Source organism: Miniopterus schreibersii, assembly GCF_964146895.1.
Source record: "Miniopterus schreibersii genome assembly, chromosome: 6".
Taxonomy (NCBI): Eukaryota; Metazoa; Chordata; class Mammalia; order Chiroptera; family Miniopteridae; genus Miniopterus; species Miniopterus schreibersii.
Genome location: NC_138107.1, coordinates 81,254,784 through 81,326,149, shown reverse-complemented (window position 1 = coordinate 81,326,149; position 71,366 = coordinate 81,254,784). Strand labels below are relative to the sequence as shown.

Here is a 71,366-nt window from a genome sequence, read left to right as displayed (position 1 = left end):
ACTTAGGTATAAATCTAGTAGAACGTGAACAAGACCTGGGTGCTTGAAGTTACAAATTGATGAAAGAAACCAAGGAAAAATCTTAAGAAATAGAGATACATACTGTGTGGATGGATTAGAAGACAGCTCCCCCCCAAATCTGTATATTTTTCTCAAATTCAGTAAAAATTGCTAGCAGGAATTTTTGTAGATATAAATCAGTCGATTCTAAAATTTATATGGGTGGACAAAGGAACTGAGATAGAGAAAACAGTTTTTAAAAAGAAGAACAAAGAGGAATCAACTACTTGATTTTAGGACTTACTGTGAAGTTATAGTAATACAAGCTGAATGATATTGGCAAAAGGGTACACACATAGATCAGTGGAACAGGTAGAGAATGGAGGAATGGGACCACACAAATACGGCCATTTGATCTTTAACAAAGATGCAAATGGAGAAAGGATATTATCTCAATAAATAGTGTTGGAAAAATTGGTTAGCCATATACAAAAAAATACTGAACATCGTTTTAAACATCACACCTTACATAAATATTAATTTAAAATGGACCATAGATCTAGAAATAAAACAAAGCTATAATACTTTCAGATGAAAATAGAACAGAAAATCTTTATGGCCTCAAGTTAGGTGAAGAGCTCTTAGAAATGACACCAAAACCATGATCCGTAAAAGAACAAGTTGAGAAATTGGACTTCATCAAAAGTAAAATTGTTCATTCTGCCAAAGACACAGTCAAGACAATGAAAGGCATTGGAATGGAATTCTGGGTTTCAGTTCTAGCCCAACTTTAATATATCCACTTCCTTTTGTTCTCCATACTTTCTGATGAGAAATCTACAGTCATTCAAATCATTGTTCCCTTAAGAAATGCATCATTTTTACTGGTTGCTTTCAGTGTTGTAATTGTGGAATGTCCAGGCATGGGTTTCTTAGGGCTCATCCTATTGGTATTCACTGAGCTTGAATATATAGGTTTATCTGTTGTCAGATTTGGGGAGTTTTCAGCTATCATTTCTTCAGATCTTTTCTGCATCACACACTTATTTCCCATGGAACTCTCATGATACCAGTGTTAGACCTTTTGGTATAGCCCCACAGATTACTGAGGGCTATATTTTTAAACTCTTTTTTTCTCTTTGTTTAGGTTGCATAATTCTATCCATCTGTATTTATGCTCACTTTCCTCTGACATCTCTATTCGATTGAGCCCATCCATTGAGTTTTTATTTTGGTTATGGTACTCTTTAGTTCTAAAATTTACATTTAGTGCCTCTTCATATCTTTAATTTCTTTGCTGAGACTTTCTGTCTTCATTTCATTCTAAGAGTATTCATCCTTATTTAGAACAGTTTAATAATGGCTACTTTAAAGTTTTTGTCAGGTCATTCTAAAATCTTTGTTATCTCAACACTGATATCTGTTGATTTTCTTTTACTATGTGGGTTGAAATTTTTGTTTTTCTTATAATGCCAAATAACTTTGGTTTATGTCCTGGACATTTTGAATATTATGTTATGAGATTCTAGGTTTTGTGTCAATGTTACAGAGAATGTTCATATTGTTTTGGCATTAAACCTGGTTGGATTCAGTCTAGAAGCTCTAACTAGCCTTCTGTGGCTTGTGACTTCAATGTCAGCTTCATTATCAAAGCCTTGACATTGCTAGGAAGCTCTCTCCCTGGCTGTGGTCTTCTTAGTTCAGTTCTCAAAGTCTTTGATGTGTTCTATAGGATTAGATCCACACAGGTACAGTTTAGGGGGTGAGCCCAGCAGTTTGTAAATAACTTTACAATCTCCTCCTCCTCTGCCATGTCCCTGGTATTTTCAGTTCCTTCGGCGGTTCCCTTTTTAGTTTCTTGACTAGAAAATTAGGCTTTATTTATCCTACTCTGCCACACACATCTCATGACTGCATCCAGGACAAGGTAGCGAGAGCACACAGAAAAAGTGACAGGGATTCAGTCTATTCTCTTGGGACTACATGCTTTAATTTCTAATTTAAGGGGAAGGTTCCCTTTCAGAGTTTCAGGTTGCCCTTATTGTACCTCTGTTGTGGCCAGGAAACCCTTTCCCAATCCCTGAGCCTGAACCAGAAGGACTTTTCCTAGAGCTCACTCTGAACTAAACATCTTCAGGGTTTGGGCTACCTTGAGTCTAGATGAGGGGATTCTAGATGGAAAAAATGGTAAACTCACCACCATTTCATTGGTGCTTCAAATTCTTATCTTCTTCCTCAGTCTGCCTGTTACACTTTACTTATCAGGGTCCTCAAGTAGCTGTGCATGCATTCTGCCCAAGTGTACAGCTGCATTCAGTAGGAAAGACAGGGTGGAGTATACCTATTACGTTTTACTCAGAGCTAGAACCTCTCTCTCTGTCTGGCTGCTTTTAGGATTTTTTCTTTAAGTTTGGTTTTCTGCAATTTCACCATTATGTGCCCATGTGAAGTTTTCGTTTTATCTTGATTGAGGTTTGTAAAGCTTCCTGAATTGTAGGTTGATGACCTTCATCAAGTTTGGGAAGTTCCCTGTTATTACTCAAAGATTTCTTCTGTTTCTGTCTCTCCTGGGCCACTAATTAGTTTAGTATACATACATATGGGAGACATTTGGTATTGTCTTACATGTCTCATGCTTTTATTTTTTTATTCCATTTTTTCTCTCTATGCTTCAGTTTACATTAATTTCTATTGACCAGTCTTTGAATTAACTAAATCTTTTTGTTTTGCTATGCCTAGTCTTTTATTTTTTATTTTTACCTTAAACTAAAAAATCCTAAATGTAACTTTAAAGTGAAGAACTTGTCCAGCTGCTTATATATATTTATTTCTCCTATTTGAAGTAAATGATGGAGCCAGGCATAAATAACTACTACTGTATCATGATTTTTTTCCAGAAAATTCAAAGACATTTTCTTAGTTGAGGAATCTCCTTTTTCTAACCTGGGAGAAAACTTTAAGATGAACAGGTACTAGAAGAGAGAGTTTATTTTTCTTCCCTCTACAGTAGCTGATAATGTCCTATATGAATACAGAAGAATCGGGTTCATTTATTTAACAAATATTTATTGACTGTCTACTATCTTCCTTCCCTTCTTCCCTCCCTCCCTCTCTTTTCCTCCCTGCCTTCCTCATTCTGGTTTATTCAAAACCATAATAAGTATTTACTGAATATCTACTATGTGCCAGGCGGTTTGCCAAGCACTAGAAAATACAAAAACAAAACGTGCTCTATAGCCCTGTGGAATTTTATACTGTAGTAGAAGAGCACAGACATAAATAGGTACCACAAAATATTATGGTGCAAGTAAATACATAGAACAGGGGAGGCATAGTAGAAATAGTTATTTCTAGAAACGGTCCTGAAAACTTACAGTGAGTCTTCTCTAGTATTAGTATAAGTTGGCTGAAGAGGAGGGGATGGGAAGAAAGGTATATTTCCCACCAGTGATTCATTATTAAAGGTAAGGAAGGTAAAATACCATGCAGTTTATTTTAAAGTTTTACAAATAGTTTGGTAAGACTTTTTGGTATAGAACTTGGAGAAAATTTTGACCTTCTTATTTATCTTTTCCCTCCTAATTTTTAAAAATTGTGTTTAAGGTTATCAACTGGCAAACAGCTCTTCATATTCCACCGCAAGCTAAACTGAGTCCTGAAGCCTCTGATCTTATAATTAAACTTTGCCGAGGGCCAGAAGATCGTTTAGGCAAGAATGGTGCTGATGAAATAAAAGCTCATCCATTTTTTAAAACAATTGATTTCTCCAGTGACCTGAGACAGCAACCTGCTTCATACATTCCTAAAATCACACACCCAACAGATACATCAAATTTTGATCCTGTTGATCCTGATAAGTTATGGAGTGACGATAATGAGGAAGAAAGTGTAAATGACACTCTCAGTGGATGGTATAAAAATGGAAAGCACCCTGAACATGCTTTCTATGAATTTACCTTTAGGAGGTTTTTTGATGACAATGGCTACCCATATAATTATCCAAAGCCTATTGAATATGAATATATTAATTCGCCAGGCTCAGAGCAACAGTCAGATGAAGATGATCAGCACACAGGCTCAGAGATCAAAAATCGTGATCTAGTGTATGTTTAATACACTGGGAAATAATTGTAATGAGGATTTGCAAAAAGGCCTGAAATGCAGGGGGTTTTGAGGCTCTGAGAATAAAATTATGCAAATGTGACAGAGCTGTTGGTGTGTTTGTGCTCTGTGCACAATATTTTATGATCCTAAATTATGGGAAATCCTTTTAAAATGTTAATTTATTCCAGCCTTTATAATCAGTAATTTAGAAAAAAAATGTTATAAATTAAATTATGAACTGAATATTTTAGTCAGTTCTTGGTACTTAAAGTACTGAAAATAAAGAAATAGCATGCTTTGTTTAAAAGGAGAAGCCTGGTTAATCTATTTGTACATATACTAAATAATTTTAAAAGACAAGAGTTTTTGAAATGTTTTTGAAAGACAGTTTTATTTTGCTGTAACCAAATATGAAATATACCCCACATTACAGGGCTCCCCCCCCCCCGCTCATAAACCTTGTTTTTGGTACAAAATAAGCTATAGAAATTAAGCCATCATGGTGGTGAGTGTTCTCAGCTAACGATAATTGGTGTAATTCATGTCTTGGAACTAAGAAATACAGGGTGATAGGGTTGAAACAGGATGCTCATCAGAAGGGAAAAATAGGTAAACATTTATTTCCTGCTGTGGAATATTCAATATAGCATTTGTTGCTCAAGAATTACTGGCATTAAAAGAAGCAAAGCACTACCGTTTTTCTTTCCATATTGGTATTTTTAATGCTGCTTCCAGGTGGGGGTTTTGTTTTGTTTTTGTTTTTTGTTTTTGCATTATATGAAATTTTTATTATTTGGGTTGATGTGTTATACATGATTATAGTCAAGGTTATTTCACATAATAGCAGTCCTTGAAATTTTTTCCTTGATACTTATTTTGGAGATTCCTGTAGATCTTAGATTGCTACTCTGAGAAGACTTTTTAGGTCTCCTTTCTTCTTTATATCCAGAAATTAGTTTGCTTTTGAATTTAAAACCTCTAACAGGAGCATATTCTTCTGTCGTCTGTCCATAGTTATCTTGGAAAACACATCAATACCTTGCTGAAAAAGAAGCCTGACTATATTTATGGATACAGATTTACAGCAAACATGAAGGCTGTTCTTTTCATCTTATTAGACTACATGTGTATTTTCATCTACTTACTAAAAATTCCACCATTTGCTGTTTGTGCTCTTCCAGTTTTAAAGGGGAACAAAGCTGCCATGAATCAAAATTTCTTACACTAAAAGCTAAGATTTTCCATATTTTTACTTTGAAATTTAAAAAATGATTTCCACCATCCTAAGCAGAGGTGGTTTTCAGTTTCATATGAAAGTTTTATTAGAAATTATGGATATGCGCTTGAATAGTACTTTTTCTATATTGTGACAGTTTTGATTATGTCATCAGTAATGTTACAAGTTTCCTCTTTCAGAATAGTGCTGCATACATGGATTGTTTATTGGCAAAGGAAAATTGACTATTTGGCAATATTTTACCTATGGGCAGATTGATGAAAAAATTATTATTTAACTCTTAATTCACGTGGCCATTAGTAATTAGGGAAAGTTACATAGTGGTACATAGTGGTCCTAGTCAAAATTCAAGTCCTCCTAACTTATTTTAAGGTTAAATATGCTGTTCAACATTTATATAGGCTTCTGTTTCAAGACTTGTGGTCTCACACCAAAATACATTTAGTTTCTCTTTTAGGATGGGGAAAAGGGCTCCAGTCTTATATTAGTAAAATTTGTAGTTTCTTTTTCTGAAGCTCCACTGATAAGGAATTCTATCAAAATAATTTGTGGATACGAGGCATAATTTTAGTTATTTTCAAACTTTGTTTTTTTTATGTGAAAGCTAATGGAAATCATATACGTAAGTAAAAATTAAGTCAAAGCTGTTCCAGTTGAATTGGGGAGGGCAAAAAAATTTATTAGCTTACAGTTCTCACCTTTCTGTAGATGGCCCTCTCAGAGCTCAGCTTGTAAACCACTGCACAACACACTGTAATGGGAGTGGGGGAGTTTGGGGGGATCATTGTTCCTTTTGAAAATCTGATGAAAGCTGTACACCCTCTTCCGAGAAAAATGGACATCAACACATAAACATAAAATATGTGCAATTTTAGGGATTCTGGATATATTGAAACTTACCATAAACTCTTGGTTAAGGACCTCTGTCCTATAAGAACACTGATATATTAAACTAAGAACTTTGCTTTAAACTTACTGATTAATGTTCAGATTAGCACATCTTGTATAAACACTGATAATTTATGATGGAAAGGGTCTTCTGTACTGTGTGATAAGATATCCCTATCAATGCCTCTCTTGCTGGTACAGCACTAAGACATTTTAAACACACCCTTTTGAAGGTATTGACATGGTTGGCTCGACAGGCTTGATAAAGAAATATTTCTGAAGGACTTCTAATCAGAGAATTGTAAGAAAATGCACTATGAGATGGCAGTCTTCACTTCATGGAACATTTGATTAGTTCTATAAAATTCTATGCAAAACAAATTTGTTCAAGAATTTTTAGCTCAGTACTCAAATTTTTAAGACATCTCTCTTGCTCTTGGGCTTTCTCGGTCACATTTAAATTTCCGTTTAGTTGTTTTACTTCTCTGCACTATGGTGCAGTATAGTACAAAACCAACTTTGTTACATTTATGTTGTAGGAAAACTAAGGTGCTGTCTTCTCCCCCTCCCTCCCTACAAAGTCTGTGCTGCCCTTATTTCTTAAGTGTAACAGACACTACAAATTTTGTTTTTTGAAATTTCCTGACAGTATGAACTTTTTGTATTTATCTGAAGCTGTACAAGCCTCTACAATCTGTAGGTTTAATAGTTTGGATATACTTATTAGCTGTCTTATTCCCAAACTATATCCAGTTCTTCCAGTATAGAACCTGGTGCTTCCTGACCAAAAAGATAAGAACAGTATCAGGAATCTATATGCTTTCCATTGAAATGGAGTGAAAACATTGGTTACACATGCTTTCTGTTTTAAAATTTTTCCACTCATTAAAAACTGTCTTTGTTATACTTACCCCTTTTATGCATATCAATAGTATTTATAAAATGTGTTCTATAATTATGTAATTGTAGATACTGTTGTGTATTGTTCAGTGACACCCTAAGGCAGGCCCTATTGCTGTATCTTTTCTACCTTATTTGTAATAGAAACTATAGAATGTATGACTAAGAAGTCACTTTGAGAATGACTTTTTAAAAAAGTGATTACCTTCTGCTGTTGCAAGTGCAAAACTGTGAGTGGAAATGTTTTATTCTGACTTAATATGTTAGAAATTAGAAAATACAGTGGGAGGATTTTTAGATATTGCTGCTGCTGTTACCTAAGGTACTTTAGAAATTTTCTTTAATAAACAAAAATAAAAATCCCTTTGGTATTTAAAGTGAAACAATAGCCTGTTTGTTTTAATCTAAAACAGAAAGTAATTTGGGTCAACATATTGGTAATATTTGTAAAGCGCCTTAATATATCCCTTTGTGGAAGGCACTGTACCAGTTTACTTTTATATTGTATTGTATATATAAGTATTTTGTATTAAAATCAAATGAATACAACACTACAATTTTATAAAATAATGCTTTGTTAGGAAAAGGAATTACAGCTTTGCAATATAAATTGTTTTGCATACTTTTGAATGTAGTAGATATGAATAATCAGCCTGTGTTTTTAATGAATCTATTTGTATTTTCCCAATCATTTTATCTAGTGTAACATTTGTGGGATAATAAAAAAACTTAAAATTAAAATCTTCCAATTATGTGTGGAAAGCTGACTTTTAAGCCACTTAAGTATGTTGATATTTTTATTCAAGTTTAATCTTTTTTTTCTCAGAAAATTTACAATTAAAAATTTGATGCTATGGAATTAAAAAGTGTATATAACTAATAATACCTGGTTAGGTTAAGGCAAACTGAACAGAGTATAACCCAGTAAAATGTCTTCATTTTGTGCAACATAAGTACCGTAAATATTCCATGTTAAAGGCTTCCTTTAGCTCAGTACAGATTTAAACCTTTTCAATTATTAATCTCTGCATTTAGTATCATTTGAGTTTGTAGTTTGTTTTTATTGTTCAAAATATTACAAATGTCCCTTTTTCTCCCCATTGACTTATTCCACCCCACCCCACCCCCCTCCCCGAGTTTATAGTTTTTAAAATGTGAATTTGTTGGCTAATCTGTTTTTTAAAAAAATCTTTTTATTGCTTTTAGAAGGAGTGGAAGGGGGATAGAGAAACATCAGTGTGAGATAAATATTGATCAGTTACCTCCTGTACACGCCCCAACGAGATTGTACCTAACACCTAGGTATGTGCTCTGATTGAAAATCGAACCCACAACCTTTTGGTGTATGGGATGATGCTCCAACCGAGCCACCTGGTCAGGGCCTAATCTGTTTTTATAATCCTTTATTATATGAACTACCTACCAGATAAAATATGTTTGTTGATGTTATTTCTTTTTTTAAAAAAATCCTCACCTGAGGATATTTTTCCATTGCTTTTCAGAGAGAGAGGAAGGGGGGAGAGAGAGAAAAAAAAAAAATCAGTGTGAGAGAGAGACACTGATTGGTTGTCTCCTGCACACACCCTGACCAGGGCCAGGGATCAAGCCTGTAATCAAGGTACATGCTTGGCTGAAATTGAACCTGGGGTCCTTCAGTCTGCTGAGCCAGACTGGCTAGGGCTGAGGTTATATCTTAAATCAACTTTATATACAGGAACAGATATTTAGGTGGTTTTCTTCAAGTATCATCATTGTTTTATCCTCTTGTTTGTACTCCCTTATAAAATTATATTCGATCTACATGAGAGCTGATGCAAATTGCATTATTTTTATGACTCATTTTACTGCAGTGGGGACCCAAGTTTTGCATGCTGAAAGTTGTGGCTATGCCTTGTTATGCCAAAGCAAAACAATGTATCTGCTTAGTGCAGAAGGTAGAGGGAGGACGGCAAATGTGTGTTTGAAACATAGTTATTGTCCTCCCTAGTATCGCCTTTTCCTTCCTTAGAGTCAGCTAGAGATCCTGAACATACTGCTGGATTCAGAGTCTGGTTGGGACTTTTGAGTTGTTTCCTCTGGAGAGGGGTTAAATTTGGTGGGAAAGGGGTTCTCATGAGTACTTAACCTCCTAGAGAGGCTGAGGCATGACGAGGCTGCTCTTGTTCCCCAGATCCATCCTCATTCTTCCTTTTATGAATAAAGCCCTCATCCCTGTCCAAGTTTTGCCAGCCCCGCTAGAGCCCATGTTTCTCATATTCCCTCGTAATTAGGTGTGGCCACACGACTAGGTTTTGGCAATTGGGATATGAGCAGACATGGTATGTGCAAATTCTACTTTGTACATTTTTAAATATATATTTTTATTGATTTCAGAGGAAGGAAGGGAGAGGGGGAGAGAGAAACAGCCATGAATTATTGATGGGCTGCCTCCTGCACGCCCTCTGCAGGGATGGAGTCCGCCCCCGCCCCCACCGGAATCCAAAGGCAATTCCTGAGTCACAGGTCCGCCCTCCGCGGCTGAGCCTCGCCCGGAGCTACTTGGTCCATTTAAAGTGCTACTGCTTGCCCTCCACCTGCTCTTTTCCTCTTCCCAAGGGTGGAACAAGAACAGAGTGGCGACTTCATGTTGACCATAAAAACCAGGAGAACGCCCTAGCGGTGGTAAATCAACAAAATGAGTAGAACCTAGTTGCCTGGAAGATTGTGTGGAGCAGAGCTGTCTGTCCAGCCTGGACTGAGCAATTGCAGAATGTTAGAGGAAAAACACACACACAAACAACAATATATCCATTTGTTACTGCTACTGAACCTATACCCTAACTAATATATTGTGTAAGTTGTATCAGTGTTTATAGTCTAATTTGCAAAACAATTTAAGGAGGCCATTTTTTACTTTGCCCGTCTCCCATGCAGTCAGTCACGAAATTCAGTTATTTTACCTTGTACCTTTCTAATTCAGCATCTCCATCCCCATTGTTACTAATTCGATTGATATCCTTATCTCTACCTCCCTGAATTGCTTTTTATTTCAAAAAGATATACTAATTATAGTGTACTGTGCTGCATTACAATAGAGATCATATCCACCATAGCAAAACTATTATTTTCTACTTAGTTGAGAATTTTATACGACTTGAAGCTCCACAAGATACTGTATTTTGTTGACCACTATATGCCCAGTGCCTACATCAGTGTCTGGCGCACAGTAGTTGTTCAATAAATGCTTGCAGACTGAATTGCCTTTAAGTCTGTTAAATCGCTGGGATGCTTTAAAATTAGATTTTTAATTATCATGAGCTCCTAAAGGAAAACGTGTCTTAAATGCCTCGGTTCCCTCCGCGAAGGTTCAGGATGGAGACGGATACTGGAGGAAGCTCAGGGCTGTCGCGTAGGTATCTGTGAATCATGGGACGTCATTATGTGTTGTCTGGTTGTACAAAAAAGTTGACCAAAAAAACTCAAGAGAATAAAATCCCACGAGCGGCGTGTCCGAGTATCTTTGTTGACCCACTCTCTATTTCATCCGTGTTGTGACAAGCGCCCCGGCCAAATTCTGAGTATTTGGTTCTAAAACAGAATTTGTCATAAACGAATTGCATGACGCACCTGCAGAATGACACGCGGAATTCCTAATTTCTGAGGAGTAGGGTGAACATCAAATGGGAAGAAGAACGAGCAAGCGCTTGGAAAAGACGGCGAGGCTCGGAGGCGGGTCTCGTTCGGATCAATACCTTCTCGACTGGTCCCGCCCCACCCTCCAAGAGGCGACGCGGACTGCGCAGGCGCGCCCCGACCCCGCCTCCGCAGGCCACGCCCACCCCCGGCGCGCGCACGCCGCTCGGCGTCCTCGCTCCCGGGGCGTCGCCCCGCGTGCGCCGGTCGCCGAGGCCATCCCTGGCACCGGAAGTGACCCCGGCGAGTTTGCCTTCAAATTCTTGGTTAGCTGAAGCTTCGCTGGCGGCTGGCGGCGGTTGGACCCGGCGCTGCTGGGACGGTGAGCACTGGCGGGGCGGTTGGGGCTGGGCAGGGCCCCCCTTCCTCGCCCGGAGCCCCGCTCCACCCTGCTCCTCCACCTGTCGGTGGGCGGTTTCCGAGGAGCCTCGGCCTCCGCAGGTGAGTGGTCGCTGGCCTGGTGCTGGAGGGATCCCCGAACCCCATGTCGGGGTCGGTGAGGGACTTAGGGGCCTGCGGTGCGAGACCGCTGCGCATCCTGCCGTGAACCTGCCCGTGCGTGCGCGGAGGTCTTAGGTCCTGGCTGTTGTCGTTGACACCTGTGGCTTAGGTGACGGTCCCCTTACCTGAGGAATCCTGCCCAGCCGGGCCTTGAGGGGAACGCTGTGGTTCCCGTCTCTAGACCTGTGTCATTAGAGAAGGTTCTGGCCAAGAAAACACGTGTTTATTCTCTTTTGACGGCCCTCTCCCGAATCCGTCCACCCTCCCGCCCCAGAAACCCTCACCCTGGAAAAACAACGAATAGGTTAAGGTGTGATAGTGTTGAGGATGTTATTTCTTATTTCGTTTATTCCGGAGCCCTGGAAGTTCATGGCCCTTTTTGTTTAGAGTTGGTATCTTTTAGAAAATTTATCCCTCAAAACATTTGTTTCATATAGTATATTATACGGTGACGAAGTTAGAGATAAGCATGGATCCCTAAGTGCCTTACAGTGGATCATCTCAAACCCTTATGTAAGCTATAGTAATTTTCTCTTTTAACCGCGAAGTGCCACTTTTATATCCGTTACTAACTTCCAAAAGCACAGTGTTGCACCCTTTTCTCTTGAAGGCACTTATTTGTGTCTTCCTCCTTGAAATCAGGCCTTTAGTCACTGCTGAAATCATTCCTAAATGTTTTAGAATGTGTGCGATAGATCTCTGCCACATAGTAACAATGATAGAACACTAAGGTGTCAAGGAAGATTCTTGCAGTGTTCATACAGGCCTAATGTGTCAATGTGCAGCCCTGTTTTCCTTTATGGCCTGTATTATGCCTTTAAAAAAAGACAGTGTCCTTCAACTTTCCAACAGCCCTAGACTATGAAAAGCTACATAAAGTTCCCTTATGGCATTAGTTATTCAAGAAACGTTTACCTTTTATATAGAGTCAGTACTAGACATGCTATCCAGTCTGCAATGGATTCTACATCTTATTGTGAAACTGGTATCACAATTCTGACAGATACCCAGGATTAGAGAATCTTATAGAATTTACTGTATTAACATTGTTGACTTTCTGTTTACAACAATGTTTTGTTTTCTTTCCTTAGCTACTTGACTGGTTAAAAAGATAATGTATCAGATCAAAATGGTCAGTGATGATAATATGCTAAATAGATATTGCTTGTGTTTATTGATATATGGCCTTTAACTTATATTGAAATTGTTATGTTCACTGATTTATTTTTGCACTGTTTAGGGTAAATGTAAAGAAAACTTACTAAATACATATCCATATATGTTGTGGTTTTCTGAGCAGGTTGTTTTTTGGTGTTTTTTCGTGGTCTTCTTGAGAATTTATCATATGATTATAAGAGTAAGAAAAATGGATGCCATGCTATAATTGGTCATGGGTTGCTCATTTATTGTTTATTCATAATCATCAGTGACTGACTGTACATTAACATTATTTATGGTTGCTGTCATATCCTAGATATGTACATTCTGAAAATTGCTTAACATTGTATTGTCACTTTTGAAGTTACACACACTTGCCTTACTGAAATGCCTTAGGAAAATGCATGATTGAGCTTCATCTGTTTTTATTTTAGGACATCAGTTTTGCAGATATTTTTAACATTGATGCTGATTGATTTTTTAGCCTGTGCTAAATAATCTGTACATGTTTCCTGCTACTAAGCAAAGAAAAATACACCTAGAATAAATAAAATATCCCTTTCAGGAAACTACAAGGATCTCAAGGTTTCGTTCCATCTTATTTTTGTCTTCAGTGAAATTCCTCACAACTCAGTAGGTGCTCTGTAAATATTTCTTGAATAAATGACCTATGTAATTATGGTAAAAACTGCAATATAAATGGAACTCTCTCTAAGATTTCTTTAAAAATTAAGTGGGTAAGGTATCCTTTTTAGATGTGAAATAGGGAAGGCCCTTTATTTGTTTTTTAGAAGAGAAGAGGAACCTTAGGATTCAAATATTTTGATCTGTTGCGTGTGTTTTTTTCAGTGTCTTTGGTCACTCCTTTTCCCTAATCCTAGGGGAGAAAAAGACACTTGAAGTCTCTGTAGAGATACCACACCACATGACATATTAAGTTTGCTAGAAATTTTGCAGTAATATTGAGTTTTTAGTGTTTAATTTTTAAAAATTTGTTACTTAAAATTTCATGCTGCATCTTACTTAGTTTTAAAAAATAATGAATTTAGTCATTAGCTAAATCATAAATATTCAAGCCATGTAAGCAAAAGGGTGGTTCTAATAGAATTACGTGAAGGGAAAGTTTTCTGTGAGACCAAGCAGGCATCACCACTTAAGGTTATTGTTCTCTTTAATAACCTGTGTAAATCAAGAGCCTAAATCTTTGGACAGTGTCACTTTTATAAATGTTTTGTTAATTGAACCAGTTGGTAGTGTTTACAGTTCATGGTGGTTAAAATTTGGTCTATAGGCTTTTCTTGAAATATATTCATTTCTTTACATATTGCCAGATACTGTGCTGGGTAGACCCAGTTCCGTCCTGCAGTGTAATTTTAGCAATGATAAGGCTATATTCTTGAAAGCTGGAGAATTGCACAAGTTTACAGTGCTGACATTCATTTAAGAAGAACCATGTCTTTGGCTTAGAGACTACTAAAGGAATGGGAAAAATTATTTTTGTCTAACATTTAATCAACTAAGGGTATTTTGATAATATTTTCAGTAAACATGTTGTTTCTTTGATAACTAAGAATTGTTCACGTCATTTGTTAATGTGGCCTTGGATTGACTTTACATTTTTGTTTGTTAGAAAGAGCCAATTCATTGGCTCCTAAGGAATTTTATCTGACTAGAAAGAAGTATTCATAACACAGAGTGCCTTCAAAGAAGGCCTGGAATGACTTTGGTGCCTTAATTTAGGCTATTGAATCCTGGCCCTCAAAAAAAAAAAAAGAAGACCGCTCATATATAAGTAACAATTTAGATTTTTTTTTTTTTTAAAGTGGGAAAAGGGGAAGAAAGATCAGGAGGAAGTCTAGGGATAGAGAGGAAGAGAGAAAAGACACGAGATGCCTGGTATCCAGGCTTATCCACATCTACTGTATGCCATCCAGCTGGCCCCAGCTGCCCTCTTCTAACACTTGCCCAGACTAGGTGTCACTGTAGGGCATGTAGTTTCAGGGCAGAGGCAGTCCCAGCTCTGGGGTGAGTTGAGGATCAAGGAATGTGAGTGCTGAGAATAAGGAACCGGACAAAGGCAAGAAATCTTAATAGTTAAGACAAAAACTTGGCACTGTTCATTCATTTAAAGATTGAGTATCCGCTGTGTGCCAAGCAGTGTTCTGGGTGCTATAGATATATTAGTAAGTAACAGAGAGCCATGTCCCTGGTCATGGAGGTTTTATTAAGATAGAATATTACAAAAGTGACTCCAGAGAGTTTTTATTTAGATCATGGGTTTTTTTTCTTTTTCTTTTGGATCTCAGATGCCCAGTCTTGTTAGTTTCTGGAGGGAGCCCTAGAAAGTATACTTTTAAAAAACTCTGTAATACTTATTTTTAGGAGACATATAATATGAAATGTTTCTTTCTTTTTCTTAGCTTACAATTGAACATGAGTCTTCTTATGATCAGTGAGAATGTAAAATTGGCTCGTGAATATGCATTGCTGGGAAACTATGACTCCGCAATGGTCTATTATCAGGGAGTTCTTGACCAAATGAACAAATATCTGTACTCAGTCAAAGATACGTACCTCCAGCAGAAGTGGCAACAGGTGAGAAACATGATCTGCGTACTTTTTAAATAGTTTAAGTACTCAGGAAATTTCAATAGATTATCAGTGCTTTTTGCAGTAACACATTGAGTGTATCATTTATTACATGGATTTGATTTTAGTGTTACTTAAAACTTGATTTATTATATTAGTATTAGTCTGTATTTACCATCATCAGTATTATAAGTTCTTTTTAATTATTCTAACGGTTGAGTTTCAACCTATGAACCAGGAGATCGCGGTTCAGTTCCAGTCAGGGCACATGCCCAGGTTGTGGGCTTGATCCCTAGTCAGGGGCATGCAGGAGGCAGCCGATCAATTACTCTCATCGTCGATGTTTCTATCTCTCTCTCCCTCCCTCCCTCTTCCTTCGTCTCTCTGAAATCAATAAAAACATATTTAAAAATAAATAAATAAATAATAAAGTGATGGTTTTCAAATTTTTTTCTAGATCACATTTTTATCTTGTAAAATTAGAGTTGACATTATTAAGCCATTTTCAAAACTGCAGATGACACCTGAGTCTCATAGGTACCATATTTTCTATAGTACATTATAAAGCAGACCATATTTGAATTCCATTTGGGGAACTTTAGTGACTGAAGACCAATAGAAATTTATAGGTGGAAACTGTAGAACTTAAAGGTCCTGTTGAAGGTGGCATTTATAACAAGATTCAGCTATGTCACAGAGGAAAGAAATGTTACAGAAATTGTCTTTTTGAACTGGTCTAGGTAGAATATTATCCCTCAGATTCTACTGAACTGCTTTTTGGATAGTATTTTATATTTGTCCTTAATTTTAAGAGAGAAAAATCCTACCTTTTTTAATGTAACCTCTTTTCCTAAATCTGCCTCTGCATATCCCTGACATTTCCAGAAGGAGAAAATATTTCATTTCATAAGGAATCTTGTTTGTCACTGAAAGACTTTTAAGACCTTTTGTTCTTAGGCCAGAGACTTTTACTTTAAAAGTCTAAGCTTTTATTAAAGATACTTAAGTTATTTAGTTTTAAGATAAAACATTACCAACTTCATTTCAACATTCCATACACACACACACACACACACACACACACACATATACATATACAAAATATATATAGATATATTTTTTGAGTCAAGATAGCTTTTAAAAATATCTTGGTTGTATGTGAATTGAGGCATTTATCTTCTGAAGCCATATTTTTCAAACTAGTGAGTTATGAAATTAGTGGATTCTAATCAGCCTTTAAAGAGTCAAATACGCCCGGCCCGGCGTGGCTCAGCGGTTGAGCATCAACCTAGGATACAGGAGATCGCAGTTCAGTTCCTGGTCAGGGCACATGCCCGGGTTGTGGGCTCCATCCCCAGTCGGAGGCATGCATGAGGCAGCCGATCAATGACTCTCTCATCATTAATGTTTCTATCTCTCTCTCCCTCTCCCTTCCTCTCTCTGAAATCAGTAAAGATATATTTAAAAAAAAAAGAAAAGTAAATAAATAAATAAATAAAAGGTCAAATAGCATAAAAACCCATCAAAGTGCAACTTACCAAAAGTATTATTTTTATCAAACTTAAAGTTACAGCTAACTTTTTGATTTCTTATGCAGTTTGAATGAGAACCACAAGTCAGTAACATGGCTTAATTAGCCAGAATATTTAATTCCTTTTATCAGAATTAATTTTGCAATTGAAAGCAAAGAATTAATGAACCATTATTAAAATTTCAAGAGTATCTTGGTGTGACTTACTGGGTATCTGATGTCAGAATGGAGGTTTCTTTTTTAAAAAATTGATATTTAGAGAGAGGAAGGGCAGGAAAGAGAGAGAAACAGAAACATGGATATGAGACAGAAACGTGGATTGGCCACCTCTGCATGCGCCCCTACCAGGTGTTGAACCTGCAACCTGGGTATGTGCCCCTGACAGGGAATTGAACCCACTACCTTCTGGTGTGCTGAACGATGCTCCAGCTAGCTGAGCCACACCAGCCAGGGCAAAATGGAGGTTTCTAACATCTTTAATACATTGCCCTAGTTTAATTTTAGCAGTGACTTAGTAGTTATAAAAAATTAAAGAGCTGTATTCTCGTTTGAAACCAGGTGTGGCAGGAAATAAATGTGGAAGCTAAACATGTTAAGGATATCATGAAAACATTAGAGAGCTTTAAATTAGACAGCACTCCATTGAAAGCTGCACAGCATGAGCTTCCAGCTTCTGAGGGAGAAGTCTGGTCCTTGCCTGTACCTGTTGAACGAAGGTAAGTGGAGACCTGTTAAGAAACATGCCTTTTGGGGGGGAAAAAAGTTATTCACTCCTATCTTGTGTTCAGTTATTGCCTTGGCTTCTTTAGTTCATAGACTGTTATACACTATTTGTGTTCATCTATATTTGGACCAACTCCAGGGGTTGATTATGATTTTAATGATGTCGTGTTTGATTAGACCCTCACCAGGTCCTAGAAAACGCCAATCTTCTCAAAACAGTGACCCTAAACCACACAGTAACCGTCCAAGTACAACTGTCAGAGTTCACCGTCCATCTGCACACAGTCTTCACAATGACAGGGGAAAAGCTGTTCGTTGTCGGGAAAAGAAAGAACAGAATAAAGGAAGAGAGGAAAAGGTAAATGGTACTGGTTTTCATAAATGAAGAAGTTATTTATTAACTTTAAAAATGAAGACCATACATATTTTGATCATTTTTAGTCATTAAAAGTGCCAGACTGTGGCAGCTCTCTCCTTGGGCCCGGAAGTCGCTAGAGTGGCTCACAGAACTCAGGAAAACAGTTTACGTACTAGATTACTGGTATATTACAAAGGATACAGCTCAGAAACAAGCCAGATTTTTAACTCTTTTAATTGAGACAGTGGATTTGGATTTTGTGTATATAATTTTGCTGGCTTTTAAAATAACTAGTTTTAAACCCAGGGACTTATGTCCTGATTAATTGTCCATGTTCGACTTCATTTTGCGCATCAAAAAGAAGTCTAAATTTTTTTAACCTCTCTGCTGCTTTCTTTTACCTCCTGGTAGCTGTTAGTATTTTTACTTAGAGCAAGTTATTGCATTAAAGGAAATTGTACTAGTTCAGCTAATTCCATACTAAAAATGTCAACATTTGAAGTTCCATAACTTCTCTTTTCCTGACCTGTTATAGAATCTTTTCTCCTTTCTGCCTCACTTACATTTGTTTTTCTTTGTCTGCAGACATTCCCTCAACCCTGTGTTCTGTGGGGGAAAGGAAAGCGAGAACTAGAAAGTGCCTTCCATGTGTGTCTTCCTGGGCTTACAGTGTACATTTCCATAGCCAGGGACAGTGTCTTCTTTCTACCCCACAGCTGCTAGCACAGAACAGATTCTTCATAGATATCTCTGAATGAATAACAACTTCATAAATACTTAGAGGAAAAGATAACCTCCTCTTTAAATGTTAAACAATGCCTTCCTTGTATCTTTTATGTTAGTCTTGGATACTGAGTAGTCTGTAAATTGTGAGACAGATGCTTGTTTGCTCATCCAGTGTAAGACTTTGAATATCATAAATATTGGTTAAGTCTAGACATTAATACTGACTGTAGACAGCACTGTTGACAGATCATCACATTATGGGCAAAAAAAATGTTACGTAGATGGAACAGTGATCCTAGTGAAAGATCGAGTAAGTGATTATTTACACTAATGCAGAGTTTCATAGATTTCCATAGCTCATAAACTTTGTAAGTGTCTCAGTAATTTTTTCACAGCACTTCTAGGAAAAGAATTCTTACTCATTTATGAAGAAGTTAGGTACAGAGAACTTTGTGTATGTCCTATCAACACCTATTGGACACTGTAGCGCTTCTCACACCCTGGAGTCAGAGTGGACACGCTACTTGTGTTCCTCTTCGACATTATAGCTTTCATCACAGCAACGGCCAAAAACCTAGCTTTCCAAAACATGGCATTTCTGAAAGGAATGTAGCAGTGTTTATGTAGAAACTGAACTGCTTCGAGCTGGTAGTTCATCCATTGTTCAGCAGATGTTGCCGTGCTTTCCTCAAAACTTTTAAATATCAAATGGGGACATCTGTAATACTGTCAACAAGTTTTAAACTTTTTAAAAATATTTCTCAGTGCCCTGTGAGTTTGCCATCGTGCCCTGGAATACTTTAGTATATATTTGGGATCTGTGTGCCTGATGACTTCATCACAGGACGGGAGGGAATCTCACCTAAGGACTGAGATGCCTCTTGGAGGCAGGTGGGAACAGTGAGAAGGGATGTTTTAGGAGCATTGATAAGGACTGAGTACGTGGTTAAAGGTTGAGCCAGAGTCTTAGCTGAATAATCCATCTGTCTTTAACCTTATCATCAGTTCATGTGCATAGTATTTTTATTTTTAACACCGTTACCATACTTTTTATATAAAAATAATAATTGAGTATGAAATTCTGATGTAAATGTAAAAGGATAACTTCTAGTCTTTGATTCTGCCCTTATTACTTGTACTATTATACTAGCTTTTGAAAAAATATCACTTGAGTCCAGTCTTTGTTTCTGACTCACAGAAACAAAATATCATTTTTATTATTTTTTTTAAATTAAATTTAATTTTATTTCATTTTAATATATCTTTATTGATTTCAGAGAGAGGAAAGGAGAGGGAGAGAGAGAGAAGCATCAATAATGAGAGAGTCATTGATCGAGCCCACAACCCGCGGGCATGTGCCCTGACCGGGAATCGAACCCTGATCGCCTGGATCCTAGGTCGAAGCTCAACCGCTGAGCTGTGCCTGGTCGGGCCAAAATATAATTATTGAGTCAATCAAAAACACTTATTTTTTTTCCTCTTGATGTAGAACAAATCACCTGGCGCAGTTCCAGAACCAGAGACCAATAAATTTGATAGCACTGGGTATGATAAGGACTTAGTAGAAGCTTTGGAAAGAGATATAATTTCTCAGAATCCCAACGTTCGATGGTAAGTTAAAATAATTGGGTTCTGTGGATGCTTTTTGGGATAGAAAATGGAGCAGGTGTGGGCATGCACTGAAGATCAGTCCTCAGGGATAGAACCAGAGTCCGTACCATGGGAGTGTGATGTATAATGAAAAACTCCACTTCAGGCTGTACCAGTGTTTTGTCTGAGACTTTTTAATTTAATAAAATAAATAATAAATTAATTTTTTATTAAATAAAAAATCTTAATACAAAATGGGAATAAGATCCCAGAAATGTCATCTTCTTTTGGGACATCCTCTAGTGGTGAAATGGCAGTGATGCTTTTGCATGCGCATTGCTTGTTACCTGTATGCTTGTCTAGTACATGCTGTTTTTATTTCCTATTATTTAGAGCAGTGGTTTTCGACTTTATTAATATTATATCTAATCAAAGAACTGTAATTTATCACAGTGAGTTACAAAAGCTCCCTTTTTCATGAAGTTAAGTACGTTCTGTTATATATATTGTTAAAACCTGATTATATTATTTTTAGGTATGGTTTTGGGGATATTTTAAAAATATTTTTGGCATTTGCTGTTTATGCAGTGACCATCTATTTTCATTAAAATTACCATGTGTGCGATAGTGGTGGTGGTAGTAATCTTGTGCTTGGAGATGGCTTCATAGCAGTCTCTCTGATACCCTTTAACCTTGGTGTCTGCCTCTTGCAGGGTTGAGGTGAAGCAGCAGCTTTGCAGCCCGTCTCTGCTTTATGCCCTTTTTATTCTTTATGGGTTTGTCAGTGGGCTTATCGTTTCTAAATCATGGAGTTTATGGAATGAGCGTCATTGATGAGAGCAGGAATTTAAAATAATACTCGAGTGGGCCTGTAGACCTGTGTTCTCATTTGCCAAGCTGAGAATCATCACTGACAAAAACGGAAAGTACAGATTGTGCTCTTTCTAGGTACTGGTTGTCTGGCTGCATCGCAGTATCTTAGTTCACTGGTGCCAAGAGAGAGGCTTGACATTCTGTCAGCAATGTCAAATCACGTGCTTCCAGTGGTTTTCTAAGAGGTAGTTGATAAAATATCTTTTTTTTTAGGGATGATATTGCTGATTTGGTAGAAGCTAAAAAGTTGCTTAAGGAAGCTGTGGTGTTACCAATGTGGATGCCAGAATTCTTTAAGGGCATCAGGAGACCATGGAAAGTAAGTTTATTACTGTTATGGCATTGTCAAAGTGGTGGCCAGTACATTGCTATAAAAGCCAATATTTATCTGTATTAGGTGAAGTGAGGGGAGATAGTAGTAGAGTAGGTAAAGAAAATTTAAATTAAAAACTGTATGTTGTGTTATTCAGAATTTTGAGTAGACCAAAAGCTATTTCAAGGTTCCCAGAATAATAAATAAGTACAGTATGATTGTGGAAAGTTAGACACGTAGCAGATTTAGAATGAGCTTGTATTCGCAAATGTGAACAAGTTGCCCAATGCAAAAACACTCCATTTTATGTGTCATGTTGCAAACTTGGATCCTGTTCTTAAGAAATTAAAACTTACTTGCATCTAATGCAGATATTTTTCTTAAGAAATGAGACATATCTATAATGAGGACTTTTTTCTTTTTTTTAAATATATCTTTATTGATTTCAGAGAGAGGAAGGGAGAGGGAGAGATAGAAACACCAATGGTGAGAGAGTCTTCATTGATCGGCTGCCTCCTGCACGCCCCCGGCGGGATTGAACCCACAACCTGGGCATGTGCCCTGACTGGGAATTGAACCGCGATCTCCTGGATCCTAGGTTGATGCTCAACCGCTGAGCCACGCCCAGCTGGGCTAATGAGAGCTTTTTAAAGTTATGGGTCGATCTGAAAAGAGACTGTCAAAAAAACTTTCTTGGATTTGGAAAATGTGCTAATAGTTAAGCACTTATTAATTTTAAGTCTTTAAGGGATAGGCAAAATACAAAATTATAGACATTCTTTGAGTACAGATATGTAAAAAAACAAAACTAATTTATTTGAGCAAAAAGACAGCAGAAAATATATCCAGATACTAACAATATCTGTGTTAGGGTATGATATTGTAATATCCGTATTATAATATTGATTATATTTTTTCTCATTGCTGAGTTACAGATTTTTAATAATGTTATACTTTTGTAATGGACAAGGTAAATTTATGATAAAGTATACTTCTGTTTACCTTTCTATTTGTCTTTTGTCTTAATATTATATGTAAGTTGGTTGAAAATGGATCCTTAGTAAGGGAATTCTTGTGATTTAGACAATGGCAGATAAATCCTTCATTTATGCTGTTATATTCCCAACAGGGAGTGTTGATGGTTGGCCCACCTGGCACGGGAAAGACCCTCCTTGCTAAAGCAGTAGCTACAGAATGCAAGACAACATTCTTCAATGTCTCTTCGTCAACGCTCACTTCTAAATACAGAGGAGAGTCTGAGAAGCTTGTTCGTCTTCTGTTCGAAATGGTGAGTGTTTGAGATAGCTCTGATTCTTTGCCCTCTAAAAGGGGAGAAAGTGAGTTGTAACTGTCTCCAGTGTGTAGACTAGCTATGCAGAAGGGAGTCGTGCCCAGAACACGACTCCTGTGCCCTTGAAGCTAGAATCCTTTACTAATAACCGGAGCTGCTCTCTGTCCCCTTTCCTCTGGAGGAAAAGCCATCTCTGTTAGCTTGGGCATGCTCACATTTTGGGATCTGCCTTACTAATCTGCAATAGGAATTTGAAATTATGTTTATAAAACTAGTAGGCTTAGTTATAATATGGTAAATGCAGTATGATAACAATAATGCAGAAGAGTGAAAATCATAAGTAGTTGTGGAACTTAGATCGCCTCAGTCTATGAGCTATACCAAATACCCCGAGTTTAATGACCCAGGCTTCGGCTTAAGTTCTTTGCTCCTATTTTGAGTTTCTTTTGTGTTCTTCCATTCCCGCTAATCTGAGTATCAGTAGGAGAAATGTAATTTAACAAGTTCTGGTAGAGTATTTGGGTTGAGTTCAGTAGACTTTGCTAAGTTTTACTGATTATTTTAGTAATGCCTCATTTAAGAAATAGTGTAATTATAAGAGTGAGGACACAGGCTTATTTGTACAGTGACGAAGACTTGCGTTCTTACTCTTAGTGTGGAGGAACCTGGACCATGCTAATATTACACCAGACCTTCCTTCCTAGGCTTGGAGTAAAACGAAACAGGCAAGCAGATATCCTCACAACTTCAGGTGGTTTATTTTCTTACATAGGCTTCTTCTGGTTTCAATTCCTGTTTTATTTCTCCTTCAACTTTGAAAATTCATTAGGCGGGCTGCCTAGACCACAGTAGGACTCTAATGAACCTCTGAGATCATTTTGAAAAATTAGTTTTCCCTTAGCTTCTGGGGGGGAAAAATTATATTGCTAGTGTTCCAGAATAACCAGGCCTTTAAAAAATGTAAGCTGAAGAGAGTGAATGGCTAAGCGTGGGGGTCATTAGTCAGGTGGCATGGGTTCAGACCCCGCCACTGTCACTTTCCTGGCTGGCTAATGGGGCACATTCCTTTACTGCTCCTCAGCTGATTTATCTGTAAGAACAAGCCAGTAATATAGGACCTACCCCTGTAATGTTCAGTGGGTGAGACAAGCTAATATAGGTAAATGGCTTAATACAGAGCCTAATATATAAGGTGTCATAGATATTAGCTGTTGCTTTTTATGAATTATATGTTTTCTAATGTAGGGTATATATTCAAGAAAACTGACCATTTTCTTCTATAGGGGGAAGCCTCTGACAGAGTGCTAATTTGCATTATTTTGTATAGTGAGGTTTATGAAGCCCTCTCCAACAGCTATTTTTCACTGGCTTCCCTGGTGTTACCATCGTTAAGTCAGTCCCTGTTTATCTGAGTTTGCTGCTTTGATTGTGCATTGAGCAGTGGCTCTATCAGAAACCAGCACCTGCAGCATGGAGCTTCTGCCTCTGTGGCTTTCGGTTAGCGTTCATATTTGAAACCAGCTCGATATTCTTGATCATAGACTATCTTAAGGAGTTAAACTGTACTACTTTTTATATCTTTGTTTTGACTGCTCTGTAGGCGATTTCCTTTGAGTACCCACCTTCCACCCCCCAGAAACTCTCAAAGTGAGCAAATTAAATAAGGCCACTTAAATATTATTTTAAAATGTCTAGGATTTTTATATGACATGCTAACAAACGTATACAAAAACTAGATTTAACTGTATAATTTTTGTTGTATTGTCAAGAACTTCCAAGCGTCAGAAACCTAATCAAATGAGTTTAAACAAAAAGAATAATCTATTGGGTCAGGTAACTGGGAATTTTCAGAAGTTACGTTTTAGATTTTTAGGCCTAACAGGATCCTGCAATTCAGATGTCCTCAGAAATGTCTCTGACTTGTGGCTGTTTAGCTCTGTTATAGGCAGGTCTGTGTGGTGGCTAAGATAGCCACCAGAGGCTTACGCCTTCTTTTTAGTACCTTTATGGTGATCCCAGAGAAACTAGCCCTCATTGCCCAGTTCCAGCAAAGTTCCAGGGATTAATGTTTGGCCTATTTGAGTCATGTGCCCATGCTTGACCCCATCATTTTGGTGAGAGAATTAGTGACTTGAGTGGCCCCTGGAATTCTGATTTAGCATCTTTAGTGGAATAAGAATGAAAAGGGATGATTTATGAATGAAAAAGAGAGCTTCTCTTACCAGAAGGTGGCAAAGCAATTGGTGTCCAGTCCACATCTCTCTATGGTACTCTCCCAGGTCATCTGAAGCCGATGGTGTGCCACACAGCCTCTGCTCTAAGTCAGGGCAGGTTATTCCACACACCCTCAGAATTTAGGAAGAACCAGTCTAGTAGCTTTTACGTGGTGTGGCAATAGATTGAAATTTAATTTTTGTCAATGTAGATAGATGGTTTCTAGCTAGAATTTCAACTGAAAATTTTTTTTTTTTCTTTTCCTCTTTCTTGAAAAGTACAAAAACTTTTCTACATGGTACCTAAAACCCAAGTAAGGGTGCTTTATTAAAAATGAAATTATCCCTTTGGAGGGTAGAGATGATTTAGGATTCAGATTTTCAATTAGAAAAGAGATTTAAATATTATGATTTTCCAAGTGAACATACTAAAACTAAAGCCACACTTTGGAGGCACAGTGCTTTCAACAGCTGATGCCTCGTAAAGGATATTGGACTATAACCTCATGTCCCAAAAGAATTGGCAGACTTAGTACAATTGCATGCTCAAGTCTGTAATGCTCACTTGCCATTGTGGACTTCTATTTTTAGAAAAGCCTTTAACTTGCTGTTTGTTCACTCAAGCTCTGTTTTGAGAAATATCTGTCATCACTTAGGTTCTAATTTTCTTGTGCAGTGATTCTTTAAGTTTGGATATTTCATTTAAAAAATGATTAAACTTCTTTAGTTACTGTAATAAATTGCTTCTTCAGACTCAACAGAAAGGTGATACTGTTAAGTCTTACACAGCTATTTACTAGATTAATACTTGGCCTACTCTATTTAATGGATGGGGATCAGTTCTTTCCCTTTCTTTGGTTTGAAGAAGAAATTTAAGGTATAAAAATAAACTTGGGAGATGTTATTCAGCTATAAAATGGAATGAAGTACTGTACATGCTACAGTGTAGATGAACATTGAAAACACTATGCTAAGTGAAAGAAGCCAGACACAAAAGGCTACATCTTGTATGATCCCATTTATTCAAAATGTCCAGAATAGGCAAATCCATAGTGTAGAGACAGAAAGCAAATTAGTGATTGCCAGGAGTTAGGGGAAGGGAAATACGGGCTTTTTGGGGCAATGAAAATATTCTGGAATTTGATAGTGGTGATGGTTGCATAACATTGTGAATATACTAAATTGTACAACTTAAAGTGGTTTAAATGGTAAATTGTATGTGAATTTTATTTAAAAAAAAAAACTTGGGCAGTATAAACTCACTCTTCTAGTTGACAACTTAAGAGGATTTTTAAAAGTACTTGTCATATGAACAATGGCAATTAGAATTTCTTAGAGGGAATCTATGTAATTTTATTTAAGATAATGGTTTCATTTAACCAAAATTTTCTTCTAGAACTTCAGAACACTTAACCAGTATCTAAATGTCTTCCCATCAGTTTATTCATATTTTTGTAGTACACAGGATAATCCTGTATTTATATCACTCATAAGCAAATATGTATCATTGTAGTATTTAAAGGCCAAAAAAAATGCCATGTGATGTTTTAGGGTCAGTCAGTGTTACTAGAAACTGTCTTTTAGCTGTTCCAGTCCTGTCCTCTCCCCTCCATCCAGGACAAGAGGGAGAGGTGCACAGTGTGGCAGACTCCTCAGCTGTCTTCTGGTTGCTAAGCTGTAGGTTACTTTTAAATGAAATAAAAACGTGGTGTTGCATGGTTTCTTTCTTTAGGCTCGATTTTATTCTCCAGCCACCATATTTATTGATGAGATTGATTCCATTTGTAGTCGCAGAGGGACTTCTGAAGAGCACGAGGCAAGCAGGAGGGTGAAAGCCGAGCTGCTGGTTCAAATGGATGGTAGGCATGTGTATATGCATGAACTGACCAAGTGTGGTGCTAACCCACACAGCTTCCAGTGACTAGAGGGGCTGGCGGGTGGGTCCTGGAGTTTAACGTCATCACACTGGGTGCACTGACAGTGGAGTCATGCCAGAAATAAGGGCTACCACAGGGCACCCTTTGGCATATACACTGATCTATTTTTAGCCATGCGGTTGAAATAAATGCAGATAAATTGGCCTTAGAGAGGGATATGTGTGCTTTTGAAAATGAGCTGGTCTTTTAAATCTATTTTGAGTCATATTTTTTGCATACTACAAGAACTCATTTTTCTTGGACCAAAGTTTACATATGTACTAGTTTTAGAAGTTTTAAGGAGGCTTCATGATTATACTACCTTGTAATGTGCTAAACATTTGATGATCATTAAGTAGTTGAGCTTTAGTGTATCTTAGTATTTTTCTCTCTCCTTACCCTTTTAGGTGTTGGAGGTGCTTCTGAAAATGATGACCCTTCCAAAATGGTTATGGTTCTGGCAGCAACTAATTTTCCCTGGGATATTGATGAGGCTTTAAGACGACGTCTTGAAAAAAGAATCTATATTCCGTTACCATCAGGTATCTTCATGTGAATCTTGTCAGAAAGCTCACGTTAACACTTCAGTCATTTTTCTTAGAAATTTTAAATTTTGGTATTAACTTTCCTTAAAGAGACAAATGTGGGATGTTTTTCCTTATATTAACTGGCTTGGGTATATCGAGAGCCTGAAATCTTGATACTAGGAAATTTCAAATTCAGTGAGGAGCAGCTCTTAAGTTTTTAAGCAGATGAACTCTGAGACTTGTTAAACAACTTGTCACACAAAGTGGACTTGAGAAAAAGTAATACACTGTGTTTATGTTGAAATCTAACATTTTAAAATTTGTTTCTACCATTAGCAAAAGGCAGGGAGGAGCTATTACGAATAAGTCTACGTGAGCTGGAACTGGCTGATGATGTTGACCTTGCACGTATAGCAGAAAACATGGAAGGTTACTCAGGTGCGGACATTACCAACGTATGCAGGTATGAATTATTTTGGAAGCATAGGTTTTCGTGGGTCTAAACTTGTATTATGAAGTTTTTATGTCAAGTTAAGATAAAGAATAATGACACACTTTATAGTCTACAGTCAAAGACACAAGTTCTGGTATTTCGTGTTAGCAGGTGCTGGTAAGATACTGGGGTATCTTACATGTCAGTGGAGTCTGCAGTTCACTTGAAAACTACAAATTCAAGAAGCTAATGTTAGAACAATGGGTGTAAGGTAGAAAATCTGTAATTACGTGGATTAGAACAGTTAATGTTGGTGCAGTCGTTGAGTACACTGCCATGTCGGAAACGTAACTGTAAAATAGTTGATGTGGCATCCCCAGAGTAGTCTTGTTTTCAGTGAACGTGTTCTATAGGTGGTGGCAATAGCAGTAAAAGGGACAAGTCTCCCTCCAGGCCAGCCAAGTCATAAATTTTGTCCTAATCTAAGTATTAGCGCAGTTGCTTTAGTAAGGTACTTGATTACATTAGCTTCCTCCTCTAAAGCAAGTCTGTCAGGTAGGGCTAGCGCACGGATTAGTGGTAGTGTGGACTGTATAAAGCAGCCACATGTTGCCATCCCTTTGCATAAATGGGGGCTGCTAAAAAGAATAAAATTGGTGAAAGGAAAGAGGTACTTAAATTAGAAGTTTCTCCTTAAGAAAAAAAAAGCACTAAGTACAGAGGGGAAAGAAGAAACCACCTAACTGGGTCAGTTAGCTTTTCCTACACATGTAGGGAATATATAACTTTCTAGCTGACAGACTTTCACACTCAATCAAAATATCACTTTGTTTTTAATTTAAAACCTAGGGATGCATCCTTGATGGCAATGAGAAGGCGTATTGAAGGTTTGACCCCAGAAGAAATCCGAAATCTTTCAAGAGAAGAAATGCACATGCCCACAACTATGGAGGACTTTGAAATAGCTTTAAAAAAGGTTTCTAAGTCAGTATCTGCTGCAGACATTGAAAGATATGAGAAATGGATATTAGAATTTGGATCATGCTAATTCTCACATGTAAACTGGGAGAAACCTGCCTTAAGTGTTTGAATAATTAAATGTAGTATTTCATTGCACCGAGTGCTATATTTTTTTAAACTTTCATAATGGTAAAATTTTTTTTTAAAAAACATGATTCTGAATAAAGGCAATTTTTTAAAGCTGCAAGCAATTTGTTTTACTTTAGCATTACCTGATTTCTTTCACTTACCACAAGTGTTGCAACACTTGTTACTTAGTTTGGAAACTCTGTAATATGCACTTCTAAGTACACTATTTCCCACTGTCTATGGCTGCTCTTCTAGGAAATAAGACTGACTCTAGCTCCTTGGGTGCCAGTGGAAAACTGAAAATTCCGGAACATTTTTACACAAGTAGCCAACTGAAACACGAACCACACCCAGTGTGCCTTCCCGCCTGCCTTGTGTTGTGGTAGCTTCCCTCCATTTCCTGGGAGGTCATTAAAGACCACTCATTTTACTATGCCTGTAAAAGGCAAAAAAGTACATCCATGTACAACGGTGCCCCACCTCATCCTGCCTGCATGAGGGGCTGCCCTACGGGCAGGTACACTTCTAAGCCTGCTCACTGTATTCTAACGAAGCTCACTGACTTACTCGCTCATGGATACTAAGCATAATTAACAATTGATAATGTAAATTAATAAATGAAATACAAGTAAATGCTATAATTTTAGGTAAGATATCTCTTTCTGATTACTTGTAAAAGAAAAAAAACCTTATTGTATCATCTAAACCATAGAAAACAGAGCCTCAAGAAGACTGAGTGCCTTGCCATGGTCCCAGTCTCACTGTTGAGAAAAGACAGGAAAGGAACCTGCTGGCTGTAGAGCCCATACCCGCCAACTAACTGCACAGCCTCCTACACTGTTACTGCCAGAATTGACAAGCTCATGCTGCGTGGGTGAAATAAGGTCCTGGCATCACCTGGACTCAGAACTGGTGATTTCTAGCAACTTGGAGAGGAGGGACAGAAAGAAAAAGTGTGAGTAGCTGGGTGACTTTGGATCTAAATTATATGCTATTATTTAATCTATAATATGGAGATAGTACATTTCACAGGGCTGTTTTAATTCCTTATTAACAACAGGCAAAATGAAACACCGCTCCTTCACTCTAGTACCTGCTATTCTTCCCCTATACATCCGTATCTATTTAGCCTAAATATAAAGTGGCTTTAAAAACCAGCCATAACTTTCTTGGACAATGTGTTTTAAATGATGGGTTGCAATAAAAAATTTATTAATAAAACAACAGAAAGCATCACATGGAGTAAAGGTTAAGTATTGTATGTACTACATCACACTGTAAAATATAAGTCAGTATAGTTAATGGTTAAGAAAAAAGTAAGACCAAACACTACTGTAGGATAAATAACACTAAGAACCATATAAGAAGAGGTATATTCTAATTCCATAATATTGATGCTTCTTTTAACTGACTTGGGTTTCAGCCAGTGTATGTGAAAACAGCTATTATATAGAAGTAATTCTCACTTGGGCAAAGTTTTTATACCGAAAGACTATTTTTTCCTCAAAAAAAGTTTATTTTAGAGAACATGTCACTACTGCTTTTAAATCCTGGTGCATTCAAGGCAAGTGGTCGTGGTACAGGATACAATGAAATCATGATACACTTCAGTGATTTTTTTTTTTAATCCCCACACGAGGATATTTTTTCCATTGCTTTTTTCAGAGAAAGTGGAGGGGGTGGGGGGAGGGAGGGAGGGAGGAGGGATGGAAACATGGATGTGAGAGACACACATTGATTGGCTGCCTCCTACACGCACCCTGACTGGGGCTGGGGATCGAGCCTGCAACTGAGGTACATGCCCTTGGCCGGAATCAAACCCGGGACCCTTCAGTCCGTGGGCCGACAATCTAACCACTCTAACCACTGAGCCAAACTGGCTAGGGCCACTTCAGTGATTTTTATACTGAGTCACATACTTAATTATAAAGGCACATTGTACTGAATAAAAAAATAAGTGTTAAGTTCTTGAGGTTTTAAATTAGAATTTCATAAAGTGCTTTTCATAAAGTCATATATTATAGTAATTAAGTGGATATAATTTCCTTAGCAAAGGCACCTTGTAAAGTATTGGCACATGGCATTTTGTCTTGCTTTTTTTTGGTGATTTCAAAGTTTCTTCACGTCTTCTCTTCCACTTTGTTTAAATTTTCCTTAACAATTCATCATCTGAGTAGCCAGCCCTGTTATACAATAAGGTGAACTTTAACTTGCCGTTTTAAAGGTCAAGTTTTAGGAGTTGAGCAATTTCTCTAGTGTGTAAACTGATTCTTAATGATTTAAAGAAACATTCAAGTGGCAAATTTAGAGCCTGTAGACTAATTCAGAGTCCGTGATTTGAGATGGTGTTTCAAACACATGTTTTATCTTCAAGGCTTTCTGCTGTTTTCTCAGAACCATCTGCATATAAGCTGATAGCTGCCACAGGTATAACATTAACTTGATCCAACTGAAGAATTCCTCTGAAATATAAAAATTAAAATTGGTAATAAGATAGGGCTAACTTCAGTATACCTAGGGTTAGGTACTTTGCTTCCTTTTATCTATTTTTTAACCGTTGTATAAACCCTGAGGCCAAAGTGCACTTTAAGCAAACCAAGGGAATACACAGGCTTAGGAGGAAGCCCCTTCCCTGGTCCTGAAGGAGGGAGGGATGAAGTAGGAGGCGTCTCCAAGGCGGCGTTAGAGCCTAGATCACCACAAGTTGGGCAAAAGACTAGGCCCAAGCAGCTTTCTAAATAGTACTCACTGCTTGAATGAAACCTTAGATATTTAGACAGCGTTTCTCCTGTTGTTACTAACATCTCTGACCAGAGAGATCTCTACATTGGATCCAAGACCCTGTATTGCAAGTTCAGTGTCATCCCAATCAAACTATTAACAAAAGTTAGTTTGTAAAACTGAATAAGCTGATTGTAAAGTTCACAGGAGAGATACAGCAAGAATTGCTGTGACATTTTTTTAGAACAGTGGGGAGAGGAGAGAGCTGCCCTAACCAGCCTATCAAAGATTTTATTAAGGTATTATAATAATTACAGGGGCTGGGTAGAGGAGGCAAAGGGTTCTGGGGAAATAGGGGACATCTGTAATACTGTCAACCACAAATTTAAAAAATTAGAGAATAAAGAATCATAAGAACAAAGAAAAAAAACACATTATAATAATTAAAACCATGCCACAGGCATAGGAACAGTTAAACAGATCAGTGGAAGAAGAGAGTCCAGAAACAAGACTAATGTATATGGGAATTTAGTTAATAATAAGTTAACATTCCAAGTAAGGGGAAAGTTACTAATGCAACAATGGCCCTCTGTTTGGAAAACAAAACCAGAACTCTAGCTTAAACTATACACAAAAGTGATGGTAAAAAATAAGAAAACACAGACTTTTAAGATGGGAAAAGACTACTTAGGAAAATTAAAAACCCTAGACCCCATAAAGGAAAAACATGAACTGCTTTCACCCCAAATGTAAAACTTCTGTGTGATATAGGATACCATACACAAGAGCAAAAGACAAATTGTAATCTGGGATTAAAAAAAAAAAAGGTAACAGAATAATACTCAGCCATGAAAAAAGAATGAACTCTTACCATTTGCAATAGCATGGATGGACCTAGAGGATATTATGCTAAGTAAAATAAGGCAGAGAAAGACAAATACCATATGATTTTACTTATATGTGATATCCAAAAAAACAAAACAAAAACTCATAGATACAGGGAAAAAACTGACAGTTGCCAGATGGGAGGGGTGTTGGGGGGATGGGTGAGAAAGGTGTAGGGATTAGAAGTACAAATTGGCACTTATAGAATAGTCACAGGGAATGCAGTAAATTATACTGTTACAACTATATATGGTGTTAGGTGGGTTCTAGACTTACTGCGGGGATCACCCTGCAAGTTATAGAAATGTCTAACCACTATGCAGTACATCTGAAATTAATATAATACTGAATGTCAACTGGAATAGAAAAATATAAAATTTTTTAAAAAGAAAAAAATATATAGTAAATACAACTCAGTTTTCAATCACTAAAAATACTAATGTTTCAAAGGTAAAAAATACTTACTTGTATTCACAAACTGGGAAGAGCACCTTTAAGATGGTTATGACCACAGCTGCTCCTATAATTCCAACCACCATGACGTTCAAAAACATAAAGAATACGGGGAAAACACTGTTCCAGAACCTACACAGATCTTTTCTGAACGCTTCCATCCACTGACACATCACCTAAAAAGGAGTTTTGATTAGACATGCAAGTTTCACACAAGTTCTCAGAAACTTTAAAATCATATTCTAGTTTTGAGGTGATACTATTCTGTATCTTGATTGTGGCAGTGTTTACATGGATGTGTACACTTGCCAAAATTTACCTGTTTGTTTTAATGAGTACACTTTATTTTAAAGCGTACCTCAATAAAGATATTTATAATTTTAAAAATTAATGTTCTAACAACTTAGGCACAGAAATATTACTATCCTTTACAATTATTTATACCGTTGTCGAACTATACACCAAGTGAAAATAATTGCTAACTGACAAGAGGTTAGGCTAGTCTACTTTATACAAAATGAACTGGAGTCAACTATGTGTTTCCAATAGTTGGAGGACAAGAAAAGGAAAGTGAATCACAATGTTAGCTCTTGGAACACACGGGGGAATTCACTGTGTGCAAAACATGTTGCTATATTAAAGAGTGAGAGAAGAAACTAAGGCAGCACTGGGGGCCTGGGCTTTGCAGGCCGTCTGTGCTTGGGCCATCTTGCTCTGAGGGAGTGAGGTGGGCACGGTGAGGGTACGAGAGTTCAGGAAGCAAACAGTGGCCTGGGTTTTTCCAGCAACCCCAAATAAGCAATCTCAATTTTCAGTGAGAACTTCTTCCAGTAATCATCTATGGAGTCCTGAGACTAACCACAGGCCCTGCTCATTTAAATGGAAATTATTTTGAGTAAAGGGCCTGGCTGTATATACGGAGATATCAGGACACTCTCTCTGAACCCTGAATATTTCCCAGTCAGCAGCAGAATGTCACTCAGAATATGTGAGTGCTTAGTAGGTGCCAATGCATATTTACACCGGTACCCATTTATTAATCCTTACAACAGCCACATCAAATAGGCACTACTTTACAGATTAAATGGTGTCCCATTGCACAGATAAAGAAATAGACCAGAAACTTGTCCAAGATCACACAGCTAGTAAGTGGCAGGCAGAACCAGAATTCAAACCTAGGCAGTCTGACTCCAGAAAGTACACTCTTACCAAGTATGTTAGTCACTGCTTGAGATCCTGAGGGCACCATGCATGTGTGTGCATGCAGGTAGGAGTCATAAAATTAACAGACAAATGGAGCTATAAGAAGATTTAGGAACTGAAAATCCCAAACAAAGGATATCAGTGTTTTGATAATCAGTACCTGACTATATTATTATAAAATGAAACTTGAAAAAGAAAAATCTAAAAATATCACATTAAAACAGTCACAAGTTCATTATTAACAATGTCCCATGGTTCCAATCCACATGGTTTCCATCTCATTTTAAATGCTAGTTATCTCTTAATAACCACAAATGTTTATAATATAAAGATAATCCAAAATACCTAATTTACCTTATAGGAAGATGGAGTCTCTGCTCTGAGAGGAGTTTCAGGTAACTTGCCAGGTAAAGAGTCTTCATCTACAGTGGTTTCCACATTCCTGGTAAGATACTGGCTGGTGGTTTGCAGTGAACTCACACTTTCTACTGCGGAGGAAGAGCCAAGTTACCAAAACTCTAGGCGCATGCAGTCTTTCTCCTATAGTGCTAAGATTGCTATACCAGTAGCATTTTGATAGCAAGGACACAAATCTTTCCATGGGAGAAAACAATAAACATATTACTCAGATTTAGATGCCAGAAAGGAGCCATAAACTAAGACCATCAAAAGGAATCTATAGCGAGGCTGGCGTGGCTCAGCAGTTGAGCGTCGACATAGGATCCAGGAGGTTGCCTTTCGATTCCCGGTCAGGGCACATGCCCGGGTTGCGGGCTCGATCCCCAGTGGGGGCTGTGCAGGAGGCAGCCGATTAATGACTCTCTCATCGTTGATGTTTCTCTCTCTCCCTCCTTCTCTCTGAAATCAATAAAGATATATTTTTTAAAAAAGAGGAAACTATAGCAGTTACGATTCCATCACACAGAAAGTTAAATTTTTAAAAGTTCTGTTTTACTGGAAAAAATGAATACTTAAACTAAATGAATGATAATCTTATTACATGTTTTATGATTATCCAGAGTAAAAGTAGATAATTAGAGCAAAATGTCCCTATGCAATCAGCATTGATACTACTCTATTAAGACTTAAAATAGAGTCCCAAAGTCCTCCAATGGATACATAAACTAATACACACTATAAAGCATTTTTGAAAGACGCTTATTCCAAATATATTAACTATGATTTAAAAGCTAAAAACTAAAGAACTAATTTCCTTAATACTTTAAATAATGGTCTCTTAACGTACCTTTTTTGGAGAGGTCGGGAAGGGTAAATAAAATGTCATCATCTCGAGAGATGGAGTACAGCATGCTTTTTTCCAAAGGCAGTGTGTAGTTTGAATGTCTGAGTATCCCCTGGTTCTTAACTAAAATATCAATTTCAGTAACATCCTGTTGTCGAGCCTATTAAAAATAAGCAAGTAAGCAATTACTCTTTATTTTAAATAAAGGCAGAACCCCATAAGAATTTAACATTGAGATTTCCCCGATCTTTAAATCTTGTCGTATTCAGTCTCTTTCTATTACCCCCAGCATTTACCCTGCAGCTTTAACCATACTCCTGTGCACTGTTGCACCCGTTACAAGCTTGCTTAGCTCTACTTCATTTCCTTAGAGACTAGCCAGAGGAAACAGAGGCAGAGCTATGAACCAAACTCAATCTCGTCACTTACTTGCTCTGTTTAAAGATGTTTATAACGTATTTAAAGTGATATAAACATGTATGAATATGATCATTCTTTTAAAAATTAGGATTTCAAAATGCTAAATAAGTAAATTCTAAAACAAATAAAAAATTCTAACTGATTGGACATAGGTAACATTAGGGTACCTTTTTTCCTTTGAAGTCAGAAATAGTAACTGAATACATGCATAATAACTAGCACAAATCTTTACAATTTAATTCCGAATAAGCATATTATCTTACTTGTTTTCCATCAATCTCTACTACCTCCTCTTGAATGACAATTAGTTGCAAACTGGAACCAGATGTCATAGGCCACTCACGAACTAAAATCCTTACACTGACAATTCCAAAGTATTCTTTTTCCTTTGAATTTTCTAGATCTTCGTTCTTCACTATATAAAAAAAGTAGTGACAGCTTTGAACAAAAAATGCTTCCAAATCTGTTACTGAATTTGATTATATTCATGACATTTACATGGAACAAGACAGTTTAAACCAATTTCTTATGCTCTCTCCATCTCTGACCTCACTGATATTTCAGATTTATGAAAACAAAGACGACTTGATGAATCATTACAATCCTGACAGTCATTTGAAAGGGAAAACTGCTTGATGGTCTGTAGATTTTGTAGGAAACACCACACTAGCAGCATCTTTCCTAACCAACATGGCATTACTATTTACAAAGCAGGTCAGAAGACACAGTCAATGGCATGTTTTAGCAAAGTAAGCTCATTCATTCATTCATTCATTCATTCATTCATTCATTCATTCATTCACAAAATCCAGTGTTAGATGGGGCCCAAACAATAAAGACAATTGAGTATTTTGCTCAGTTCTTTCCCCCGTAAGTGATGTTACTGCTGGAGAGGGCAGGAATGGGGAATAAAGTGAGAAAGCCCTGTAATTACTACCTACTAATGGATGACGGAGTAGGATTAGCTACTGATCTGTTCCTCTCTGGCTAAGAAACCCCAACTCGGCCCAAGGAGAGATGGGGTGCGGCAAGTGCAGCTGGTTCACAGAGCTCATGGCTGCCTTATTAGGGCAGAAAGTGTTACAGAAAAGGATAAATCAATAGATACCAATGAAACTGCCACAAAAGAACATTCAGTTTCTGTCCCTCAAATGTTATCATCTGAGGATTATTTGCCAAGAGGCAACCCAGACTGATATTTTGAATGCAGACGCAGTGGTTCAAACTGATTCTGTGCCTTTATAGGGCTATTCCCTTTATCTGGAATGCTCTGTACTACTCACTCCCCCCAAACACGTTTTGAAAATAAACTCCAACTTAGGTAGTTCTGGCTACCATATCCCTACAACACTGAGTTCATGCCTTTTCTGATTTTTAAAGCACTAATGGTAGCTCTTCGCTTATAAACCTGCCTCCGGGAATAGGCCAAGTTCCTTGGGGGTATGCATCAAGCTTATTTTTCTATAGCTTTGGTTAAACAGTGACTCCATCTGCAATTATAAACACATACTTTAAAGTAAGTATCAATGTTCAAACACCTGATCTAGTTCTAAATTCTAACTGAATCAGAAACACCTGGGAACAGTGTAGATAACAGAGCCTTACCTCAATCTTAATAAATCAAAATCTCTAGGGGGTATAGAGCAACTCTTGTAATTTTTTTTAAACAGGTACAGACATTTCTATTGAGAACCAAGTAACCTGGCCTTTTAGCTCAATCTGACTAAGTCTTCACAAAACTGTTCCTCCTTGACTTTGCTGTTTCATTTGTTGAAAAGATAATGGCCCCAAACAGACAAAAGACATCAAATCAGATTAAAGAACCCACACCTGGGCATATCACAGCAAAACTACTGAAAATCAAAGACAAAGAAAAAAATCTTAAAAGCAACCAGAAAAAAAAAAAAAAGAAAAAGAAAAATATTCTCAGTGGAGCAATGACAATGACACTGATTCTCAGCAAAAATGACAGAAGTGAGAAGACAATAGAACTTAGTCTTCCATGTACTAAACTATGCTTCCATATCCAGTAAAAACATCCTCCTAAAAAAAGGCAAAGTAAAGATGTTTTCAGACAGACAAAAGCTTACATAATTTGTTGCTAATAAATCTGCACTAAAAAACCCCCCACAAAACAGTAAAGGGGAATTCTTTAGGCAAAGGGAAAATGACCCCAGGGGGGAACACAGAGATTCAGGAAGGAATGACAATGGAAAGGGTAACTGCGAGGGTAAACATACATGAGTACCAGACTATAGGAAACAGTAAGAGCAATGATGTTGCACAGTGAGTGCGAACAGAGTTAAGATGCACAACAATAACACCACGAAAACAGAAAGGGAATAAATGGAGTTTGTGTTCTAAGGTTCGTGCATTGTCTGGGAAATTATAAAAGTACTAGTTCATTGATCTCAAGGGTAACCATTAAAAGAGTAGTAAAATATAAAAACCAATAAGATAAAGGAGAATGACAAGAAAACAACAACACCCAAAAGTATTTGGAAATTAAACAAACTATTTCTAAATGACTCAGAGAACAAGCAAATATCACAACAAATGATTAGAAAACACTACAAACTAAATGATAATAAAAATTTGTAACCAGTAGAGGCTATAAGTGCTTAGGGAAAAATTTACCATCTTAAATACATACATTAAAACATTTCTCACGTTCTTTATCTCAGTCAAATAATATGGCACATTCCAAAGTAACAAATTTGTTTGTCTTTCAACAACTCAAGATTTTAAAAAGTTAAGAAGAAAAACGTTATACAGGCATAGGAGTGGAAACCAGAGAATAAAACAATTCATTCTTCTTTTTCACAACTGTGAAAAGCACTTGCCCAGGATTTTGCCTCTTGCTTGTCTATCTCCATTTACTACCTCTAGGCACATTCTTACATGCTATCAAACTACTACAAATGCAGTTCCATCAATGCCAATGTCATAAAGAAAAAAATGTGACCATGCCAGAAATAACCAATGTAAACTGGAAACAGTATGAAACACATTAGTAATGATATTATTAATTAAAAATGAAAATATGTAACATCATAGAACTATGTTTTACTAATTTACTATTACTAAAAACAGCAAAATTATAGAAATAATTTAATAGTACTCACCTATCAAAGCCTGACAGCTTATTCGGGTGACACCACTATTTACAGGGAAGTCATTTACATATACCTGTCCACTCTCATAGGTTATGTTAAGAACAACCTTAAAATAAAGCAGCATATACATATGGTTTATAAATGACAACTCTTCATATCAAAAATTCATTATCTAACTAAATTAAAATAGGCTGCATAATATTTAGCTAAGTGATACATTAAAGACAATCAGAGGAGACAAACCTGTTCTTTTGATACCTCCCCATCATCTTTCAGGGTAGTTACATTAATTCTGATGCTGTCCTGCAAAAGAAATATAAATTGGGTAGGTATGCATTTCACAAACTGATTCTGAGGAATCACTAGCACAAAAGCTTCCTAGGCTTTCTCCTAACCCACCCTAATCTAGAATTAAGGTAGAATCAATACAAATTCCAGCCAAAAACTTGTTTCAAACTAGAGTTTAACTGTAGACTACTGTTCCTCTTACCTCTCCGAGACAACCCTCCAATGATGATGTTCTAAGAAACTATTTTATAGCTTCTGTCTTTCAGTAGTGAACATACACTATACTGTTAATAATTTACTGCACTGACATATATTACTTGCCTAGTAAAATATGGGGTTTGTAAAAGACAATTAACAGACACTAGCATAGTGTATTTTCCAAAGAAACAAGTTCAATCTTTTTTGGTCTTTCTGAATGATTTCAATTCAGAAGACACTCTAATCCCTCACTGCCTCCTGACCTGAAGTTCTGAGCTAGGTCATATTTGTTACTCTTCCTGGGAACCTAACTGAACTGGAAGTTCAGGTTTACCAGCCAGTGTGGTATATACTTAGAAAGTGGGTGGCAGAACTGAAATTTCTCCTCACCCATTTTCCACTCTTCCTCTAATTTCTTCACTCACAAGATGCCCCTCAGGGACACAATGGCTTCCTAAGGACCAAGGTAATAGACACCTGGTGTAAAATAAAAGAGTAACTCTGAAGGAAATATATGAAATAAATACTAACACATATAAGAAAATAAGTGTCCTCTGGATGCCCCTCTTTGGTGACCCAAGTATTTCAATATTCGAAGAATGTACTATAAAAATTTTGATTATTTTTACAACCTATGTAACCTCAACTTCTGACAACTGCATATGTACAAAACATATAATCCAGTAAATCTGAGTCACTGAGGGGAAATAGGGAAAATAGTTCTGATTTCAGTAAGTTTTCCTATATTTAGATCAGAGTGGATACAAAAAACTGAACAGATGAGCAGATATGTGATAAAGCAAGTACAGTAAAACTTCAATGGTACTCCAAGTTTGCACTGTTCAATATGGCACCCACTAATCAACCACATGTGGCTTTGTCCATTTCAATTAATTAAGATTAAATAAAAATTTAAAAACTCAGTTTCTGGGTCTCACTGGACACATTTCTAATACTCAATAACCACAGTAGTCCAGTGGGTACTGCCATGAAGAGAACAGACCATACACCATCAGTGCACAAAGGTCTACTCAACAACACTTAGTAATATGGGCGACCACTGTAACATTTTTACAAATGTTCTGTACATTTGAAATTTTTTACAATAAAACACTGAAAAAGTTTGGGTCAACAGGCGTCAGCGTCCCATATAAACATTCCCACGGCATGAAATTCCCCCTCTAGCTGCTCAGCATTCTTTTAATCTGTGAAATTCTGAGTTTAGATCTGAACTTCCCAAAAATGGAATGACGGGGTAATAATGGAGAAGTGAAATGATGAACTCTCTAAGAGCCCACCGTGGGGTGTATTTTCCGCTTGCAGGCGAATGCATTTTTCTCAGATTATAGCAACAGATGCAAAAGTCTTTGGGGTTCAAAAGTGACTGTAATGAATCTTTAAAATTTGGAAAGGGGGGGAAAAACAATGTCTTATTTGAACTTTCGGAACTATTTCATTTGTATCTGGCCTCTTGGTGCTTGCCCATCATATTAATATTTCTAACCAGTTGCAACTGTGGTCCACAGATAATTTCAGATGCAAGGGGTTCTTAGGGCTTTCATTGCTGTGGCTTTTGGGGATGCTCCAGCAGAACTGAAACTGAGCTATGTTTGTTACTTTTGTACCCAGGGAGAGTAATGTCATAACTCTAAAAAACAAAGTAAAACAGTGACATTTTCTATTATCGGCAGCCTCTGAATTTGGAGTATCATCGCGACTAGTAAGAAAAGGTGTCCCTGGATCGTTCCTTTCCGTTCTGGGAAAACTTTGCCCAGCCTACATTCAACTGATGAAAAGGCAAATACTGATTCCGGTCAGCACGCCTCTACGGCAAAACAAACAAACAAACAAACAAACAAAGCAACCACGGCAGGAACCAAACAAAAACCCTAAAACACGAGTGCGTGGTCCTCACTCGAGCCGACCTCGGAATCACCGCGGAAACCGCTGGCCGGGCCCCACCCGCAGCGCCCGAGGCGCGCCCTCCGCCGGGTTCCTGGGGGACGGCGGTGCCGCCGGTGCGCCGCGCCCGAGAGCCACCTGTCCAGCAGCACCTGCCGCAGGGACGCGCCGCGCTACCCGCCGGGTGACCCCTCCCGCGGCGGCCCGGCGACCCCGCGCCCGGAGCCTGCACGCGGGGGGGGGAGGGGAGTCCTCCCAGCCTCCGGCCGGGTAAACAGCGCCGGGAACCGCGCCGGCGCGCTCGTATTGAGCAACTCCCACCCGTCCCGAGCACGGCAGCGCCGCCTCGCCCAGAGCCCGGCTTCACGCCCGGGAGGAGCCGTTCCCAAGGCTGGGAGCGCCGCCGACCGCGTGTTTTCGAGGCGAAGCCCCGCTAGGATGGCAGCAGCTCGGGCTGCGTAAGCTCTGCAAGTTTCGCGTCGTGAGGCTTAACCACACACCCAAGAGCCCCGCGCGCTCTCCAGCTCCACGACCACCCATGTCCTTGGGCGCTTCCCCCGCTCCTCCTTTGGGAGTCCGGACCCCGCACAAGGCCAGCCGCACGGAGGTGGGATACGTCGAAGCGGACGCCGCGGTCCCACGGCCCTGGCCTCCCCCGAGGGTCCGCACGGGGGAGCGGCCGAGCCGCGCCCGCCCAGCCCTACCTTCGGAGCTCCGGGCGGCGGCGGCTCGGGAGGACCCGTCTGCAGCCACCCTGCGGCCGGCAGCGCCGCGAGCGAGAGCAGAAGGAGGGCGAGCGGCGCTAGCGGGGCGCCCTCCATTTTGGACTGGCCAACGGCAGCTGGCGGCGGGGCGACGAGGGCCGGGCCTGCCCGAGGGGCGGGGCCTCCCGAGGGGCGGGGCGGGGCGGAGCCGTTCTGGGGGCGGGGCCTAGAGGAGAGGGGCGAGGTAGAGGCGGGCCCTCGTGGGCGCGCGACCAGCCGAGGCCCGGGCTCTGGGAAGCGTGAGCCACGCACGCGCGTCGCGGCGCAAGTCGAAGGGGGGCAAGTCAGAGCAGGTGCGATTTCTTCTTTAGACGGGCGCTCTTTAGGTGAGGATTTCCCCACCTAAACGAGTGTAAGTGCCATTATTTTAAAATCAATATTAACTGTATATGCACATAGCTATATCTCTGTGTGTGTGTGTGTGTGTGTGTATATATATATATATATATATATATATATATATATATAATTAACAAACACTGACTTTATAATCAAAGTGTGCACACATTTTGGGGGGGACACCTGTATTTCCTTTTCCAGCAACTGATTTCATTATTTTCATAATTCTCACAGTCAAAACTAAAATCTCTCTTTTTCTACAATTCAAAAGTAGTCTTGACACCAAAGGAAAATCTAAGATATAATCTGTATCTGTTTCCAATTTCTGGGAGAAAGTGAGTCACAGCCTACTCCTTTATTTTCCAAAATTGCTCACCTACATAATTTTGAACTTCCTGAAGACCTCTCAGAGAAGACAAAAGGGAGAGCAAGAAAGATATCCCTTTTATATTTCCAAAGCCACTCACAAGTTTTACCTTATTTTTCCTCTAAGATATTTTAAAACTGCTTTTACTGCAACCTTCTTGTCCACGTATTTGGAAATGAATTTCATTATACCTGTGATGAGTGATGCTTCTTGTATGAAGAACAACCAGCTCATAGCAATGTCATCATTGTAGTAGCCAACATTTATTGTGGTAAATGTGTTAAGTACTTTATGTATATAACGTAAACCTCACAGCAACCTAATGATGATTATAATTTACAATTCCATATTTTATATAAAAATGGAGATTTAGAGAGGTTAAGCTTTTTGCCCTGAGTTACAGGACAGTAAGTGACAGTTTTTTACCCTGGCATTCTGAATTAACACATTTTATTGGATCACAATAACGGTAAAAAAAGAGTAAAAGTCATAATTTATTTGTTTTTATAGAGAGTATTACAAAATATTCCATTCATTGACTTTCTAAAAACACAAACTGGGTTGAGAGAAATGGAAAAACAGAAAAGTGTGGGAAATCTTTGCCTCCTTCACCACAACTGGAGCCAGAGGGCCCCCAGGGCCAAGAGGCAGTCCCTGTTCCCTGCTTCCCCAGCTAACTGGGTCCAGAAAGCTGCAAGCTGAAAGCATGAAGAGACATGTGTGTCTAAGGATGTTAAAAAGCATACTGTAAATTAGTGTCTGAGAAAAATACAATAAATAAAATGTTAATAAGGAATATTATGTAAATAAGATGACAAGAATTTAGGAAATAATTGTCAGGAACTGACAGTGCTGAGATTTTGCCCTGCTTTCAAATTATTAACAGGTTAGCTTGCCAGTTTCATGGATGCTGGTGGAAGAGATGAGACCCCTGGGTGACAATTTATTACTCGCAGTACATCAAGCTGCATGAGTCCCAGCATATTTGCATCAGTTCCATTGTTAAACATGAAGTTATTGGAGGTTCTAAATACGAAAGAAAGGGCATAAAGGAGCGTGATCAGCTTATCCAGGACAGTTTGGGGAGTAAGCTTTGCATAGAAACCCTCAACAGAGGCCAAAGGTAGTTTGTACGTCTTCTAAGTTAAAGAGTATTGATAAAACCAGTAGAGATTTGGGGCTGAAGCCTACGTTTTTTATCTTGTCGCACTAAGCACCCACCATCTGGGGCTGTAACAGGGATAGTCTCTGACATAGACACGATTAGACAGGAAAGAACTCCCTGTTAACCATCTTTCAGGGTAGCAAATGGTATGTTTAAGGCCTAAAGTTTTTTATTCAGGGCGACAACATGACACTGACTAGGAAACCCCGAGGAGTCGTCCCAACAAGAACGCGGGAGTAGGTGGCAGCGCGGCGGCCCTTGGCTACGACAGAGGCGGCCAGAGGAGCACGGAAAGGTCGCTCGGAGGGCGCCCCGTTCTTGAGATGGGCACAGAATCCTTTTCAGGGGCCCTTTCGATGGACAGGATTCCGCACCAGGCGCCAAGGACGTACCGAGATTTTCAAAAGGGCCGCGCGAGGGACGGACCGCGGCAACCGCTAGACGGCGGCCACGCGAGCCTTGCAGCGCCGCCCGGAAGGGGGCGTCGCCGCCGAGGGATGACGTCAGACGGCGTCGCGCCGGGGGTGACGCGCGGCGCCGACTTCGGCGAACTGCGCCTGTCACTCCCGGGCTCGCTGCGGCCGGCGAGCGGGCGCCATGGCGGTTCTGCTGGAGACCACTCTGGGCGACGTCGTCATCGACCTGTACACGGAGGAGCGGCCGCGCGGTGAGGCCCGCACGCTCCCCTCGCGCCCGGCTCCACTGTCCCTTAGCCGCCAGGTCCCCGACGTGCACGGGTTCGAGCGTCTGGGCTGTGGGACCGGGCTCTTATTCGCGGGCCTTGGTTAGAAAAGTTTTCGTGAGGAGCAGCAGCGCATCTCCCGCACCTGGTGCTGGCCCGTCGGGTGGCGGGTGCTTGTGGTCATTAAATGCGTGTGTGCGGGTGTGTAGGGGGGCATATGCCGTGCCCACAGAGCTGTAGGGGCTTTCCTGCGCTTTGCTGGTGACAGGGGCACAGCCGAGCTCCGTGGCGTGTAATCTAAGTCTGGGTGAAACGGAGCGTGCGCTCGGCCGCTGAGCGTGGGCATCCCGCCTGGGTGCGGGAAGGGCGGTCGGAGGTGTGCGCGGAGCCTTCGCGGACGCTCATGGACCGCCTGCCAGGCTAGGCTTTGCCGGGCCCTGGGTGGCCACCTTGCCGTGAGCGCCTCACTCTCCACTGGGGGGAATCTGCGCTGCACCCATTTAACTTTTTAAGTGTCGTCGAGGAAGAATGTGTGAGCTTCTGTGGAAACCAGAGGAGGGAGTAATCCTTCCCGGTTGGGGGCGGGGAGAAGAGAAGCGGGCAAAGAATGCGGAACCCTGCAGCTAGCTCTTCAGAGACGAGTGGAGGTGAGGGTCTTCTTTGAATTAGTTTGGCATTTTCTGGAAACCGCGAGTAGGCCGGAGTGGCTTGAAGGGATGGTGTGCGGCATGGAGCGGAGACTGCGGGTCTGGTGGTATAGGGTAGGTCGTGAATGGTTTTGTGCGCCCTACTGATGACCAGCGTTTTTATAGGTTTTAAAACCAGGATTCGAAGCATGGCGGACTTGTTCTAGGCAGCCAATAGGCAGCAGCGTGGAGAATGTATCAGAATAGTGTCAAGCTGGAGGCGGGAGAGGATCCTTTCAATCGGGGTCCCGCCCCCTTGGAGCGCAGAGTTTACCAAAGCGGATGGAACCGGGCACCGTACTTTACAATGAGTGCCTCCTATTACACCTCCCACACTCAGCCATCTCCCCCACCCCGCCACATATACCCATGCCCATCTCGTCCCGCTGCCTCTACCCCACCTCTCTCTCCACTGTCGTCCTTTTGGCAGACTTCCCGGTTATTCTTTAAATCTCAGGTCATGATCTCTACTGTGCCTCTCCGTTGCCCCTAAGCAGAGTTAGATCTGTTTCTTTTGCTCTGTCTCAGGTCTTTTATAAATCACACAACGTATTTTGTTGAAGCAGTTATCAGTTGTCCTGGAATTATTTGCAAATCTTGTGTCCTCTAAGAATATAAACTCCAGGAGAGCAAGGACTGTGCCTTAATAATCTATCGCAGTATCCTGAGCACCTTGACACTTTGAAGGGTACACACAGAAAGTTCATTATATTGACTAATCCATGTATGTGTGTTGTATTAGGACTTTTTTTGCAAGTGATAGAAACTCAACTCAAACTGGCTGAAAGAAAATAATTGATTGTCTCAGGTTACTGGAGTAAGCTTGGCTATTCAGGATGGCGGGATCTAGGGGTTTGAAGGATGATGTTATAGGAAATTGTATTTTTCACCTTTTGGTTTTGCTTTCCTTTGAGTTTGTTTGCCACTCTTCATGTGGCGCAGCACCTGGCAAATGAGTGAGCCTCTTTCCCCAGAGATGTGAGGAACTAAATGGGAGATAGAGTTACCCCACCTAATTAACACAGATAGAACAGACATACATGGGTTCTGCAAAGATACCTTGGAACGTTAAAAACATATTGCCCACCCTGTTTGTATTTTTTGTAAGCATGTGATTGGATGTCTACTTATATGTATAACTACTTATCAATCCATAGTAAACATATCCAGATTTATTTTCCTTCCTCCTATCCCTTCTTTTTCCTGCCTTTTTAACTTTTTATTATAGAAAACTTAAGACATGTACAGAAGCAGAATCATGTAAATGAACCCTCATGTGCAGATGACCAGCTTCATTTAACAGTTGTCAATACATAACCAATATTGTTTCATTTATACCTCCACCTCCACTGGATTTTTTTATAATAAATCCTTAATATGGAATTTATTTAATCTGTAATTACTTCAGTTTGTATCTTAAGAGGTTCTTTTCAAAAAAGACTACATAACCGCAAATCATCACATCTGAAAAAATTAGCAAATTTCCTTAGTATCCTTCAGATTTTCCTGAAGTCTCATAAACATTTAAAAAATATTTGGTAATTTAAATTAGGATCCAAACAAGGGCCATATGGAATTATATTGTTTGATATATCTCTTAAATCTCTTAATCTATAGGTTCTCCTCCCTTTTTAAAAATTAAGACTTTTTTAGAGCAGTTTAAGGTTTGTAGCAAAACTGAGGGGAAGATACGGAGATTTCCCATATACCCTCTGGCCCCACACATGCATCGCCTCCCCTAATTGTCAGGGTTCCCCACCAGAGTCGTACATCTTTTATACATTTATTTGTACCAGGTAGCATTATACATGTTGTACATGCTGTTCTCTGCCAATCCAGTTCTTTTAAAAGCCTCCACAAGGTCTTCTAATTTCTCTAGCTAGAAACAATCTCTCTTTGAACTCTTGTGGCATTTAATCATTTTGCTACTTAAGTGGCAGAAATGGTATTTTCAGATCTGGCCAGTGTTGTAAATAAATTTTTTTCTCTTATTTTTTTTTCTTCAGCCTGCTTGAATTTCCTGAAGCTGTGCAAAATAAAATATTACAATTATTGCCTTATTCACAATGTACAGGTGAGTTGGTGGATATTAGTCATGTCCTTTGTTATTGGATCCATCTAGCAAATTCTGTGAATTAATAGAGTATCCAATATATTATAGAGGGATTTCATCATACAAACTGGTGATCCTACAGGGACTGGCCGTGGAGGAGAGTCTGTTTTTGGGTAAGTTCTTTTATTTTTAAATGAGTAAAAATAGAATTGCCTCTTTACAGTGTTAAGCATATTTCAATCTGCATTTTAAATATGGCTCAAATTGGAGTTTTTCCAAGTTCCCTGAGTGTCTGTAGCATAAGAGAGGAATATTTTGAATCATACTGGTATTTCTGTAAAGAAATGGTAACATAATGGTATGTTACTAGTACTTCTATATTTCATGTTGAGAATACTTATGTTTCATTACCTTATCGTATATATTTTCAGTCAGCTGTATGGTGATCAAGCAAGGTTTTTCGATGCAGAAAAAGTGCCAAGAATTAAGCACAAGAAGAAAGGCTCTGTGTCCATGGTGAATAATGGCAGTGACCAGCATGGATCCCAGGTTAGGAAGCGGGTGGGAAGACAAAGTTATCTTTTAGAATTATCCAGGAAGGAGAACGTTTCAATCAAAGATATTTGTTAAAAGGAAAAATATTATACTCTTTCTTCTATGTAACAAAAACTACATGACATCACTTTTAAAAAAAGAAAAATATTTTGTTGTTCTAAATGAAAGGCATGTCCCAAGTGTCATGTGATCTTACTCATGTGTGGCATCTAATGAACAAAATAAATCTGAATAAAATAGATCCAGAGACACAGAAGCATGGAACAGACTGATAAATCTCAGAGGGAAGGGGGTTGAGGGTGGGGGGGTGGGGAGAGATTAACATAAGAACTTATGTGCATAACCCATGGACACAGGCAATAGTGTAGAGAAAGCCTGGGGGGACGGGTGCAGGGGGGAGGGGACCAATGGGGAAAAAGGGGGACATTTGTAATACTTTCAACGATAAAGATAAATTTAAAAAAAGAATAAATGTAAGGCATGCCCATTGTGAGTAATCTAGAAAACATTGAGAAGTACAAAGAAGAAAATAACATTACCCCCAATCCCACCATTCATGGATCATCACTGTTCACATTGTGGCCTGTTTCCTTTCTGCATTTATTACTTATTTCAAAACAGGCCATGTTGAGCACTTTTCATTCATTGTCTGGTTGAAACCCCATTTGGGGTAGATTTTTTTTTCCTCACAGTTTACATGTAAAGAAATTGAGCGTTGCTTCATCCAACTATCTTAAACAATCAGGGGAACATTTGTGTATGTGTTGACATTTTATGTATAAATTTGTACTTTTTACTTAGTACTAGTAACAAGATTCCATGCAGTTAATGTAGAATCTTACTTTGTGTATTTTTTGTCAGTCTGTAACTAATTTCAGTTTGAATTGTATATATCTATGTATTTGTGTTCTGCGTTTTTCTTTATAGTTTCTTATTACTACAGGAGATAATCTAGATTACCTTGATGGTGTTCATACAGTGTTTGGTGAGGTGACAGAAGGCATGGACATAATTAAGAAAATCAATGAGACCTTTGTTGACAAGGATTTTGTACCATATCAAGATATCAGGTATGGTTACAATTTACTACCTGAATGCACTGGAATATTTTAATACTGTAGTGTTTGACATGGTAGTGGTGATGGCATGTGTAAAACCGTTTTTTGGATACTTCTAAAAGTATCTTGGATACTTCCAAGACTAAGATTCTTTGTTTTTACACTTTTATGTTTTTACACTTGTACTAATTATTTATAATTGCTTATGTTGGAAGGAATTATTAAGCCTTTAATTTAGTATTTTTAAAAGTGCAGATTATTGAGAACTATGGCAAAAGTACTAAGAATTAGACAGAGTAATAAGTATAATATCAATCAAAAACAGTAACAGTAATTGTGACAGTGTACTCTAGTAACATCCTTGTGCAACAAAATTTAGGAGCTTATGGTTATTTGGCTTTAGGGATACATAAGACATTTGTTATAACATTTAAAACGTAGATTCTGAAACAATGTAAATGTAACATTTGACATGGATTTATTTTGTAAGGATTAATCATACAGTGATTTTAGATGATCCATTTGATGACCCTCCGGATTTATTAATTCCTGATCGATCACCAGAGCCTACTAGGGAACAACTAGATGTAAGTTGAGTCTTCTTGTGACAGAACATACACGCGTATTAATGCTCTGCATCGCTTTTACTTTTAGTCTATTAAAATTTATTTTTTCAGAATCACTATCTTGCTTGAGCACTTTAGGATAAGTTTAGAGTGCTTTTTATTTTCTATGGATATATTCCTTTTTCTAGCTATTTCCCATCTTAATATCTTTTCTTCAATTTGTGTTTTACCAGAAGAGCCTTAGCTCTGGAAGTTTATATGATTACTTTGGGAAAATGTTTTTCTGTCTCCTAAATCTAAAATTTTAAGAATTTTAGACTAAATTAAACTATCATCTTTTAAGGGAATTTTTCAGCTGGGGATACTCTGAAGCCAGGCTAGAACCCAGAAATTTCTGTGGAATAATGCAGACTTTTTCCTCAGATATTTTAAAGCATAAATATCTGCTCATGAGACTTCCTTAAAGCCAGATTTATCTTTGTAATTAGGTTTGGTGCTTAATTTCTAAGATCATTTATCTTCTGCATTCAACACTTGGTTAGAAACTTTTTAAATAGTTTCTATATAAGTTTTTATTTTGATTTAACAATAAATTAGAAGACTAGTCTGGCTAATATTCTATAATTAATTTAAATCAATTTTCAGAGGTAAGTTTCACATATGTGAAACATGTGAAGGTATTCTATTCTAACACGTTTGGTGGAACTAAGAATAAAGCACAGTGTCCCATATTTTTCAGATTTTTCTGTTTTTTAAATACTGTATATACATGAGTAACTTCTGCCTTACAGAGTGGTCGAATCGGAGCAGATGAGGAAATTGATGATTTCAAAGGAAGATCAGCTGAAGAAGTAGAAGAAATAAAAGCAGAAAAAGAGGCCAAAACTCAAGCTATTTTATTAGAAATGGTAAGTAATTCTCTTTGTTCAAATAGTTGTTCGCAATATATTGAATACATACTTACTATTAGTTTATCTATTTCTGGCTTTTTGATAGTCTTAAAATATAAAAATTTAGCTAAGTGTTTTTTTTTTCTGGATTAAATTTTGTTTGACATAATAACACGTAAAAGTAAACAAGTTTGATTCCACTATTAATATATTGCCCAGTGCCTTTTTTAAAACATGGGGAATGGATATCTAGCCTATAAATATTTAGTGGATTTCAGTTGTCATACTCATCATTTTTAAAGAATGTTTCTTGGACTCAATTTTATGCATAATTATGAGTAATTTCTTTGTACAACTCAAGTATTGAAATTAAATCGTAGAATAGCAGCTACAGGACAGAATAAGCCAGGGTAGAACTGAGTGCCTACAACATGCTCCTCCTCTGTATCACTAACAGTTTGGAGTCGTTTGGGGAACAGTCATTCAGTAGATGATTAGTTGACCTGCTGGGCATTTTTCCCATTTCTTATTTTTGTGGACTAGGTATACCTTTTAGGTCATCAATAAATATTTGAATGGATGGATGATAATTAAGTTTTTATTATTATTTTATATAGTGGAGTTTTCAGAATCATAGTCTGTTTTGTTTGTTTGTTTGTTTGGTCTTAATCCTTACCCAAGAATATTTTTTATTAATTTTTAGAGAGAGAGAGTGAGAGAGAGAAACATCAATGTGAGACAAACATCGATTGGTTGCCTCCCGTACTCGCCCTGACTGGGGATCGAACCTGAAACCTTTAGGTGCATCTGATGACACTCCAACCAACTAAGCCACCCGGCCAGGGCTCACAGTCTGTTTAAAATTCATATTAGCATCACCAGTCTGAAGGAATAAATGTTAGACTATAGTTCAGTAATACTTTACTGAATTTTAAAAAAATTGAAAATATGCATTTTATTTATTTTTAAATATATCTTTATTGATTTCAGAGAGAGGAAAGGAGAGGGAGAGAGAGAGAGATAGAGTCATTGATCGGCTGCCTCCTGCACGCCCCTGACTGGGGATCTAGCCCGCAACCTGGGCATGTGCCCTGACGGAATCGAACCCCTATCGCCTGGATCCTCGGTCGATGCTCAACTGCTGAGCCATACCTGGCCAGGCGAAAATACATATTTTAATGAGCACGCTGTGTATCAGAGAACATTGATCCAGAAAAATCCACACCAAAACAAATTATAAGAAAGTTACTGGACTTAAAAGAAAAATCCTTTGAGCAACAACTGGGCAGCAAGAGTGAGTGGCGTACAAGGGAAAGAATATTAGATTATCATCAGAGTTTTCCACAACAAAAATATAAGAAGTTCATGCCTGAAGAAAATGGGTTAATGTGTTTTTAAAAGTTTTTATTTGCAGATAATTTTAAATTTATGGAAAACTTAAAAAAATAGTACAGAGAGCTTCTATATACCTTTTACCCCAACTTACCAGTTTTTAATTTTGCCACATCTTGATCATTCTTTTTCCTCTCGCTCTCCTCTCTCTCCTCTCGTTCCTTCTGCCCTCCTTCCCTGTCTTACCTGATTATACATGTACATGCACTTACTATTTTGTCTGGACCATTTGAAATTAAATTGCAAACATCATTCCTCTTTACCGCCTGCATCATTATGTATTTCCTAAGAGCAACAGTATTTACTTACAATTATTGAAATCAGGAAATTAAAAATCATAGAAATTGCAGTTCATACTCCAATTTTGTCAGTTACTTCTATAATATCCTTTATAGCCCCCCCACCCCCAGCCCACTCTAGAATCCAGCTTTGCAGGCCTGTCAAACCCAGAAGGGTGATGCATATCTGTGTGTTTAATGGGGTGCATCAGTGGAAAAACAAAGATTTGCCTCTGTGGAACTTATATATTAGTGTATAACACATTATTAACTAAAGTCCATAATTTATATTAGGATTAACTCTCTGTGTTGTACATTCTATGGATTCTATCAGATGCCATGTATCCACCATTCCAGTATCACACAGAATAGTTTCATTACTCCCCAGATCATCTGTGTTCCACTTCTTCATTCCTGCCTCCCTGCAACCCTTGGCCTCCACCGATCTTTTTTTACTGTCTGCATAGCTTTTGCCTTTTTCAGAATGTCATACAATTGGAATCATTTCAGACGGGCTTCTTTCGTTTAGCAGTATGCATTTAAGGTTCTTCCATGTCTTTGGGTGGCTTGATAACTCATTTCTTTTGATTGTTATATAGCATTCTATCTCTTTTGATTGTTAAGTAATGTACCACAGTTTGTTTATCCATTCACCTATTAAAATACTGGTTGCTTCTAAGTTTTGGCAAGTCTGAATAAATCTACATTTGTGTGTAGATTTTTGTGTGGACATAAGTTTTTAACTCATTTGGATAAATACCTAGGAGCACAATTGCTGGATTGTATGGTGTAGCTTTGTAGGAAACTGCCAACTTGTCTTCCAAAGTGGCTGTACCATTTTGTATTCCTGTTAGCAATGAATGAGAGTTCCTGTTGCTCTACAGTCATCCTCTCCAGCATGTGGTGGTGTCAGTGTTTTGGATTTTAACCATACTAATAGATGATCCTGTCTCCTTTTTGGCCTTACTGTTAAAAGGTTTCATCTTCCATTTTCTAAGAACATTAGTTTCTCTTACTTCATTTGTGCGTAATATAATGATGATTCAACCAGTGTTTTGAACTTCGTAACTGTTAAGAGTATTTTAAATTTCCTTGTTATCTTTGACAAGTAGTCTAGTGAGTTCTTTTCTAACTCACTAACTTCTTTCTTATTTTGCTTCAGTGAGACGTGGTATTTCTGCCATTGTAGGTGCCTTTGGGGGATTTTACTGATTTGCTCTGCCCCATATGTGCTGTGATACTTCTTATTGGGCGTAGATTATTGTTGTCTTTGAGAGGCTTCAGAAACACTGAGCAGATCTTACTACCGTTGTTTCTTTTTCTGATTTTCAAGATTTCTTTTTGTTTTAGCATGTTTATTGAAGAGGAGATACTTTATATGATAATCTTATCAGAAATCATCTCTGAGAATTTTTGAATAAAGGAATATCGTTTTTCCCCGACTAAAGGCCATGGGAAATACAGCTTTCCCACAATGAAACCAACACCATCGTGGCTTTCTCTCACTGTTCCCCTCACTGCTTCTTCATGGGAAGTGGTATGCTCTACTCAGGGCAGTGGTTGCCTGAAGTTGACTTCAGTGTGACTGAAGGAGAAGATGATAGTGAGCGTGAGATGATAGGATGATAGTGAAGGTGAGAATAAAAAGCTAGAGACACTATCCAGGAATTGTCGCTGTTCCATAGTGAACACTAATGTGGAAAGAATTGGTTATAACTAATAGCAGAAGGCTAAATTCAGTAAGATAATATTTTTCAAAAGTTTAAAAACAAGCAAAACTAAATAATATATTGCTTAGGAGTACATACTTATCTGGTAAAATTCTAAAGATGTGCAAGGGGATGGTCAAAAAGGAAAACCAAGATGCAGGATATTCATTATTTCTGGTGAGAAAGGCATAGGATAATGGGATTAGGATATTTTAGTTCTTAAGATAGTTGTCATCATGGCTGTTTTTTATTTTTATGCTTCGTAACTTAGATATACTTGACATAAATTCTGTTTTTAATATATCAAATAGGAAAAAAGAAAAAGTGAAGAGAAAACCCCAGGTAAACTTGGGTTCAAATCCTAACTCAGTTGCTTATTACAGTGTGGCTTTGGGCAAGTTAGTTATTTAACCTTTTTGAATTTCACTTTCACAAAATGGATTATTGTTTTAAGCATTCTTTTAAGAATTGTCAGTAATGAATTTTGAGGTCTTATTTAGATGTCTTTTCCTGAGCCTGCAGTTTATAATGTAAATTTAGATGTTTTAGGGAAATCAGCATTTTGATTTGGATAGGGTATTTAGAATGGAAACTAAATAAAGGAATTGGTTTATATTTTTGTTTGCTTGTAATTTAGGTAGGAGACCTACCTGATGCAGATATTAAACCTCCGGAAAATGTGCTGTTTGTGTGTAAATTGAATCCAGTCACCACAGATGAGGATCTGGAGATAATATTCTCAAGATTTGGGCCAATAAGAAGGTAATCTCTAGAATTAGTGAAAGAATTTGGGAAAACTAGGTATTAATTTGTGGTTTTCTAATGACATATTTCTTTTTTATTTTAATCCTTACCCGAGGATATTTTTTCCATTGCTTTTCAAAGAGAGTTGAATGGAGAGAGAGAAACATCGATGTGAGAGACACATCGATCAGTTGCCAAAGAGAAGTATTTTATACTTAATTAAAAAGTATTATTTTATGGCCCTGGCCAGGTGGCTCAGTTGGTTGGAGCATCATCTTGTACACTCAAATGTTGTGGGTTCGATCCCCAATCTGTCAGGGCGTATACAGGAGGCAGTGGATCGATGTTTCTCTCTCACATCACTGGCTCTCTCTACCCCCCTTTTCTCTCTCTAAAATCAACTTTTTTTTTTTTTAAATATATCTTTATTGATTTCAGAGAGAGGAAAGGAGAGGGAGAGAGAGAGATAGAAACATCAATGATGAGAGAGTCATTGATTGGCTGCAGCCCGCAACCCGAGCATGTGCCCTGACCGGGAATCGAACCCTGATCGCCTGGATCCTAGGTCGACGCCCAACTGCTGAGCGACGCCCGGCCGGGCTCTCTAAAATCAACTTTTTAAAAAAGTATTATTTTATGTTTAGAATTTCATTTCATTTCATGTTTTTTTTTTTATTTCCCTTGAAACCATTCTTGATTTTTCCTGTTAAAAGAAAAATCTTTCTGTAAAAGACTACCCAACTTTATTTCTTCACCCACTTACAATATATCATATTTATAAAAAATATTCCTATACTGCTTTTATTTTTCAATTTTAGACATTATATGCTGACTTCCTGCTAAGGAAGATAAGGATTTTACCTCTATTACTAACCTCCCATGTTCATTCTTTCCTCCTCCTGCTTTGGTTAGGTCATAACTTTGATTATGTCGTTCAATATTTACATTTTAATGTATATGCAAATATTGTAGCAGCTGAACCATTTATTGTAATGTGATTACTTTTCCTTTTCTAACAGTGTTTTGTTTTCCTGTTTCATATAACGTAACATGAGTCTTAGGATATGTCAAGAAATGGTCAAGCCTGGTGGTTTCAGCTCCACCTTATTGGCTTTTTCACTTGGTTGTTAAGATGGATTAGTTCTGTAGAATAGCAGCTCTACTTGTGGGGTTAAATTTGAGCCTGGTTTATATTAAAATTCAGAAACTCCAAAGCATAAACTTACTAAATGTATACTATATGTGTGGGAATGTGCATACATTATCCTAACAGTAACATTAGATATTTTATCATTTATGTACATTTGGGGACTAGAATTATGATTTAAAAAAATTTTAGCAGTAGTTTACTTTTGCCACAGGAAAATTGAACAATAAATAAACTAAACAATAAATATTATTTATTTTTCCTTCAGTGCTTTGGAAATTTAGGACTGTAGGCCTATATGGGGCATTTAGAGTAGAATTAGATAATGTGATTTCTAGACTGGTGAACTATATTTTGAAAAAAACTTATAATTTTTGAGTGTATATTTCAGAAAACACGTGAATGCTTTTTTTTTTTAAGTCACTTTTTCCAAACTTTCTTTCAGTTGTGAAGTTATTCGAGATTGGAAGACAGGAGAATCCCTCTGTTATGCTTTTATTGAATTTGAAAAGGTAGGTCAAAATATAGATCTATTAAGTTTGGTGTGGGTTTTTTGGTTCCTATAAGATTTTAAAATGAAAATTATAGAACTTTTTCTAGTCTTTAACATTAGAAAATTACTGTACCCTTTCTTTAGGCACCAAAGAAAAATAACTATTATATTCAAAATAGGTGATAAATTCAACATCTGTTAATGTTAATATGTACCTTTACATTATGTTCAGGTGCAGTCTGTATTCATGAATCTTTAAAACTTTTAAAGTTTTAGGTAAAGTCCTTCACATTCTGTAAATGATTTTTCAATGTTATTTAGGTAGATATATATATAATAAAGAAAGAGAACTGGACTGGGTGTTAATTTTTAGATATTAATCCGAGCTTTGTCACTGACCAGCTGTTATATGACACTTGGCAGTTTAGAACTCTTCTTTCTAAGTGTTAACTTCCTTATAAATAAAACTTGAGTATTAGGTTAGATATGGTGCCTTCTAGGTCTAAAATAATAATGATAACTTATGTTACTCAAATAACTTTCTTTAAGCCAGGCATTATGCTACTTGACATGCATTTAATCTTCACAGCTCTATGAGATAGGTACTGTCCACCTTTTCCAAATAAGTAAACTGAGACACATAATGGTAACGTGACTTATTCAAAATCATGTCATACCTGGGATGTGAACTTACATGTCTGAACTCATGTAAGTTCACATTGCTTTTTGCCACTGTGCTAGGTTATACTATTTCTTTATGCAGCTTTGGACTGATGTGTGTCTAATAGTAGGTCATTCTAAGTTATAGTTATTCCAAAGCAGTTATTAAACTCCTGTTATATTACATGTGATAAGTCCTAGGACTACAAGATAAATAATGGAAAGTTGAGAGACAGACACCTAACCAATTTTACCCAGATACTGTCAGGTGTACCAGAAATGGTATCTACAAGGTACATTGGTGCTAGCAGAAAGGAGATCTCTGCCTTTGGTTTGCTATGAATACTTCTTATAGACCTGACAATGTCATTCCATCATTGATGCTATAGTATATATTATTTATTTGCTCACAAATAGAATTTCATTTCATTTATAGCACATAGACTATTGCCTGCCTATGTTTCTCAGTCTTCTGCAGGTATACTATTTTCCATGAATATATAGTTCAGTTCAACTTTATAGACTGTGCATTGTTTATCAAGATTCAGCATTTCAGTTTTTGAGGTGAATCTTTTGTGACCTTTATCATTTCTTGAAAATCAGATTAAACTGCATCATTCTGCTTCATAATTCTCACGGCCAGTAGGCTCTTTGTAAGTGTTCATTTAATTTACAGCAAGTTCTGTATGTTTTGGATAATCTGATCTCAACAGTATTTAAACTGGAGAGTGAAATACATACATAAAATGTATAGCTCATGAGCATACAGCTTGATGAGTTACTATAGTTAATACACCCATGTGTACAGTCACCCAGGCCAAGAAATAAAACATTAGCAGAAAAAAGTTATCAGGATCCCAGAAGTCCTCTTTGTGTCCCCTTCCGGTAACTTCCCCATCACTGCTACTTCTGACATCGTAGATTGATTTTGTCTAATTTTAAACTTGATATAAATGTCAACATGTGTGTGTATTTTTGTATTTAGCTTCATTTGCTCAGTGTTACATTTGTAATATTTATGTATGTTACTGCATGTAGCTTCTGTTAACTTTTTGGTTAATTTTCATTGACATGGTATTTCATTGTAATAATTCTGTGTGTGTGTGTGCGCGCGCGTGCGCGCGCACAGGATTAAATTATATAATACTCCTCTGGGTCAGCATTTATAATCTATCACAAAAATATTTCTTCATTGAGACAAATGAATAGTCATCCTAAGTGGGATAACTTAAGGCCATGGCCTCCCATTAGGTCAGGTTTTGCTGTCAAGTGGATTTTATTACCAAATTTTTTAAAACTTAATTTTCAGGGTATTTATGGGTTTTGACTAAAAGGGATTGTGGACTTGTATAAGATAATTGGTAAGTATATACATATGTCCATTACAATCAGACTGCCTGGGTTCAAATCTTGGCCTCACCCTTACCAACTGTGTGACCTTTGGCAACTTCTGTACCTTTCTGAACTTCTCTTTTCCCTTTGAGAAAGTGTAAGATAAAAATAGATAGTACCTCCTACAGTTGTTATCAGAGTTAATTGAGGTAAGAGATGCAAAGCATTTAATAGCATTTGGTGCGTAGTAAGAACTCAAATCTTCGTTTTAGTAACAACAGACATTTTATATTTTCAGTATTCTAGCTGCAGAAATCTTTTTTTCATAAAGATTTATGCTTAAGTTTTTGTAACTATTTTCAGGAAGAAGATTGTGAGAAAGCATTCTTCAAAATGGACAATGTACTTATAGATGACAGAAGAATACATGTGGATTTTAGCCAGTCTGTTGCAAAGGTTAAATGGAAAGGAAAAGGTATATTAGTTTATTTCTTTATTTTTCTGTTCTGCTTCCCATGCTGTGTGTGTGCGCTTCTACGTGCACGTGTATCTTCTTTGATTTAGTGCTGTTAATTAGGAGAAATGCTCTTTGATAGACCTCCTGCCATATGTGGTTTTATATCACTGCTATTTAGAATCTAAGATAGAGGGGTGCATGTGTATGAATCTGTATATGTGTATTTTAAACTGATGATTAATATATTTTCTATTTAAAAAAATATTTTTCTTCTATGTTTGACTATATTATAAATTACTTATAATTACCCACTGCAGACATGACATTTTTCCAAAGTAATTATTATGACATTTGTGGTGGTTTGGTTCTTCTAGATGCAAAACTCTTACTATCTCTTGCCTAAAGTTTGTTTGTTTTAGTTATATGGTCCAAAATTGAAAACGTCCATGAAAATGTGGTGGAAAAAGTCTTTCTTCTACTCCTGCCCCTCATCTACCCAGTTTCCTTTTCCAGAGGTAACCATTGTTACCTGTTTCTTTTATAACCTTCCATGTACATTCTTTGAATATACATACATATATATACTTATTTTAAATTTAGAATTTCATTTCATGTCTTTCCCTTTATACATTTTATATACATAGTTTTATATATATATAATTTTCTCCTTTAAAACAGAAAAAATATATTTTCTCTCTATATATTGTTTTCTCTTTTAGGAGAGGAAAACACATATGTTGCAGGCTACTTGTACTGTTTCTGTACCATGTCTTTCATTTAACAATGTATCTAAGAGATCAGTTCATATAAAATGGCAACTTACTCCTTTCAGTCACTGCAGCAGTGTCCTGTCGATGTATGTCTTATAATTTACTGAACCAGTCCTATTAATGGGCAGTCAAGTTCTTAATCTTATTCTGTTATGTACTTTCTATTATCCCTCTACATAAGTATGCACCACATTCCACATGTGTCTGTATGTGTATCTATGTATGTCAAATAAATTTGGCACGTGAGACTTTAGGTTGGATCTGTGGTATGCTGAAATTACATGGAGTTTTGATTTTTGATGTAGTGTTTTTAAAAGATTTCATTTTGACAAGTGGATAAAAAAGTTGTACATATAAAAGATTTCACTTTGGCAGTAATTTACCATGTAATGCTAGCTTTCAGTAGGAAATCTCGGATTACTTTCTTCTCTATAACACCTTTTTCTTTATTTCCCATGATTTTTTTTTTTTTTATAAGAAAGAAATAGATAGTACTGGGACTATCTTGGGAGTGATGTGCTGGGAGTGATGTGCTGAATTGTTTGGTAGGTTGTGTTACCTTATGAGAGTTCGAGAAGGGTGAAATTATTAATGACGAATAGGCAAGGCAGACCCGATGGAAGCCATGCTCTCCATGGTAGGAGAGAGTGACTTGGATTGGGGTTCCCTGTACTGTTCGTTTCTTCCATGAATTCCATGAAGCCTTCCTACTACTAGAATACATGACTAGATTTTGACACTCCCATCTATTTTGAGTGATTTGTGAAAACTAAATTGAGTCACGAAGATGATGTGCTTTTTGCAGCTGTGTGAACAAAAAAATCAAATTAGTATATTCAAGTCCTGTTTTTCTGAAGGGATTATTGTTGATTTCAGTTTTGACTCTCAGGAGGAATAGAGGTGCTCTTAAAGCAAAATTTCAAAGCAGAGACACCAACCCTCTCATCTCGCATCTCTTAGCAAACTTCTACACACGTCCTGCTGTCCCCTACCTGCTTGGTGCTCTGTTGAGATTTGAAGGCAGAGTCTCTTTTGACAGATGACAGGTCTTTAAAGCCTCACTTCTTCCAAACTTGTAAGCCTCTCAGTCTCAGACTTAAGTCCCAGACCCTTAGCTTCCTTTGGACCTAATGTTCTCATGGACAATAGTGGCTTTACTTAAACACTACATTATTTTCCAGCGAATGTATGTGCTATGTCATTTAGGATTTGAACGTACGGTGTTGTAATGCTCATATATTTCATTAGATGGCAGCATATGGCTACCAGTTAAAATAGTATGAGAGTGAATTATTATGATTCTTTTGTTCTCTTTTCAGTCTTTTTCTATCCCCTGATATATATGCCACTTGTAAAATAGCTCTTATATGTTATACTTCTTCTATAGTAGTTTCTGTTCTTGATTAATTAGGGGATTTTTCTTATTAAGTTTTTTCTTTTTTTTAATAAAGGTGGAAAATATACCAAGAGTGATTTCAAGGAGTATGAAAAAGAACAGGATAAACCATCTAATTTGGTCCTGAAAGATAAAGTAAAGCCCAAACAGGAGTATCCTTCACAAGAAGCAGCAGTCAGTATGTGCTGACCATACACTCTGAATACTGTGTGATATGTTATAAAAAGTCACAAAGGCTGTAGAAAAAGTCCCTGGAGCCAGATGGTTTGTGAGGTCATTTAGTTTACATTTATCTCTTTTCACTGTCTTATATATACTTTGCTTTTTCAGTATATTCTCTTGTATATGGAGAAACTTCGGGTTGAAATAAATCTTTAGCCTACTTTTCCCTCCCTACTCTTAGATTAAAGTTAACACTTATTCTCAGAAGATCTTCAGGTAAGATTCGTATTTTCTGTATATAACTGTAGTGTTTTAAATTCCTCATAGTCAGAAATTTCCTCATTATAGCTAAGCTAAGTCCTCTGTGCTAACCTTCCTCGTATGTTTAGCTTTGGAGATGGTGAGTGTGTAGACAACAAAATCCTGTTGTTCTTTTATATAATTAGGTTGCTGCTTTTATATAATTAGGTTGGGCTTTTGTTGTGTGCAAGAGTTGACTTTTATAGGATTAAAGAAATCCGTTGACTTGACCATTTTATTTCAGTTTTTCCAAGTTTTGGGTTGAGACAAGAAGCAATGAAACATACTGTTCATATTATGTCATTTTAATTTTTTCATTGATGTTCTCATTATAAATCTATCACTTCATACATTGCAAAGCTTATTTCTTTTGTGATTCTTTCTGTAAATGGTTTCTTTGTTTTCTAGTTTCTGTTGGTGTTTTAGGGATTCTCTTTTCCTGTACTGTATATGGGACATTTCTTTTCCAAGTTGCCATCAAGGAAAGATGAATATCGGTTGACTTGATATGTACTCATTTTTAAAACTGTGTTGATGGTCTGCAATACATTGTAAGTAAGGGTTGGAGCTGGGTAAAGTCTGCAGTATACTGACATCAACATGAGGCGAGGCTTTCACTTGCAAACAGACCAAACAGTAAGCTAAGATTTAGTCTGAAAAGATGAACATTAGAGGGGATATGATTGAAATCTCAAAATCATAAAAGGTATGGATGGAATACTCTTGAGATTTATTTATCGAATCTTTAAAATTAATGACAATTTATTTTAGGATAACTGCAGCTTGAAGAAGGGGAGTGTGTAGGACAAATAAAAGGAAGCACAGTTGTAGAGTATAAAGTAGGGGGCGTCTTTCTCCCAGAGAACTCTTTCAGTCTGAGAAGAAAGTTTGTAGTATCACAGTGTTTTAGGTTCCAGGTGATGGATTACTAAGAGTGAAGAGAAGAAACTAGGCATGTTTGAGAATAAATCTCCTGCCAGTCCTGCCCAGTAGGACTTCCTGCAGTGATGGAAATCTGTATCCCCACTATCTCATGTAATTGCTAACCACATGGTTATTGGTCATGGATGGACTGAGGAACTGAATTTAAAATCTTGTTTAATTTTAATTAATTTAAATTTAAACAATCACATGTAGCTAACAATGAACAGTGCCTGCTTTAGTCTTTTGACGTTTGATGGAGAAGGCAGACATGTCCTGGTATAAACCACTGCTAATTATCCTCAATCAGAATATTGAACAAAAAAAAGGAAATTCATGAGTCTGACCTATTTCCTATTCTGTTGCTAAAAAATGCTGGCTGTGACCCACTAAATGGATTTTGCACTGCATTGCTGGATCATGATCAGCATTTTGAAAAACACCTCTCTCAAGCCTGGGAGAAGCATGTGCAAAGCAGCACACCAAGGCGAAACCACAGGCAGGGGCTACTGAATTCGTATTTGAAAAAGGAGGTCCAGAAGGTACTCTGGAAACAGTGTGTAGGGTCTGACTTCGTATGAAGGAGAAAAGAGGTTAGTGACAATAGAGGAAAATAGGACGGTACAGGCTGACTGGCTGTCTCTAGCCATCCTATGAAAAGTGGAAAGGTGCCGTGGTTTTCTGGTTAGTCTTAGGTAGAAGTGAGTCATCCCTGAGGACCGCTTAGACTGTGGTGTTGTGAAAGCAGATGGGAAACTGGTCCTCAGGGAAGTGTATCTGCCATTGCTCTGGTCCCACATGCCGCTGAAATAGCCCTTAGTGTTGGGCTTCCTCATAAGCCTTCTTTTAAAAACCACTCTTCTAGCCTTCCCCAAAATCTGTTTTAGAAATTGAGATTATTTTCAGCAGAGGTTGTAGTAGTTTTACATTTTCTCTTGTTCTAAGACATGGATTAGTTTTGTTTATGTTAGAGAAAACACCTGAATTAAAACATTATCACAGTTTTTATAACTTTGATGTGGAATTTTAAAAATTTTTTCATCATTCTGCCATCGAGACAAATTATATTTATTTCTCCTTGTTCCTTTCAAGTCTTGATCATTTATAAAGTTTTGTAAAGTTGTAATCACTGTATAGTAGATACGGTCTTTGCTTCACACTTTTTTCACTTTTAGTTTCTCAGAAACACCTTCCCAGGTTTTTCATAGCATTCATTTGTCATTGTTAATAACTTCCTTTATAAAATAATATATCATGTTGCAAGTACTACAATATAATTAAGTATATATTTATTACTAGGCTATTTGTTGTTCCCAGTTTTTATTTAAAATAATCCTGTCATGCATACCTTTGCTCATTTAATTTATTTAATTTTTTAAAAAATTCTTATTTGAATGTCAGCATGATAACTGTTGACATGCATTGCTGAATCCTCCTATAGGATTGAGCTGTTTTCCTTTTCACAGAAGGAGTCCCATGGGTGCACCCTTTATCTCACATAGCTTTTCTGGCATTGGAGTTTGTATTATCTTAATTTCCCCTAGTTAAACATGTGCCTCATCTTCTAAGTTTAAATTTTTTCTTTATTGATAAATGCTTCCTTATTTTTTAGATACCTATATTTTCATTTGTGGATATAGTTTTCCCGCCTCCATATTTTTGCCCACTTACCAATTGTTAATTGCCTATATACAGTCAGGGTTCTTTTCATTTTTTTTCTGACTATGTAATAAAAAAAAAATGAGTCTGGTTTGTTTTAGAAATAAGCTATGCTTGTAAGATGCTTTTGCTTTAAAAAGTTACCTTTAACTTTTTGGTCACCTTTGTCCACCAGATTCTTAGGTTTGATGTATTACCAGTGTCAGTCCTCACGCTTGTCCTTAACTAGCTGCTGCAGTGCAAAATATGATCTTATACTAGAGGAGGAGGCAGAAGACTCAAAGTCGAGTCACTCACACGCAAGTAAAAAGCACAAGAAGAAAACCCGTCACTGCTCTGAAGAAAAAGACGACGAGGGCTACATGCCAGTCAGAAATACTAATCAGGTACTGCCAGTGTCCAGGCTTGGCTGTGGAGAAATAAGTACTTTATCCCTTTATAAAGTACCTTTCAGTGGTGGGCATGCTCTAAGTCTCAAGTGTAGAATGGTTTCACTGGGTAATGAACCTTCATTTTCAAGAGTATATATCACAAATTATAAAAGATTGCTTTTGAATTAATATATAGTTTTATACTGTGAAGCCAGTGATTTGCATACCACCTGTGGACGCTCATTTGTCCCATGAAAAGCAAGTGTGGTTGTTTCAACAGTTCTTCTCACTTATCACTTGATTACCAAGTGTTACGTGCGGCATTTCCAGCTCTTGAGGGTTTAGGACCTGTAAACCATTTATTCCCTTTTGTATTGTATATATGAAATGAAAACAGCACTCATGATTAACTCGATCATCCCCAAAGCTTTCTTGAACAGTGCATTTTCTAAGACAATAATAGTAAAAATTCCCAAAAGAAAATTGATTATAAAGAGAAGAAAGCATTCCCAGCCTGCATTTTGGTTCTCAGTTAAATGAAAAACAAATTCCACTACAGCTCCTTGCTTTTGTTTTACCACGTGGAGGCACTTGAGCTGGGCCCTGGTGGATGCGGAGGGTGTCATAGGCATAGGTGAGAAGGAACTCAGGACGGTGGGGATGTCAGGCAGAGACACGTGGAGAGATGTATTGTGGCTGGCAAAGTAAAGGGTTTGCTGTTAGAAAAGCCAGGCTTAAATTTCCACACTGCTGGTCATTGATGTGACCTTAACAAGTTAGTTATTTCTGAGCCAGTCCCTCCTCTGTGACATTGAGATAATACTTATTTCACAGGCATGTTGTTCAGAGTAAGTGAGAAAAAAAGTGTGTGCAATCATTTTCTACACTGGCTTTTGTTACTACTTTTACTGTGACAGTCAAATTACTATGTTTTAAATCAGTTGGAGTACTTCCTGTGATAATGCCATTAATTGGATTCCTACTTCAACTAATTTCTTTTTGATGTTTAAGGATTGCTTTAACAATTTTTTGTTTCATAGTTTTAAAAAACTCATATGATTCCAAAATAAAATCTACAAAATGGTACACACAGAAGACCGAGTTTCTATCCCTATCCCCTCCACATTTTCTCTTCCCCCCACAGTTAACCATTTTATGTGTTTTATGATTTATTCTTTATTTTTAAAAATTTCAGCAAGTAGATATATTTTTAGCCCCCAATTTTGTGGATAGCATATATTCCTACTCCTTGCTGTTGTCCAGCCAGAGGTATATAACCGCTCCTTTCCACAGCCCTTTAGCTATTTAAAGCTTGCCATCCTTCATGCCCTGGCCTGTTTTGAAGTTACACCTTGGTCAGTCCTCCAAGTCATCCACACATGAATCAGTCATAGCTAACATCTTCAGTCTCTACAGTGAGGCGGATACTCTTGGCCCCATTTCACAACAAAGAAAGTGAAAACAAAAGAGGTGAAGCAGCTTTCCCATGGCTTCACACAGCTAATAAATAGTGGAGGCACAATTTAAGTTCACATTTGTACTCCTAACGACTCTACTGCTGACCTGGGATATACTTGTCAGTTTTCTTTCATAAATTCTATAGTTAATCTAATATAATTTGTCCCATAGTGTAATATTTCAATGTGATCTAACAGGAATATATACCTCCTAATGTCTGGACTCTGTTTTAAACTTAGCTTTTTTAAAGGTGCCTATATCACATTTCTAGGAATATTTAATGTTTTTCACTAAAAACCCTTAATTATTGCCCCTACCCCATGTGTTCTTTAGCCACAGCTCGCCATCCTGCACATGTACATGGAATTGTCAATGAACCTAGGCCTCAGGTACACATTGGTGTGTCTGAGATAAGAGGTTTAAAGAAAATTCAAACACTGGCTGCATTTTAAGTCTGTTTCTTCCCCTTTTTATGAATCTTTTTTTTTTTAATCCTCACCAAAGGATGTGCTTTTTTTTTTTTTTTTATCTTTATTGATTTCAGATAGAGGAAAGGAGAGGGAGAGAGAGAGAGAGAGAGAGAAACATCAATGATGAGTCATTGATCGAGCCCACAACCCAGGCATGTGCCCTGACCGGGAATCGAACCCGGATCACCTGGATCCTAGGTCGATGCTCAACCACTGAGCCACGCCCGGCTGGGCAGGATGTGCTTATTGATTTTAGAGAGAGAGGGAAGGGGGAGAGAGAGAGAGGAAGGGGGAGGGGAGAGAAAGAAAGAGAAAAACATCAGTAGGTTGCCTCCCATAGGTGCTCCCACTTGGGTTTGAACCGCAACATTTTTGGTGTCCAGGACAACACTTCAACCAACAGCCACCCAGCCGGGACTTATGAATCTTTTTTATCGTGTTGTTTGCTTTTTTAAAACTTTGGAGTAGCAAATATTCTCATCTGGCACAGAGTAAAAGGCATCAAGTGATATTTTGGGGGAATACTGTTAGAATTTTTTTAGAGAATTTTAAGGTAGTTGGCAACTATAAAATCGTTAAATTCCAAATAATAATCTTCTAACTTTATTTCTCCCCTCAAAGTGAATTAAAGCAGATGGTTTTGTTTTTTTAATTGAGGTAACATTGGTTAGTAACATCATATAAGTTTCAGGTGTACAACATTATAATTTGCTGTGTATACTATAGTGAGCTCACCATCCAAAGTTTAGTTTGCAGTCGTCAGCGTACATTTGACTACCTTTACCCATTTTTCCCACTACCACCCTCTTCTCTGGTAACTACCAATCTGTTGTCTGTATCTTTGAGTTAAAGCAAATGTTTTTTTATTTTATACTTTCATGTAATAATATAGCTATACTAATTTTCTCTTTTTTTAAATAATAAAAGCATCCATATTTAAGATTTCAGTGGGCCCCAAATTTTTTCTATTATTCTGATTTTTATCCTTTTGATATCAGCCTCAAAAATATAATCATTAAAGGGAATTTTCAATTCTAGGTAATTTTCGGGTATAGCTCAAATTTTTCTGTTTGTTGGCATTTTGCTTGGTGAGCCTAGTTTACTAAGAATGTTTTAACTTCTTTGTTCAAGTTCTTTGTTTTCTCTTGAGTGACAGCCTTACTGTTCAATTCGAAAACTTCTCTATTTAATTTTTCCATCTCATGTCTTAATTCCAGAGATGGTTTCTGTGTTGTTGAGGTTTGGGTTTTGCTGGGTTACAGGAAATGAGTGCTCGGCTGTGGGTTGCCTGGCTGAGACGCGTTCGTGCTGCTCTCAGTCCTCCTCTGTGGTTTCCATAGGTGTGCAGGAGTCTTAGAGTTTGAGACTCTGTTTTTGCTGTCATTTTAATCCTTTAATGTTATTTTAGTGATTTAGATTTAGCTAAATCTTTGATTTAATTCCAGCGACCACAGCTTTTAGTTAGATTAGACTTCTATTTTACTACTTTATGTGAAATCATTGGCTAGGTTAGGTTGGCTGCTTTAAATTGGCCATTTTATGTGTTTTTTTCTTTCCTTTTTAGCCACATGCTAGTTTAATCATTTTGTCTTATGCCTTAAATGTAATAAATGATAAGATTTTTAAAAGTCCGTCCTGGGAAGGACTTAGAGCTCATCTAATTCACTTCCTTCACCTTAGATATGAGAGCCTGACCCCACAGCCCCTGGACCCTTATAGTTCAGTGGGAGAGCTGGAGCTGTAATGTTTATTTTGACTCAGTCAGGTGTGGGGTTTTTTTCATTATTCTGTATCACCTGTGTTTCAATTTTACATGTCAAATTATTGATCAATTGAATAATGACTTCCAATCTGTGCAGACCTCTTGAGTCTCAGTTTTCTTATTTCTGGAATGAGGATGATATGTATTCCAAAGGTGCTTAGCACTGTGCTAGTCCACAGTTAGAGGATCTGCCCTGAGGTGGCTTCACCCAGGCACCTGAGTTTTTCTCCTTCATGCTAATTCTTCCTGGCTTCTCAGTTTTCACTTTCACCACTCACATTAGCCTTCTCACCGCCCATCCAAACCCAAACCCTCATTCTTTGAGGCTCATCTCAAGTCCTAACTTCTCTGTGAAACCTTCCCTGGAAAATCTAACCTCAAGAAATGACAAAGACCATTGCATTTCAGATTTTCAGGTTCCTCAATTTTTTCAAAGAGTTAAGTACTTCATAACCTTCTCTCCCCCCTCCTCCCCATTTTAAACAAAGCATTTAATCCCTATATATGTAATAATGTGCTGGAAATTTTATGGAGTTATACATCAGCTGTCTCTTTATTTTAAAAGTTTGTCTTAACCAATTCAGAAATTAGGTGTACAGACAGAATTGCACATAGTAGCTACATTTTGTATATGTTACAGAAAGCACAAAAGTTCTTTTATCTAAGGATGTTATGTTTTGCTAGAAAATAATTGGTAAAGGGTTAAACCAAATATCGATTCATTTTTCTACCTCTGGGATGCTTACAGAATGATAGAAACTATTGGGATTGTGTGGAAAATCATGAGTCAGTTTATAATGTTGTATTTCATAAACACCAACTATAGTGATCACATTAGATCTCTATTCACGTACAGCAATCTCCAATCTCCATGCCAGGCATAATGTACAGTCTCTAGACAGCTGTGGAGTAACTATGAACCATTTTCTTAAAATCCAGTCTTTAACCCTGAGTATTTATCACTGTAGATTTTAAACTTGACATTTACATCTACTTTAATAATAACGGTGATAGAGTTGGGACCCTTGGGAGTTCAATCCTTAGGATTTTGCCTTTTCTCTGAGAAATCTTTTAAGAAAGTTGAATTTTACGAACTATCTCTGGAAAGAGCACTCCTCTGGTCATTTTAGATTTCAGCCACTCGCTAATATAACTCATTTTAATTGACGGTAGAATTCAAGCAGAAGTAGAATTGTTGTAATTAGCCATCTTCTATGTGGGAAAAGTACTACTGCTGCTTAATATGAAGAAGAGACTTAAATGCACCCACTTTATTGTCTTCGGGGCAGTGGATTATTCCAGTGTTTCTTAATCACTTCTAAGAAATACGTAAATAATGATTTTGATAAAAACATATATTAGCCTAGTCTAAACATGGAAATTTTATTGGAAGATTTGGAGAGGAGAGGAGCTTTTATGAAATGAACACTTTAAAAATAATCGCTCAGACCAAAGAATGCAGTATCTATTTTCTTTTCCTGTTAGACTGATGGGCTTGTCTGAAACCTCTTCAGGCTACGTTAGTTAAATGGTGTCTTCTTTATAGGATTCTTACGGGAATTTTTGGCAGATCAGTGATGGGTCCACATTTTGGGGGAGTAGAGGGAGATGGAAAGGTGACTGCACATAACCAGAACTTTTGGTGCTGTGATTTTACTCTAAAGACCTGTTCTGATTTCATTTGGGCAATTTCAGTTACTTGTGTTTGGATCTAATCCTTCAGTTCAGCCGCAGTATTAGATACAAAGCAATGAGATTGATTAGAAAAATGGTCAAATCCTTTTCTGAATTATTTTTGCTTTTTAATTTACAAGACTTTTGGCATTAGTGGTAGTGTTCAAACTTGAGCCATTACGACTGCTTGCTAATAGTGGACTTGTCTGAGTTTTACTAACTCACAGCAATTTTACAGACTCACTTGTAATTCTCTCTGCTCCTTTGACAGGATATCTACAGAGAAATGGGGTTTGGTCACTATGAAGAAGAAAGCTGTTGGGAGAAACAAAAGAGTGAAAAGAAAGACCGACCTCAAAACCGAAGTCGTAGCCGATCTCGAGAAAGGGGTGGCCACCATAGTAATAGTCACAAATCCAAATACCAAACAGGTCCCTATGACAGGGAAAGGAGTAAAAAGAGAGACCGAAGCAGGAGTCCCAGGAAATCCAAAGATAAAGAAAAATCTAAGTACAGATGAAAGATGAAGAATCCAACAGGAGTGGCTAAAGGATTTACTCTTGTCTAACTTAGAGTAATATTTGTTCAGATTTTGAATCAAGGCAGTTAAAGACTCTGCTTGTTTCCCCCCCTATATTCTAATTGTGCCCCTTTTAGGTTAATTATGATTGTGTGGGCACAGAAAGACAAAGAAGTGAACATTTTTTTTGTATACTTTTTTACACTAATTTTATTGTTATACATAAATAGTAGTCTTCATTTTTCAAGTTTTTCACATTTTCCACTTTAAAAAATGAAGTATTTCATACCTACAAAAAAACATGTATATATGGTAAAAATAATAATTATCTTTGTACCCATCAGCCAGCTTAGGAAATGAATATTACCTGCATTTTAGAAGTCCTGTATGTCCCCTCTCCTTCTCAAGTAATTATTATTATAAATTTTGTGTTTGTTATTTTCTCTCATTATAGTTTTACAACATCTGTATCCCTAAATGAAATGTTAAGTTTTGTACGTTATTGAATTTTATATAAATGGTATAACGTATGCTCACTTCTGTGACTTGCTTTTTTCAACTTAGCGCTTTTTGAGAATCACTCATTTTTATTGCTGTGTAGTTTATGGATAGACCGCAGTTCATCCATTTTTCTGTGGGTGGGTGGATGTTTGGGGTGGGTTTGGTTTGGTTTTGCTATTGCAAACAGTGCTGCTATGAACTTTGCATGTCTGGGAGGAACACTGCTTGGCCACGTGGTCTGGGTGTCTTCGTTTTACAAGATGATGCCGAATTGTAGCATGCAGTGGGTGTACCCGCTTATGCCCTACCAGCGCTGTGTGAGTTACCTTCATCTCATGTTATCTCCAGCACTTCTTAATTTTGGACTTTGTAATTTTGCCACTCTAGGGGAGCTTAAGTGGCATTTTCTTGTGGTGTCCAGCAAGAAGACTATTACATTCTTTGTTGTTCTGTATGTAATGTGTTCTTTTTCTCTGGCTGCGTGTAAGTTTTTGAGTTTTAAACAGTTTGATTATGGTGTGCTTGGTATAGTTTTTTTGATATTTCTTCTGATGGGGCTATTTACCTGTAGTTTTATGGTTTTCATCAAATTTGGAACATTTTTGGCTACTATTTCTTCAGTTATTATCATTATTTTTGTCTTCCCTTTCCTCTCACTGCTTTCCCTCTGGGACTTTAGCTGTATGTTAGGCCACATTCAATTGTCTCCCAAGTTTAAGTCTTTTTTTCCTTTTTGTATGCCAAATTGGACAGTTTCCATCATGTCCTTGAGTCCATGAATCTTTTCCCTTGCAGCATTCAGTCTCTTGTTAATTCCATTCCGTGTATTTTTGACCTCAGACATTAGTTTTTTTATTTTTATTTTCTTTAACCTTCACCAGAGGATATTTTCCCCATTGCTTTTCAGAGAGAGTGGAGAGAGAGGGACAGAGAGAAACATCTCTCTTGATGTGAGAGAGACACATGGACTGGTTGCTTCCCGCACGTGCCCCAACCAGGGCCGG

General features: G+C 37.7%; 4 protein-coding genes across 6 annotated transcripts in view; 3 read left to right on the top strand and 1 right to left on the bottom strand.

Moving 5' to 3' along the window:
* LATS1 (large tumor suppressor kinase 1) overlaps positions 1-7,867 on the top strand; it is a 31,051-nt gene extending 23,184 nt beyond the window's left edge. Inside the window, exon 8 of the mRNA XM_081140679.1 lies at positions 3,604-7,867. Coding sequence (XP_080996805.1) covers positions 3,604-4,113 — 510 coding nt within the window. The 3' untranslated portion in view covers positions 4,114-7,867. The remainder of the gene's footprint in view (positions 1-3,603) is intronic.
* A 3,087-nt stretch (positions 7,868-10,954) lies between these two features.
* Positions 10,955-28,748, top strand: KATNA1 (katanin catalytic subunit A1). Of its 2 annotated transcripts, none has more exons than XM_081141571.1 (11): positions 10,955-11,242; positions 14,881-15,055; positions 17,139-17,296; positions 17,481-17,661; positions 19,877-19,998; positions 21,064-21,169; positions 22,293-22,451; positions 26,400-26,526; positions 26,991-27,125; positions 27,447-27,573; positions 28,393-28,748. In XM_081141571.1, the coding sequence occupies exons 2-11, from the start codon at positions 14,894-14,896 to the stop codon at positions 28,589-28,591; spliced, it is 1,476 nt and encodes a 491-aa protein (XP_080997697.1). In that variant the 5' UTR covers positions 10,955-11,242; positions 14,881-14,893; the 3' UTR covers positions 28,592-28,748. The 2 variants fall into 2 exon arrangements, with proteins under 2 accessions (XP_080997697.1, XP_080997696.1); XM_081141570.1 differs by having other exon boundaries at positions 10,966-11,123.
* A 1,065-nt stretch (positions 28,749-29,813) lies between these two features.
* Positions 29,814-41,929, bottom strand: GINM1 (glycosylated integral membrane protein 1). Of its 2 annotated transcripts, none has more exons than XM_081141572.1 (8): positions 41,766-41,929; positions 38,917-38,976; positions 38,683-38,779; positions 35,821-35,972; positions 35,141-35,297; positions 34,249-34,382; positions 32,704-32,867; positions 29,814-31,094 (listed from the first exon to the last, which is right to left on the bottom strand). In XM_081141572.1, the coding sequence occupies exons 1-8, from the start codon at positions 41,880-41,882 to the stop codon at positions 30,983-30,985; spliced, it is 993 nt and encodes a 330-aa protein (XP_080997698.1). In that variant the 5' UTR covers positions 41,883-41,929; the 3' UTR covers positions 29,814-30,982. The 2 variants fall into 2 exon arrangements, with proteins under 2 accessions (XP_080997698.1, XP_080997699.1); XM_081141573.1 differs by having other exon boundaries at positions 34,249-34,379; positions 41,766-41,922.
* A 2,262-nt stretch (positions 41,930-44,191) lies between these two features.
* On the top strand, positions 44,192-70,397 carry PPIL4 (peptidylprolyl isomerase like 4). Its single transcript, XM_081140680.1, has 13 exons — positions 44,192-44,363; positions 47,071-47,138; positions 47,226-47,290; positions 47,549-47,666; positions 48,600-48,742; positions 49,221-49,317; positions 50,088-50,204; positions 54,203-54,327; positions 55,902-55,968; positions 58,305-58,416; positions 60,620-60,716; positions 63,845-63,992; positions 69,613-70,397. Exons 1-13 carry the CDS (start codon positions 44,294-44,296, stop codon positions 69,859-69,861), a joined length of 1,476 nt encoding a protein of 491 aa, XP_080996806.1. The 5' UTR covers positions 44,192-44,293; the 3' UTR covers positions 69,862-70,397.
* The last annotated feature ends 969 nt before the right edge of the window (positions 70,398-71,366 follow it).

Bases quoted from the DNA above. Each gene is read 5' to 3' on its own strand.
- PPIL4 (XM_081140680.1), top strand. From the start codon at position 44,294: ATGGCGGTTCTGCTGGAGACCACTCTGGGCGACGTCGTCATCGACCTG. The intron at 58,417-60,619 runs GTATATTAGTTT...TTTTTAATAAAG, and splicing joins GGTTAAATGGAAAGGAAAAG to GTGGAAAATATACCAAGAGT. The intron at 60,717-63,844 runs GTATCCTTCACA...TAGCTGCTGCAG, and splicing joins AAAGTAAAGCCCAAACAGGA to TGCAAAATATGATCTTATAC.
- GINM1 (XM_081141572.1), bottom strand. From the start codon at position 41,882: ATGGAGGGCGCCCCGCTAGCGCCGCTCGCCCTCCTTCTGCTCTCGCTC. The intron at 38,780-38,916 runs GTTTGTCTCCTC...CTTTATTTTAAG, and splicing joins GGGAGGTATCAAAAGAACAG to GTTGTTCTTAACATAACCTA. The intron at 35,973-38,682 runs GTGAGTACTATT...TTTTTTATATAG, and splicing joins AAGCTGTCAGGCTTTGATAG to TGAAGAACGAAGATCTAGAA.
- KATNA1 (XM_081141571.1), top strand. From the start codon at position 14,894: ATGAGTCTTCTTATGATCAGTGAGAATGTAAAATTGGCTCGTGAATAT. The intron at 17,662-19,876 runs GTAAATGGTACT...CTCTTGATGTAG, and splicing joins ATAAAGGAAGAGAGGAAAAG to AACAAATCACCTGGCGCAGT. The intron at 19,999-21,063 runs GTAAGTTAAAAT...CTTTTTTTTTAG, and splicing joins CAGAATCCCAACGTTCGATG to GGATGATATTGCTGATTTGG.